The sequence below is a fragment of the Xenopus laevis genome, chromosome 3S, assembly GCF_017654675.1.
Source record: "Xenopus laevis strain J_2021 chromosome 3S, Xenopus_laevis_v10.1, whole genome shotgun sequence".
In the NCBI taxonomy this organism is placed as follows: domain Eukaryota; kingdom Metazoa; phylum Chordata; class Amphibia; order Anura; family Pipidae; genus Xenopus; species Xenopus laevis.
The window spans coordinates 90,274,161-90,346,249 of NC_054376.1; the positions used below are offsets into that span (position 1 = coordinate 90,274,161).

The following is a 72,089-nucleotide window of genomic DNA, read 5'->3' on the forward strand; positions in this document are numbered from 1 at the left end:
TATAAAAAAATCTGTTTGCTCTTTTGAGAAATGGATTTCAGAGCAGAATTCTGCTGGAGCAGCACTATTAACTGATTCATTTTGAAAAAAAAATATTTTCCCATGACAGTATCCCTTTAAGTTCAGTAACCTACTCCAAAAAAAGTAAGTGCACAACACAGCAGTGCAAAGGAAAAATATTTATAACACCTATCCTAAAAAAAAAGAAGTTTGGCGGTATGGACAATCTATGGTGTCAGCAATTTTCATTCTCCAAATGTGCAAGTTATCTGCAGAAGTACATTAGCTTCTGCCCCAGTGGGGCTTACATTCTAATTTCCTTAGCAGGTCTCACAACACACAAATCCCACAAATTAGAGTTAATATTTTAAAGGCACTGTATAAAAGAGCCATTTTTTTTAAAATTCAAAGTGCAGATGTAATTTCAGGCTGCAGATATTTTGTGTGGCACTTGTCTGATAATTTCTTTTTACATTATACTGTTGAACAAATGATGCATTTTAAGGTTTGTGGTATTTGTATTATTTCTGGTGCTATTTAAAATACCCCAAGCCATTCAATCTTACAAGGATTCATGCTGACCAATTGTCCCAGAAGTAGGTTGCAGGAGAGTGGTAGGACTTATTTGTTGCCAGCCTGTCCCCAACCCCAATTGCATATGAGTTGAGGAGCTTACTTACATACTTCTTCTTGCCCCACCCAGCCACCTCCGGTGATGTCAGAGATGGGTGGATTTGGGCACAGGTATATAAATCATTATGGCTGGCCAGGTGTGTCTTAGGTTGGGTTAAGGTTACAGCAGATCAAAAAATACTAGACAAGTGCATCTCTTGTCAGAACCACCCTATATAGATTAATCAAAAAGGAGCTGTAAAAAAAAAAAATTATGAAATGTATATACATATTGCAACAAAGATTTTGTACTACAAAATGCCTTAAAGTTAAAGATCAAGTCAAACTGTATCAAATAAGTATCAAATAAGTATCTAAAGATAACTATTGCATAAATAAACAGATGAGACCAGTATATCAATAGTCACTATGAAAGTCTAAACATGTAAAATAAATAGATGCAAATATAAAAAAAAATATTACACAAGTCATCTTAAAAAATAGAATTTAAACCACCAGGTTTGTCTTGTTTTCAGGAGAAATATACAGAGCACCTCCTGTTTCAACAATATGGTGATAACATCAGTAATGTTCTTTGCAGTTGGTGTTGTTAAGGAAATATACCCATTAGGGTTTTTTCTAGAATAACAGTCTGATGCTCTTGGAGGCCTAATTATTAAAGGTTACATTTTTAGCGGTTTTAGATCTCAAACTGTAATTAAACTCTCTTCCTCTAGAACGATGAATGCCATGGGTCTGATTACAAAAAGTATGAACAGAAAAAAAATGCTGAATGATGCACTAAAAAATATGAATACCTTTTAAAATTTTGAGTTTTTCAGACAATCCTCTAAAAGTCCGAATCGAATGGTTCAAAAGGAGCTGAGCAGCACCCATTAACTTCTATGGGATCTCAACAACTATTACTTTGCAGAGTTTTGTTTTAGATGTATTCATGGTTTTTACATTTGATAAATCTTGTATTTTTAGAATTAAAAGAAATACAGAAAAAAACTACATTTTTTAGACAGTCATGAAAAAAAAAAGAAACAGAAATTCAAATGTTAGTAAATAGACCCCATAAAGTTTTGTTCACAGCACCATGAATAATGTGTACACGGGGCCTCAAGGTAAAATAGGAAAAGATTTTAGCCAGAATGCCACACTGATGCCACTGATGAACAAACAGAAAAACAAGTGGAAAAGGCAAATGTTTTATAAAAAATAAATAAATATGCTTCATAATACCTGCACTAGAATAGGCATGAGCCAATTATTTTTGCCCAATATAGTGTTGCTGGGAAATTTATGGTTTAGCTAGTAGTAAGTCTATGCTAGAATTACACCATGTGATGTTGTGCAGGGAAATAAAATACAGTCTATTTGAGTAAGAAAAAAAGGAAGACTTCATCACTATCTGCCTTTACCTTCCACATTAACCAGTGGGATCAAAGCCCATGCCAGTCATCCCACTGTCTAATGACCTATATCCAGCTGTGGTGTTTGGAGGAAACTAGCAACATGGGAGGTTTATTTTTCCTATGAAAAACAGTTGTGGAAAGTGGAAAGGAGCTTCTCTAAAAGGTCTGCAGTGGTGTAACATTGTGCCCCTTCCCCACAATTAATTTAATATATTTTCTGCCCCTGCAGGTGGCAGATCACCTGCCACAATTGTAAAATTGTGGTCTCCCTGTATAGAGGAAGCAAACCCCAGGGTCACCACAGCTGTGGGATCTGCTTTCTCTACAGTTATGCCACTTAAGATAGAGCAATGTATGTACTATAAACATCTAAACCACTATATTTTCTCATCCCACTGATTAATTACAAAACAAGATGATGGCCTGGCAGTATAAGGGGGTTATTTATTAAGAATTTACTTTTTGCTTATTGCTGTGGTGTGTAGTTCTACTTATTTAAAGGAGAAGGAAAAGGGAGGTTTTGGGTTGGCATGGAGTACCTTTTGAGGTTTTGTTTGTTGTTTTTTTGACAATTTGCAAGTGGCACGATAATTCAGTAATATTACTCACACTACACTGAATGTCAGTCTTGCTTCAAGGCTATAATTTTGAAACTTGGAGTAAAAGGGTGTACTATATATAATACTGAAATAGACACATAAAGAGCGGAATTAACCCACACTTGATCGTTACTATCCATAAAATACTGTTACAGAGAATTATCAGTTCACAACTCTTCCACTGTTCCATCCTATGTGCTTTTAATCTTTTTGTGTTTTATGGACACGGTCCAGCATCACTGTGGTTAATTTTCAGTGATTTTGTGGGTTTGGTTTTTGGTTTTTTGTCAGCGTGGTTTTCTTTTTTAATTTATTCAATAAAGGTTGAGTTTTAATATAATCCTAATAACTTCAGCACCTGAACTAGTTACCTGGAGAATCACATAATGGTTACATAAGTTACTAGGTATCCTTCTCTGTGATTGCTCAATTGCTATACGTTTGATACATTTAAAGATTATTAACTTGCAGGTGCATTGACACACTGTAACATACTTTATTGCTACTCTACAAGTCACTGTTAAAGGAACAGTAACATCAAAAAATGAAAGTGTTTTAAAGTAAAAATGTAATGCAGTGTTGCCCTGCACTGGTAAAACTGTTCTGTTTGCTTTAGAAACACTATTATTGTTTATATAAATAAGCTGCTGTGTAGCAACGGGGGCAGCCATTCAAAGGAGAAAAGGCTCAAGTTACACAGCAGATAAGCTCTGTAGAACATAATGTTATCTGTTATCCATTATTTATCCTGTGCCATATAGCCCTTTATCAATTTTCGCCATTGCTACTCAGCAGCTTGTTTATATTAATAATAGTAGTGTTTCTGAAGCAAGCAGATCAGGGCAGGGCAGGGCAACACTACATGATATTTTCATTATTTTAAAACACTTTAATTTTTTTGGTGTTACTGTTCCTTTAACATATGAGCAGTAAAATACCCAGCTGCTTTAATGCAGGTGACAAAACATCTCGTGTGTCAGTGCCTTTAATGACAAAAAAAAATACTTTTTTTTGTTATTTCTTGAACTAAAATTGAAATTGAAGCTACTCCATGTTTGGTCCTTGCAGAGTAGATAATTAGAATTTATTACTGAACAAAGGACTTTATGTTCCCAGTCTGTTTGCGCCAGAAAAAATAAAAACTAAAAAAAATCTAACGTCTGATTGAAATTTTGATTTTTTTTTTTTAGCTTTGTTGTAGTGCCCTGGCATATTTAAAGGAGATATTTAGTGTAAAAAAAAAAAAATGTAGCAATGCATTATACTCATTTAGATATAGATGAATTGTTCTTAAAAAAGTAGTGTTTCAGGCTGATTTATTGAATATTTCTGCAAAAACTGTAATAATCCCTCCCTTCTCCCTGAATTCCCAGGCTGTGCAGGGGAGCAGGTGGTTCTCAGCTCACTGCACTGTAGGACAGGAACCAATCAGCAGCTTATAATTGCCTACAAAATTAGGGTTTTTTCATTCATCCTATATGTCTCTTTTAACACTAACAGCCCAGTCCGGTTGAATCCTCTGATAAACCCTTTGCAGTTGCATCATAATGAGAGAACTTAACCAACTCGTGTGGTACAATCGCTGGAAAGCTCTGGGGCTGCTCCGCTGCAGTTGTATTGCGAGGGACTCCCCCAGGCTGTCCCTTTCATTTGGAATGGGGCCACTGGGAGCTTTAACTGCACTGGCCACGTGACTTTGTATTAGTGGATTCTCCCAGCGCTGCCGCTGCTCTATTTCTGTCCTATCTGGCGCTTCTCCAGACTCTCGTCGCTGCCTCCTCCTATATTTTTCCCACCCACGGGTAAAGGTGTTTTTATTTACCCTTCCCATTAGAATCCGTGGGCCGGCCTTAAATCCCACGCCCTACTCACACAAACCCTCCCTTACCCCCCAAATTACACACACGTGTGGGCAGCCAGCATTACTTAAATGTGCCGTGACCTCCGCTCACCGCCTGCAGCCCCGTGTAGTTAGGGAAGCCGCGTCTCTGCCGGTACCTCCCGTGCCCTATGACCTTGTTTGCCCTCATCATATCGATCCCCTATCAGTGGTGCAGTTCCCCCTTGTTGCCTGAGCTCCTATTTCCATGATCCCACAGTGAGGCGTTTGAGCAGTTCCTTTTGTGTGAGTCCCGCTGGTCAGATCCCCTCGCTCTCCTGCTCTTTCCCTTCACTCGCTCTGGCGGCAATAGCAGCAGTAGTAGTAGTAGTAGTAGTGGCAGCAGCAGGACGTCCGGTTCGGCGGCTCCTTGTGCGGATCCTATAAGCTGCTACAGATCGCCGGGCTTGTGCTCAAACTCTATCTGGACTCTACCATGAGCTCAAGGGAAGGAGCCCGCCAATCCTCGTCCGTGGAGCAACCTGCATCCCCCTCACAGTCTCCGAAGAGGGGGCGAGGGAGACCCCGGAAACCGCAAAAAGTCAGTACCGCACCCCCCCCTCCATTCTGTGCACTTATCTGTTGCCCACAATTGTGTCGCACACACGCACCGATATATCCATGTGTATGTAGGCGCGCACACTGCCTTGTGCTTGGGCATTTTTTTTTCATTCATAAAATCGCGCACAGAGCTGACTACTAGCCACTTGCACTGGCCCGGAACACAATGATAGGCTGCAGCGTCTACAACCACACGAGCCTTCCTACAGCCCTTCTGTGTCTCTCTGGGGATGGAGGGATTATTGCCGGCTTAATACACAACCTGTGTTTTTTTACTTTTACTACATTATAGAATGGTTCATTCTAACCAACTTTCTTATTGGTCTTCATTATTTATTTTTTGCCTTTTTCTTCTGACTCTTTCCAGCTTTCAAATGGGGGGTCCCTGGCCCCATCTAAAAAAACAACTGCTCTGTGAGGCTGCACACATATTGTTATTGCTACCTTTTTATTACTCCTCTTTTGAACCTGTGTTTTAGTACATTATAGAATGGTTAATTCTAAGCAACTTTCCTATTACTCTTCATTATTTATTTTATTTTTTTATAGTTTTTCAATTATTTGCCTTTTTCTTCTGACTCTTTCCAGCTTTCAAATGGGGGGTCACTTACCCCATCTAAAAAACAACTGCTCCGTGAGGCTGCACACATAGGGCCAGATTTATCAAGGGTCGAAGTGAATTAGAGGGAATTTCGAAGGAAAGAAATTTGAAGTAATTATAGGATACTTCGACCATCGAATAGGATACTACGACTTAAAATTCGAAGTAAAATCGTTCAAATGTTCGACCATTCAATAATCGAAGTACTGTCTCTTTAAAAAAAAAAAAAAACTTCGACTTAAATACTTTGCCAAATTAAACCTTCCGAAGTGGTATGTTAGCCTATAATGACCTTCTAGAGCATTTTTCGGAGTTTTTGGAAGTCAAAGTAAAATCGTTCGGATCGAAGAATTTAATCGTTCGATCGAAGATTTTACTTCGACCGCAGGATACCCAAATTCAATGGGAAAAAAACTTCGACGTCAAAGTATTTCAATTCAGTGGTCGACTTTCGAAGTATTTTTAACTTCGAAATTGGACCCTTGATAAATCTGCCCCATATTGTTATTGCTACTTTTTATTACACCTCTTTTGAACCTGTGTTCACCTTAAGTTAACTTTTAGTACATTCTAGAATGGTTAATTCTAACCAACTTTCCTATTACTCTTCATTATTTTTTTTATATATATCTATATATCTATATAGTTTTTCAATTATTTGCCTTTTTTCTTCTGACTCTTTACAACTTTCAAATGGGGGGTCATTGACCCCATCTAAAAAACAAATGCTCTGTTAGGCTGCAAACATATTATCGCTACATTTTATTACTCCTCTTTCTATTCAGGACCTCTTATTCATATTCCAGTCTCTTATGCATGGTTGCCAAGGTGATTTGGACCCTAGCAACCAGATTACTGAAATTGCAAACTGGAGAGCTGCTGAGTAAAAAGCTAAATAATTCAAAAACCACAAATAATGAAAAATAAATACTAATTGAAAATTGTCTCAGAATACCACTCTCTACATCATACTAAAAGTGGACAACCCCTTTAAGATTAAATGTTTCCCTCATGTCTTTATATTGTACCAAAAACCCTGTATTGTGAAGTGCAGCATCTGCATAACAAATATATATACACACCTGTCCTTTGCACTCCTGGGGGTATATTTATCAAAGAGTGAAGTTAGAGATCACCACAGTCCTCTTGAGTGAAATTCCTCCACTCTCCATTCATTTCTATGGGATTTTTAAAGGCGTATTTATCAATGGGTGAAAGTTCGACCTTTTATTAATACGCCTTTAAAAATGCCATAGAAATTAATGGAGAGTTGCGGGATTTCACTCTAGTGGACTGTGGCGATCTTTAACTTCATATACCCCATGGCTGCTCAGCTGCCTTATGCACAAAAAGCAGAACATTTCACTGAAAAATCTGCACATGTCTTTGTAGCTTTCTTTCTTTTTTTTTTTTTTATTTGCACAGCCTATAAACAGTTGCCTGAGTGTTTATTGTTTGCCCCTGCAAGCCCTTATTTAGGAGGGGTAAAAAAGCTGCCCAAGTTTTAGAAAGAAAAATTTTATCTGCTGTGCGCCTACAGGAACACTCACTTCTTGTTTGTGGTTTTCCTTTAGGCTCTATGGGGGGGGGGGTTGCCATGTGCTAAAAGGGATGTATTGATCTGTCACATTTAAAATACAGAAAGTAACCACTTTCTCAAAGCCCTGGCACCGCTGTTCAACGTTTTTGCAAAACAGCTCTTCCTTTAGGAAGTGATCCATTTGCAGAACAGGGGGAGCAATCTAGTTGGTGAGTCCGTGTTGTATTTATATATTTGATAATCATGTAATGTGCTGCCAAAGGGTAAGAAGAATTTCACTGGCACACAGGAGTTGCAGTAGCAGGGCAAGCCCTTGCAATTTTATTATGCAGTAGTGCAACGTTTCGGGGACACGCCCCTTTATCAAGCATGATAAACGTTGCACTACTGCATAATAAAATTGCAAGGGCTTGCCCTGCTACTGCAACTCCTGTGTGCCAGTAAAATTCTTCTTACCCTTGTTGTGAGGTAGCCGATTCCTCTATCGCTGGGCACCAGGATAAGAACCTTTGGGATTGTGTGGTGTGCGGCTTCTCCAAAGTTTACATGTGCTGCCAAAGGCCCATGCAGTGCAGTTTGTTTTTGTACAATAGCCATTTTTCACAAACAAAACACACTTTTTTTTTTTTAATTTTTATAGTAACCTGGTAGTATCTGCTCATGCTATAAAAGCTTTGGCATTTATTCTGGTAGCTATGGGTCATCTCTCTGAAAGCTCTGCTGATTGCTATAAATGCAAAGTGTGAATTTGTCAGCCATTGTGCCCAACTTTTTATTCAGCACCAGGCTCACAGATGACTTTGCTGTTTAATGGGGACTGCACATAAACCTACCTCTGAACATTGACACCATTGTGTACTTCTATAAAGTCCAGTCTAAATATTTTTACGAAATGCATAAAGCCTTTTATTTTCTCTCTGTGCATTCTCTGTTATATTACTGCTACGTACTCTCTAAGTACAGAACTTAACGTTTTATTACCCATCTCCGTGTGTAAATGTTTTTCTTTCCTGCAAATCCTAGCATTTATACATTGGTTACATATGTTTCAGGGCGAGGTTTTAACTGTACAGTAGATCATGGGAGAGAGGGTTTAGGTTCTGTTGTAGAGTGCAAAATATTTTCCCACATTAAATTCCTTTTACCATATCAAATTTATTTCATTCTTTAGGAGCCAACAGCTGAAGAAACCTCTGTCAAAAGACCTCGGGGTAGACCAAAAGGGAGTAAGAATAAGAGTCCCTCCAAATCGGTACAGAAGGTGAGTTTAGAAGACCATCATCAAACCCTTGCTGATTGTATAGTCAAAGATTAGTTGCTCTGAGAAAGAATGGTTTGTGCCATTTCCAATAAACAATGATCTCTCACAATTGGTGTATGTTTGCTGTTGCCATTTACCTTTGTCCCAGGAAAGTGTTTTTGTGTGGCATGTTTAACCACTTTAAAATCTGTTTAGTGTCCTGAAAAAAAATATTGGTATGTTTATTGTGCTGTATACATTTATTTAAGATGGGTTGAGTTAAAGCAATGTCTAAAGAACAACAAATGTATATAGAGGAGTTGTACATTCTCAATTGGATGATAAACTTTTTATCAGCCAAGTTTGGCCCTTGGAGGAACAGTCTTGAGAAAGATGTTTGTTTCAACATTTTTATGCATTTCCTTTCATTTTGTATTTCACTAAATGTGATGTATGAGTTTATTACTCCTGTAATTAAAAATGTAACACTGAGGCTTAATTGCAAAATTGCGCAGAAGTAATGCATTTTAGCTTAAAATACTAATAAAGTAAAACTTGATTATTTAAATGTATGCTGCAATGAAAATATTTACATTTTATGTCCATTAACCTAAGCATTAGAAGTGAATTGTCAAGCCAGCCATTGAATTCTGACGAAATTACAACAGTTATTGATTGCCCTCTGATTATTTCAAAGGCACGTGGCTGTTGGTATATTTGTTCTGCAAATATTACTAGACATGATAAAAACATGTCTTAATGCATTTGTTAACCTTTAGTCAGGGTTTGGGAAGATCTCTTCTGCTGCTCTGCATACCCTTCCAATGTTTTGAGTTGAGAGAAATTCGATCTGTGTGAAATACCAGTCTTTGAGTCCTAAAATGGGTATTCACGATTTACTATTCAGAGGTTTAGAAAGGGCATCTAAGGTCCTGTATCTTTTACCTAGCATGTTAAAACCTACTCTTCTTTGTACAAGTACAACAAATTGACTTTTTAAAAATGTGATTTGTTAATTAAATAATTATTCCTCCTTTAAATGTTATTGCTTGTTATTGAATGTTACTTGGGCTGGAAAGTCGCACATTTTGGGCAAAAAATACCTCTGGTATATTATATAGTGAATAAAGTACCCCTTCTTGTAAAATATAAGGATATTATAAGTTACCGAGGAGTTTCATGACCATATAAAAGCACGAGGCCGAAGGCTGAGTATTCATAGCTTTTGTATATTAGATAATCTAATTATCTTCAACAAACAGACATGATGAAGGGCAGCATTGCTAGGCATTGTGGGACAGCACGGGAGCTGTTCTGTGCTAGTGATAAGGGAGATTACTGAAACCTTTTTGAGTTTAACAAACATGCACCTTTAGAAGGGCAGACATGAAAAAGGCTCTCACGATTGATTGATTAATCGGGTGTTTTCTTGCAAGCCATTAAAATGACCTGTCAGGAAGATAAAAATACCAAGTCGATGGTATGACATTTTCTCTAGGGGGGCGAATTAAATAACATTATAATGGGAAGGTAACCAGGCAGCAGCAGCTCCCTGGTAGATCTAAGAACATCACTCAATCGTAAAATCCAGGTCCCATTGAGACATATTCAGTTACATTAAATGGGAGAAACAGCCTGCCAGAAAGCACTTTCATAGTGCAGCACTGGCCATTTCGGAAAGCATATGACCAGGCAAAATGACCTGAGATGGCTGCCTACACACCAATACACACCAAAATACACTTGTTTGTTCTGGAATGAAATTTTATATGCTAGAGTGAATTATTTGCAGTGTAATTTAGAAATAAAAAAAAAATCCATTTAAAGAGGAACGTGTTATAATAGTTGATGCATATAGTGCTTATTGCATGGTGTGGAACAACAATGGGTTAAAAAAACAACAATCATATCTTTAATATATCTTTAATAGAGCTTGTGTTCTTAATAAAGCAGTGCTCACAGATGTTTTGTCCAAAAGTTACTTCATAATCCAAGCAAGCATAAATTCTTTGTTGTGGTTTCCTCATTGGACCAACTATTGCTACTTCCACTTGTATTACGAAAGAGAAATATGCCAACAAACAACTATTCCATTGTAGAATAACACGTGCTAGTAGATTTAACTGTCAGAAGTCAAATGCAAACCCTTCTTTTAATCCAGATTGTTTTCGATTTTAAGAGCCTTGAGCACTGGTTTCTCTAAAAGAGGAGATGTTTGAAAGAGTGCTTATATCTTTGAAAGGCAGAAGGAAGTTTAATGTGACATGACTATTAATTGCTTAGATCAGGACATATCTAGTCTGTATTGTACATTGTACCCTAAAGTACCTTTCATAATAGAGTTCATACACCAACAACACTGCTTGTGAACGAAGTGTGAATTTTGACACTTGAAAATTCGAATTAACTGTTTGACCCTGCCTTGATAAAACTGTCCCTAAGTGTTGCACATTTATATACCAGTTGTGAATTCCCAGGACTTGTGGCCATAGGAGGAATCTTCGTGCGCCCCCCCCTAAATTTCCCCTGCCAGGTTTGACAAAGGTTCCAAGAACAATACTCCCAATGCTGCAACCTGCCATTTCCTCCTTGTCGCTGAGATGTGCATGTAGATAGACTGTGTTTAGAATTGTTTTTATTTTCTTGAAATGCTTTATACATGAAAGTGTTCTATATTGCATTTTATTCAATATGTATGGCTGAATTTTGCGAACTCATTTTGTATAGTTAAAACTAGGTGCATGTTTACAGTAGCCAAAAATTGTCTGTGTTGTTATGACCACAACTGAAAATGTTGCAAAATTTCAGGCCACCCTAAGGCCTTCCTCTCTGTTCTTGAGGAAAGGCTCCTGGTGGTCGACTCGAAAGCATTTTGAGGGCCATGGCCTTTTCTTGCAATAAAAGCTTAAGTATTAAATCCATGTCTGAAATATGTAGATGAATGGTTAAAATGCTTAAATTTGGGGGCAGCAACTTCAGATTGCAGTGCTATCAGGCAAACCATGACTATACCAATCCATACCTCTTTCATTTGCAGATAATAATTTAGATGTCCTTCTCTGACACTTCACATATGGACTTGTGAGGCAGATATGTGACACAAGTAATTGGACCGTGGCTTGTATGAGATTTTTCCAGACATGCCACTGCTGAAGAGTGATACATATAATTATCAACAGACTTCACTGCACTGTAATGTTTGTTGCCTGTGTAACGGTAGCCTAAAGATGGCAAGAGTAAGCAAAGCATTTGGCCATTTTGTAAATTTTCAACAGAATTCTTCAACCAAAAGCTCGGCTTGTGGAACTTTTGACATACCTTTTATGAGCAAATGATGTCTGAAGTTTAAGGAAAGTGTTTTTGTAGGTCACTGTACTCCCAGCATCTTTGTGTGTTTATTAAATCTTTTGGCCAGTGAGGTGGTCAATGAGGTGTAAAAAAAAAAAACAAAAAAAACAAACAGATTAACCATGAAGAAGACCCATTGTGGATGTACCCTCTAATTCCTTATTTGCCATGTGTGCAAAAAAACTCGTGTGCAGATTTTATAAAAACTATGTGAATACAGTATTTTGAGGGTTTGTGCACACCATGATTTGTGGTGCGCTGGCCTCAAAATTTGTATAAGCACACTGCTTAGAGGAACCATTGGATAGTACTGATCTGTTTTGTTCATTTTTGCTGCTGTCTATACAAAATACTTGGAATGTTTTTGCCGTGAGCTATTTTATGTTGGTCCCATAATGCTATAGGTTTTCACAATATTTTTACCAAATAAACAGACCTTGTAACATAAGAGTGCTAATAGTGAAATAAAATTTAACTTTCAACCGTGATCAGACATCACTTTGCATTATCTCTGGTACAGGGATTGATGCCTTGATCTCCTTTGCTATATGATTTGGGCACACCGTTTTTATTTTCTCATTTTCTGTCTCCTGGTCACTGCAGACAGCAAGACTTTTCATGCAGGCCATTGCCATTATTGCAATTAAATAACTAAGCACAAAGTTCTGATATTGCTCTTACTGTATGTAAGAATTACAATCACAGAAAATAATTATTTTATCATTTTCATCATCATTTATTTATATAGAGCTGTCAAGATACGCGGTGCTTTAAATGTTTATCACTGTTTTTATGCATTGTAAGCCTTTTGAGGATTGTAATTGCCCCACTTCCAAGTTTATTTATTTTTTCTGAAAAAAAACTTATCCACATCCACATGATAAAATTTAGATTATCCACTTATCATTATCATTTATGGTCAGGAATACAGTGTTGCTGTTTAAACATATTTATTTTACACTGGAAACCACAACTTTCTAGGCAGAGTAGTCTTAAATGGTAATGTGTATCCATTTGTTATCTTGCATAGAATAACACTTGGGAATGATTTTATAAGCCTTTAAAGTTTTACTAAAGAAATAGACTAGAAATGTAGTACATTATGTTTAGAGTTCTTGTACCAGCCAATGGGAACCACAGCCTTTAGCAGTAAAGATCTGTGTCTTCAAAGTTGCCCCAGTAGCTCCCCATCTTCTTTTCTGCTGATTCACTGCACATGTTCTGTGCTACTCTCAGTTACTGAGCTTAGGGACCCACTCAAAATATACAGAGCACATACATACATTACTACATGGCAGCACAGAAACCAGTGCAACTAGCATCATAATTTAATAATCCGCCCTGTAGTATCTGCTTATATTACAGGCTAACCTCATTTTCTGCTTGATAATTTGTGATGACCCCTAAGCTTTAGCTTCTCAACAGCTGCTCAGAGTCCAGAGCATGCGAGTGTCAGACACTTTCCAAGATGGTGACCACCTATGACAAGTTTGAAATCCTGTATCGTTGCTGCTATTGAGAAGCTGAAACTTTAGGCTGGTGCAGCAAGTTCAGTATACTGTATATTACATTTGTAGCCATATTCATTCCTGAGGTTTAGTTCTTCTTTAACATTACCACACGAGGAACATAAACCTGGTGTCTTGAGTTCTCTGCAGGTGTAGGTAACTGTTAAATGTCCCCACTACTAGGCAGATGAACACAAGAATGAAAATAAAGCTGTCAAGCAAACTTTGGTGCAAGAAAAAACACAGAGAATCGGATGCCATGAAATAATCTCATTCTTCTGCATCTTGTGCAGACCTGCCGTTTTTCTTAGCCCCAGAAGTATCATTGTAATGTATTGGTACCTGTATTAAGGTCTGTGTAATGGCCAGAAACCATTACTCTTGAATTAATACTAGACCAGACCCTCTTCTCAAACATTTCAACATTATACACCTTTAAACAAAGGCCAATAAAATGTTTTGAAGAGTGAATTGTAACTTCTGTTTCAAACTCCCAAATAAACATTTTAATGTGGACTACTTAATTATAAAAAAGTTGCTGGTGTAGTGTAAAATGGCAGGAACCACCTTGCTATTTGACTAACCGTCAAGGCAACCCCTGCCATTCAACAAGGCAAACTACTTTATGTAGGCTGTCCTATTAAATCACATGTTTGCTTTCTTCCCTTTTAACAGCTACCAATAGCTCTTTAAATTCCCCTTATATTACTTTACCACTAACTTGTGGTGTTTAACAAGACTCCAATGTTTCTAAGGTTTCCTCTGAGCAGCAGTCTAGTGAGAACATGGTAAAGAAACATTGTTTTATTGTCCTTTTTACATGTGAAACTATAAATACTGGGCAAGACAAACCATGTTTTTCTATAGGGTCAACGTATACTAATTAAATACGTACTTGTTTTATACCCTCTGTAATTCTACTTAGGCAGCGGAGTAAATGTTTGTTAGAAAGATCTACAGACACTGACTCTCAAGTATATATTCATTAATTAAAGGTCTCCCTTTTTATTCATATTAAAATGTAACTTTTTATTTCCTGAAGATCTTAAAATTCTTTTATGAATTGTTGCCAAAAGTTTAGTAAATGTTAATAATCTAGCATTGTTATATATGCAAAATGTGTTTTGCAAAAAATGATTCCATTTTGAAGGGTAGTTAATAACCTTTTAGTCAAGTAAGGTAAAATAAATATATATTGTCTTACTCTACGAAAATAGCAGCAAATAATGCCAAATATGGGAGTATCCTCCCCCCGTTTTATACCGTTACTAAAAAACTCTTTTTTTTTTTTTTTTAATGTGGCAAATTCCTCCTCCCCCATAGACATTTTGATACCTAGATAATTATTTAATTTTACAAGTTCAAAATATAGCATCATTTTGTGATGTGTGTGTGTGTATATGTATATATATTTTTTTTTTTTTTGTCAAAAAAATAATCAAAATTTGAGTCTTGGTATTTTGGCTTCCTCTCTTGTAGTCATGCTCTAGATCAGGGGGTACCCAGACTTTGTTACACTGGGATCTACTCTTGACACCTGGCCCCCATCAGGAGATCTACCTTGAAAACGCGCAGCGGAATTTTTTTGACCACGCCAAATTTTGTGGCCACACCCCCTAATTGAAGCGACAAAGAGTGAAGCAGAGCACACTCCTGGAGATAGAATAACGAGAACTCCTGGTGCTCAGTGCTAGGAGTCCGGCGACCTCCAATATGGCATCAAAATGGTAAACACACTGGCACACAAGGAACTTTATGCAGGGTTACCCCTTGCGTTTATTAGTGCGGACGTGCAACGTTTCGGGGCGAGACCCTTTATCAAGCATACTACAGTGATCATGTGCCGACAATTTAAAGGGTGACGCATTACAATAAATTAGCATATAAAATTAGCATATAAAATTGGAAATCACACCTTCCAGCTTGCGTTAACAAATATATAGTGCTAAAAATATTGAAATTATTAAAAAACATACAAAGTGTATAAATAACATCCATAAGCAAGCTGTAGACACGCTGAGTAAAGTGAATATAATCCATCCAAGTGTTAAGAAACAGTGTATCTAAAAAAGATAAAAAGATTACAATTTTAGGCCTGGGCCTCTTCAATAAAATGTAACAAATCTAAAAAATTCTACTAACCCTAATTGGAAAAGGAAGCTTTACCTGTCCCTGAAGTGTGCAAATAGATTTATCTTATCTGTGGAGACAGGAAAAAATGGAATGATTTGTAACAAGTTTCTTAACCCAATGACCAATGGTTAAATAAAACAAGATAAATTGTAGTCCTCATTGAGACCCTTCGGACTTCTGGTCTGGAGCAACCAGATCCAGTAGCACTCCCGTTGGAGTAACTTGCGTTTTTTATTTTGCCCTTGATTAACAAATACTCTTTCTAAAATCTGCCATTGGAATTGTGCCACACGATGACCCTGTGTGAAAAAATGTTTTGCCAATAATGTTTCCCTTTTTATTTTTGATGTGTCCTTTTCATTCTGTTTGCTACCTAAAGTCAATGGGGGTTGTGGTTTGTAATTGCGTATCGTACATTTATGTTCATTTAACCTAATCTTTATTGGTCTGGCTGTTTGCCCCACATTTTTTTTTTTTCACACCCCCTAATTACCATGTTCATTTTACAAGATTTGGCAGGTTATGAAAGCACTGCCTCCCCCCCCCCCCCGTGCTCTTAAGCTCTCCCACCCATGTCCTTCTCCTCCTTCAGCCCGCCTCCCAAGTCTTTCCTCTCTGCTCAGCCCACCTCCCGTATTCTTCCCCTTTGCTTATCCTTCCCCTCTGCTCAGCCCGCCCCACCTTCAGTGTCTTTCCCCTCTGCTCTCAGCCTCGCTCACTTCCAGGCTCCAGGTCGCAGTCTACCAGGAACATGAGGATGATCTACTGGTAGACCGCAATCGGCGTCCTGGGCACCCCTGCTCTAGATTGTTGTTGTCCAACTGTGGCCTTCCATTGTAGTCTGGTATTTTTAATTGCTTGCCTTTGTTTAAGATTTGAAAGGTATCAGAATGGAGATTATCTGGCCCCAGCATTGTTCACACCTCCGATGTATGTTGTAAAAGCCCTGCATTGTTCACACCTGTAATATCCTGCACTAATCACATATCAGACTTTCAGTTCCACATTGTTCACCTGTTTACAACTCAGACAGACTGTAGGAGCAGCACTGGCATTGTACATAGTACAGTATGTACTGTTCATCCAAGAGTGGTCTTGATAGGTTTCTCTTTGCCTGTTTGTACTCTGCCTATGGGAAATTATTTTTAGATGTCCCCAAGGTGTTTAATCATGTTTTGGAGGTTGCTTCGCTATCCATAGGGGAGGAGGGTTTAAGGGCATGTCTTAATATGACTTGATCTTTTTTCACCTGTGAATAATGGGTACCACCAGTAATGTGGTTATGGTCTTAACATTTTTTTAACATGGGTGTGGTTTAAAAGGGGTAGTGTAATACAATGGCAGCCGTTATTGGCCCACTGCCATGTGTAGGCCAGAAAAATTCCAGCCCTCGGTACCATAGAAGTTGGACAGCACTGCGCTAGATCTTTGGTTTGACATTTGATATCAATATTTGGCCAAGGCTATCCTTTGCTAGTGAGATACATAAAAATAATGTGTTTTATTAGTTACAAATCCAAGAATATCTATAGTCGGCAATGTACACCTAAACCACAGCCTAATTGCTTCAAACAGGGCTTCTAGAACTCTTGGCAAATAGTTTATTTGGGGAAAAAGGCCTAACTGCCCTACTGTCTGGTTCCCTTCCTTCTTCTGGATCATTTCTAGGGGGCTTTCCCCACAGTTTCGGATCTGCTGCTCTAGAGAACTATGCAGTATCAAAAGAACAGTCTTACAACCTTATCCACCAGCAGGTAAGCCCATGTGTGTTTTGATTAGTTGGGCAGACTAAGTGGGATTGCATTTGCAGATAAAATACTAATCTGGTTAGTTAGCCAAAATGTAAACTATAAAGGCTGCAGTGAGCAAATGTTGAACAGAACGTTCTGCTTTTTAGTTCTCTAACCTGAGTTAGGCTGTCTATACACTAGCCGATTTGGTCCTCGATCACAAAGAAAAATCACACTAGGCCACTAGATTAAGCTGATTTTTGGCCAGATTTAGATTGGGGAGGTCTGTCTGAACGCCCCTGTATGGCCATCTTAAGTCAGTGACTTTAAGGGGGGCCACATGGGACAAAACTGTTCAATGAGTTTGTAATTGAACCTCAAGTTTTTATTGTTTTACTGAACAATTCCTTTAAAGGAACAGTAAAAATAAAAACTGGGTAAATAGGGTGTGCAAAATAAAAAAATTTAATCTATAAAGGCTGGACTGAACCAATGTCGAACAGAACACAACTTCCTGCTTTCTAGCTCGCTAACTCAGTTAGTCAGCGACTTTAAGGGGGCCAAATGGGACATGACAGTTCAGCGAACTTGCAATTGATCCTCGGCATGCGGCTCAGATTAAAAACGGAAACCATTATGACCCATAAGGCCCCCCCCCCTTGAATCACTGATTGGTTTCTGTCTGGTAACCAATCATTGGAAACCTAGAGAGTTGCAAAGCAGGAAGTAGTGTTCTGGCTATAATGTTAGACATCCAGTCACTCCAGCCTTTATACATTACATTTTTTGTCTAACTATATTGAAGAAATTTTTTTTTTTTTTTTTTGAACAGCCTATATATTGACATGGTTTTTATTTTTATACTGAACCATCCCTTTAACAAAGAATCTGGGCAGAAATTCTGCATATTATGTTTTGGCATTCTGTACCAGCCTGAGGCAATCACAGCCCTTAAACAGTAAAGATATGTGTTTTCAAAGATGCCCCAGTAGCTCCCCATCTTCTTTTCTGCTGATTCACTGCACATGCTCTGTGCTGCTGTCACTTACCTGAGCTTATGGACAGACCCATAATATACTGTATGTAGAATATAAAATCCACGATAAAAGGTTGATTCATATTCACATTACATGGAGGCGTCCAAACTGGTGCAGTTAGCAACACAATTTGGGCTTTTGTTTGATTTGCAATGACCCCCTAAGCTTTGCTTCTCAACAGCCGATGTGTCACTGACATTCCTGAAAAGATCCAAGATGATCTCCTGTATGAAACTTTGTAGATCTGGATCATTACTGTTATAGAGCTGCTGAACCTTTAGGTTAGTGCAGTAAGTTTAGTATGTAAACTAGGGCAAGTCTACCCATATTCATGTTTAGGGTTTGTCTCTTTTTAAAGGCAATGGCACGCCAAGTGTGTTGAATTTCTACAAAAACTCTAAACATAGGACAGCTGACTGATGCTTACCATTATAGGGGATATAAACTGGGCTGCCATGGAATATGAAAGCAAGCACTAAGTGAGAATGCAGACTTGCATTACTTTATAATGTGCAGTAGGCAGCACAATCTAACGCCCTGTAAAGTGAAACTCATACCATCTGTTAAAGTTTTTTAAGCACACTAGGAGAAATATACCCAACAGATATAAAAATCACTCTAGCATATAAACCCATTGCTGCTAACCAACCGTTGGCTTTTATTAATCAACTGAAACAAGGTCTCTGTATAGTATTTTTCTTATAGAAGATGGTTGCAGCCAAAGCATGTTTTATTGCTCAAAAGGCAATCCTTCATGTTGAGGTAGCATATAAAAGCCCCAAGTTTTGTTGCATATCAGTAGACCATATGCAATCACATGTTTGCTCCAAACCAATAACCATCAATGCTACCTGCTGGTTGGTTACTAGACTGGTACAAACATTGAATCCTATAATATAATGATGAGAGTTTTGTAATTGCTATTTAACAAAGTCTTAAAATGTTACTGATGTTAGTGTCATTGACTAGCATATTTCTCTCCTATAGTAGCAGCTATAAAGTACCTCATGCAACCGTACCATAATATATCCTAATAGTCATGGAAAATTAGCTAAAGCAGGGCTAGAACTGCAAATGCCAGATGTGGGAGAATGTATAAAACAAATCATTTGGGTAATGTATCTACCGGTAAATATTTGGTACATTTTCTAGAAATCATAATAGTGCGTTTTTCATGATAAGTTTGGGTGTTTATTTAATGAATATGTATTCTATGTGACAGGTCTTTGCTAACAATAGTATATTTAGAGAAAATCCTGATTTCTATTTTAATTTTAAAATAATAATATAATATAAAATTTATAGGGATGCACCGAATCCACTATTTTGGATTCGGCCGAACCCCCGAATCCTTCGCGAGAGATTCGTCCGAATCCGAATTTGCATATGCAAATTAGGGGTGGGAAGGGGGAAATCATTTTTTACTTCCTTGTTTTGTGACAAAATATCATGCGATTTCCCTCCAGCCCCTAATTTGCATATGCAAATTAGGATTCAGATTTGGTTCGACGGGCAGAAGGGTTCGGCCGAATCCTGCTGAAAAAGGCTGAATCCCGAACTGAATCCTGGATTCGGTGCATCCCTAAAAATTTAATTCCTGAACCAGCAAGTGTATTTTTTTTATTTTTTTTTTTAATTATAATATTGGTGTGTAAGCAGCTATCTCAGGTCATTTTGCCTGTTCACTTTAGGATGGAACTGCTTTCTGGCATGCTGTTTCTCCTACTCAATGTAACTGAATGTGTCGCAGTGGGACCTGGATTTTCTATTGAGTGCTGTTCTTAGATCTACCAGGCAACTGCTATCTTGTGTTAGGGAGATGCTATCTGGTTACCCTCCCATTGTTATGTTGTTAAGATGCTGGGGGGAGAAGGCAGGGTGGTGACATCACTCCAATTTGCAGTACAGCAGTAAAGAGTGTCTGAAGTTTATCAGAGCACAAGTCACATGACTGGGGGCAGCTGGGAAACTGACAATATGTCTAGCCTCATGTCAGGTTTCAAAATAAAATATAAAAAAATCTGTTTGCTCTTTTGAGAAATGGATTTCTGTGCTTTTTCAGAACTGTCAAAAATAACAAACGGAGCAATTGGGGAAAAAAAGTCTTGTTTCTGTGGTGTACTATCTGATACCAACTGAACTGGAAAAAAAAAGTTTTCGGAAGGTGAACAGCACTTCAGAGCAGATTACCAGATACAAAAATCTCCCTCATTGATGCAACAGTGAATTGCCCATGTGCAAGTTCCCTAACACTATGCCAAGCATGGGGGTTCCATTGAATCAAGCTGGGAGCCCTCGCTGGACTGCACCCATCTTCTTCATAGCTGTGGGGCAATGGGTGTTTAGCCAATGTGTTTTTAACTACGGGAGGCATTGTTTATGTTCCAATGCTGCTAACTATGGAATGATATTCCGTGGCATTCATTGAAATGGCACAAGTAGGTGAAAAAGATTGCTCCAAATACATCATTCTTCTTGGGAGTCTGCAATATTTTGGTACTTTTTGGAATGGATTACCTGAAAAAATCTTCAACTAATCTGAACTAAAAGAGTGTGTCTCTCTCTCTCTTTGTTAAATTTGTCTCTCTGATTACAGATAAACTTTTGTAACCTTTGTTGTTGCCTGTCTTATAGCATGTTTTGTAGAGCCTTGCTAAACATTGGGGTTATGAAATAATGCAATTTTGCTATAGCAAAAAAATTGGCACGTCGAATTTACTGATTATGCTGAAATGTAAAAATCGCATAGTTACAACATAGAGGTAACAAGATGAGCTGTGACCCCCCCCCCTAAGATCATGTTATTCAAATTTTGCCTTCTTTGAGAATGTCACAAGCATTTTGTGCATTACTGATCTACACTGAGCTCTCCTTTTGATGTTTTGACCGAACAGTAAATGGAGGTAAAATGTTAATTACTGACAACTGAATAGAACCAGGCCTGTATGCTAGTATATAGGCAATTAAAGCACCTCGCCATTTACAGACACACATGCTATGTGCAAGCTGCTGCTTTACTTGTTGGACAAATTGGATGCCGGCCTGTCCAAACTTGCTGCCAACCTAGCCTATTGGGTTTATTTAATGTTTAAATTAATTTCTAGTAGACTTAAGGCACGATGACCCAAATTACGGAAAGATCCGTTATCTGGAAAACCCCAGGTTCCGAGCATTCTGGATAACCAGTCCCATACGTGTGTAGGTATGTGTGTGTGGATATAGGTATAGATAGAGAGATATAGATATATTTTGTAATATGGTACTGCTTTCAATATATTCTTTTAACCAATATCTAAAATCTTTTTCAGGAAGAAGAGGCTAGTGGTGAGAAACGTCCAAGAGGGCGTCCAAGGAAATGGGTATGCATTTATAATTTTTATATTTAACTTTGATTCTTTTTCATCATCTGAACATTTTACATGGTATGCATTATTTTATTCAAAAATATTATATTTAATTTTGTAGCACATAGTCATGAATTTTCAGTATATGTTCGATGGCAATTGTCTGAATTGTAGACCCCATTAGGTCAAAATGCAATTCCCCCCCCCCCCCACTATAGATCTTACTAGTTTGTAGATCTGTTGAAGAAAAGTTGCGTCCGCACGAACTGAAATTATTCCCAGCTGAAATCTTGAGAAAAATTGTAATTTGGTGTTTTAGAGAATTAAGATAAATGACTTATTATCATGGTCAAATATCTATTACCCCCTAGGCCAGTCCGTATCTTTGCCCCTTCTGTCCCCTCGAGAATGCTCACACACTTTATCTGCCGGCACTGGGGCTTGGGATATTTAATTTGTTAAAATCTCCCATGCAGTCCTCAGTAGGGAGTAGAGGCAGTTGGGTTGCATGCCACCCCCAAAGTTGTGCTGGCCTGGGCCTTGTTGTTTTGCCACAAATCCAGGCCTGCTTATTGTAGCTTACAACAATTTTATTATGTATTTTTTTTTTATGGCTCATCAGTTGTGCTACAGCCTTAATCTACCTCATGCTGAGGATTTCTGCTATCTTGATGAATTTTGAACAGACTTTGTGTAGTTGGTTGAAAAATACCATCAATATTTACTTAAAGGGCACCTTTTCCCAAAAAATATTATCCCCAGCTAAAAATTAGATAGCCAGCGATAGGCCATCCGCACCGGGAGGGAGCTCCTGGTTCGAATGGCCATGTTTGGGTACACGCATGCATATACTGAGCGAATGCAGCAGTTTGCTCATTATGCGTGTAATGTCAGAAGTGCATTATGCGCATGCGCTCTGACTGACCTGGCCGCTTGCACTGGAAACTCCATCCCAGTGCGAGTATCCTAGCACTGGTGATGTGCAATATTTTTTAAAAACAAAACCTACTTTTACCCCCAACCAGAGTTTGGCAACATGTACAAGTGTACACACTTCAGACATTACTATCATTCCCCCCCCCCCCCCATTAGGTTCCAGTTAAGCAGGCATGCTTCAGAATCCTACTTGCAAAAAACAAAGTACCTCACTGACCTGTAGCATTGTTGAATATGTACCATATTCTTCTAGGCACCAGTTCAAATTCACTTGCCTGCCTATTTATTGCAGAGTGAGAGCTTCTTTCTGTGGAGTTCTACATTGTCTTTGGCCCAGCCAGTAAATGCAAAGGCTACAAGACTCTTGTCTAATTTACACTTTCGCATGGCTCCTTTGGCCATTGACTTCAATGCCTCTGCATAGGGAAGCAGATCCTAGCAAAAGTTTAACAGATGAAAGCATCATATGGCCATCATGTTTGGAGCAATTTTGGGCCCACCACATAGCTGTTAATGTGATTATGTTCTAATTCCTTGTTGCTTCATTACGCAAGAGGGGCACTTGGTGTATTATAGGAAATCAGCAGCATTTTGAAAGCCTTAGAAGGCTTAATTTTACTTTAAAGCACACCTTGATGCAGTTAAAAGCTGGTACAGATGAGCAGCTCGGCAATTTCTGTGACCGCTTGAATGAGTACAGTCCGCATCCAAGAGGAAGAGTTTAGTTTAAAATAACTTACAAGTATATTTGAAGAAGGTGTTGATAACATAGTTACATTGTGTGTGTCTGGGGGGGGGGGAGATCATTATACTGTAGATGTTGCATAAATCATAGGCCCTAGATACCACCTGCTGTGTGATGGTGGGAGTGGCAGCAAAACCAAAGGCCATTATTTCTGGGTTAGGATTTGGTTGCATTCATTGGCAAAGCATATCACTAACATGTTCAGCCATAAATGTAAAGACTGCCCGTTCACTTTCTATATTGCTACACACAAACCACATAAAAACATCTCTTTCTAAGTCTGATGCTCTTTTTTGCCTCTTGTAACTTGTGTGGTGACTTTTTTTTTTTTTTTTTTCTTTTTTACTTTAAAACTATGACCATATGAACAACCTTCTTTGTTTTTGAGGCTTTGATTTTGAGGTAAAAGCATACCAAAATAATAATTTGCTTGTAATGCATGCTAGTTGTCATTCCAAACCTCACCTGGGCTGTAAATCATGATAAAGATGTGATTTGGCTGCATTAAAAGAGAAAATACAACCCGGCAGGAGAGAGACAATCCAAATAACTTTCCTTTGGGGAACAACTTGCAACAAAGAACATGAATTAAACTGGAAGTGAGCACAGCAAATGTTCTAGAGCAGGGTGTAATCTTGGCTGTAAATCCCCTTATATTAAAATCTTATGCTGTTCAACTGCAAACCATTCTGGGTTGGTTAAAGATGATTTTCTAGTTTTCCAAACTATATGGTGATGTATACAACACTTCTATAGCTACTTATTACTGGAAGCCAACGGGGTGGGCTAATTTAATTGCTAACAGTCAACTATAAAGCATTGATTTTTACATACTACTACAATTAAGTCCCCTCTCCAATGCAATTAGAGCTCTCTTCTCTTTACTTGCCTATACTGTATGATGCACAAGAAAACAGCTTTTCATATTTTAAAAATGTTTTAAGCCTGTAATTTGTGCTTCCTCTCTACTAATTTGATGTCTGAGACATAGGTCTTCCATGGTTGCTATAGTTTACAATTTACAATTTGCACATATTCATATTCATTGATGGACATAGGGGTTGTTCACCTTAAATTAATTTTTAGTATGCTGTAGAGTGATATTTTGAGGCAACTTTCAAATGGTCTTCACTTTTTATTTTCTGTTACTTTTGACTTCGTCTTTTTGTTCAGCAACTGGCAAGTTTGGAATTTCAGTAGCTGTGTGGTTGCAGGCAGCAGTTTGAATGAGACTTTGCAATATGAATTGAAGGCCTGCATAGAAAAAAGTTGCAATGTCAATAAAATCGTAGCCTCACAAATAATAGTTTTTTTGGATGCTGGGGTCAGACCTTCACTTGAAAGCTGGAATGAAGGCAAGTCAAAAAATGAAGAAGAAAAAAAGGAAAGTTTAGTGGGCACCAAACGATCATGTATCTAAAGATTTTTCATCCATCAGGCAGGTTAGAAAACTTTCATCGGTCACCGTGAAATGTATCAATCGTCCAATTGTGTGCAGGGCCAAGCAGGCAGCTAAAGGAGAAACCGGCAGCCACTCACAGATCCCACAAATAGGCTTGTAAAAGAACTGAGAACTTTATTTAGCCTTATGCGTTTCTGCCAGTAAACACTTAAAGTGATACTGACACTAAAAAAAATACTTTTTAAAATATTAATGTAGATTAAGTTACCTATAGGTCATGTTGATCGTTTTTTGCAGAGAGGCTTGTTTTTGTAAGTAATTGTTAGTTGAAGTTTTTAAACCTGACTGTTTTGTCAACCTGACTGTCCCATCTCAGCCTCTCAGTTAGAGTTTCTAATGCTAACTGACTCCTGCTGCACAAATATGGCAGCCCCCTCATACAGGAACATGGGGCATCAGACAGGTAATTTAAAAGCATTGTGCAAATAACTTATGTCAAAGTTATAAGTAGCTTTCAAAGGCAATATTATGATAGCTGTAAAAAAGAATTTAATTTCTGGTGTCAGTATCTCTTTAATCATAGGCTGTACAAAAAAAACCCACGGGTATACCAGATATATACCCCAAACCCACCAGGCAGCTACCCACAGTTTTGATAGCTTCAACTAGACTATATCACTTGAAATTATCTTATTTAGTTGATGGACAAATCTTACATGATCGTTTCAAGATAAGCATGGTCTTATGATAACGAAATCTATGGCCACCTTAATAGTTACATGATGACATAAACCTTTAAGGGTTCCCTGGCAGGTTGGAGACCCTTGAGCCCACGGGGGACTGCTAGGATTTCCCCTAGTACCCTCTGGACCAGTTCAATGGTGTGATGCCTCTTCATCAGTCTACAGCAAATTAGAAAATGAAAGCAAAGATGTGATTAATTGCTGTATGTAGCTGCACTGATCCACTGTGTTAGTACATTAGCCACAAGTGTCTCAGCTGGAACTCTTAATTTTATGGACAAATTTATATGCTTTCTTACAAGTCTACACTGCCTAATCATTTATCATTATAAATATTAATATATTATCATGAGTGGTGACATGTTTAGCCACTGTTGACTTTTGATGGGTAAAATCCCTTGTGTACCATAGCCTTGACTAAAACCTCCTAGCACTGCTACTAAAAGTGATTAAAATGCTCATGTGTATTTTCACGTGAGAACTGCTGTGTCTGGCTGTTTCAATTTAGGTCAGTAGGAAGCTATACAGGTGGTTTTAGCTGTTTCCTACCAGGGAAAAATACACTCAATACCACCCTGTATTCCATTTGCTTCAGCTTGTATACTAGCAATACTCTGGTCAGACCCAAACTCCCGAGAGAGAGAGAGAACTGGGAGATAAGAATCGGATAACTGAGGCAGTAGCTGCCTTAAAGAACTTGCATGATGCTGTGCTGGGTTTTACTGAACAGGCTCTAGCATAATGAACAGGATGACTGCCCACATAGCATTATTAAAACCATAAACAAAAGCTATTAGTTTGAAATTAACATTTTACATTTGCAAAGCACGCACTCGGCATAATGCAGTAATAAAAACGACACCATCAAAATCATGACTGTATCTCTAACAGGACTGTTAATTAGCTGGACAGGCAGAATTTGCTTTCAGTAGAAAAATTCGCGAAACGGCGCCTGCGTCTTGTTTTTGACGCTAGCATCTTTTTTTTTTTTAATTTAATTTTCGCTGGCTAATAAATTCGCCGATCACTATTCAGTAGCAATTGCATTTATAGATCACTGTTAAACTATTGGTATAGTCCTTGGGTTTTGCAACAGTGTAGTTTGTTTTATTTTGTTAAATTTCAAAGCATTCCTGTTGCCTGCTTGTGAACCTATATGCAAGGTTGCCTCACATGGAAAGGATTCACAAGGAAATCGAAGTGACACGAGTGCATTGCGCAGGCGATTTTTCATTTTAGCAGGCCGAAGGCAGTACGGGGAGATTGTTGCCCCGAAGAAGAGGCGATTAGTCGCCAGCTGACTAAATCTCCCTGAATCTTCCCGTGTGCTAAAGCCCTTAATCGCTGGATGGATTTTACATGACATGACCTTGCATATAGGTCATGTAAAGATTCAACATCTGACCATTTTCCGTTTTGCAGCAATCTATAGAGGCTCCAGCTATGCAATGTGCGGTATTATTTTTCCCAAATAGTCATTGGCTTATAGCTCTGTTTCCATAATGTCTAAAAAATAGAATGTGTATTAACTAACGTAAGAGTTGGTGCCCAGCTTAAGGCAAAACTATACATACCCATGGTGTATGTCCACTGTATGGTCATCCAACTTGTGTTGTGCTTACAAATCCCAGCATCCTGCCAACTTGCTGCAGGTCAGGATAAAATCAATATTCCCCCCCCCCCCAATTGCTTTTTATATTTTTTTAATGTTACATAGGTCATGGTAGTTTTTGTTAATATGTACTAAATACAATCAATACATTTCATTAAGTGTTTCTAAAATGAAATGCGGAAGGTATATAATTTGTAAGAACTCATTAAAGTGGATCATGATTAAGCAAGCCTGAGCTTCCTGTGAATGAATCATACAAATACCTGTTGTTGGAGTGGCCACTTGCAATAGGCACTGACATGTTGGCAGCATGTGTTTATAATGTCAGGCCTCTGCTGAGGTTATATGATACTGACAAACAAAGTCTTTGAATGCGTATTCATAGTTTTTATGGATGACCATGTCCATCGCAATCAATCCTCTTTCTCTTTGAGTCTTAACAACTTTCCTTCATTTAAGTATTCTAAATGCTCAATCTGAATCTAATTTACTTATAAACTATAGTTTTTGTGGTATGTAAATAGTTAGATTATTTAAAGGAAAACTATACCCCCAAAAATGAATACTTGAGTAACAGTTTATATCAAATTAAGTGGCACATTAAAGAATCTTGCCAAACTGGAATATATAAAATTAAATATTGCCCTTTTACATCTCTTGCCTTGAACCACCATTTTGTGATGGTCTGTGTGCTGCCTCAGAGATCACCTGACAAGAAATACTACAACTCTAACTGTAACAGGAAGAAGTGTGGAAGCAAAAGACAGAACTCTGCCTGTTAAAGTATGGTTTGGTTTGTTTGAATGCACAGTGAATCCTACGATCCCAGGAGGCAGTCCTTATTTTTTAAAATGGCAATTTTCTATTTATGATTACCCAATGGCACATACTACTAAGAAGTTTGTTAGGAAAAAGGTTTATTTACACATACCTCCCAACTGTCCCTTTTTTCGGAGGGACAGTCCCTCTTTTGACAGCTCAACCCGCAGTCCCTCATTTGTACTGGAAAGTCCCTCTTTTTCTATGCACTGAACAGCCAGAAAAAGAAACAAAGTTTCTCACTTAATTGGCTTTTAGCAGAGAGCCCAGAACAGCTAACAGGTGCAAATAAGATACTTTGTAACAATTTTGAGACCCAAAAACACAGTTTAGATAAGGAGAAATATTTTCAAACTATAATAACCTGCCAAATTTTGTAAAACAAACATGGTTATTAGGGGGTGTGGCCACAGAAAGGGGTGTGGTCAAAAAATTGCTGCGCTACGTGCGGGAAAAAATTTGTCTTTTTTTTACTTCCAAAATGTTGGGAGGTATGTTTACATGAAGCAGGGTTTTACATATGAGCTTTTTTATACAATATCTTTTTATAGAGACCTACATTATAGTTTTCCTTTAATAAACAGAATTGTTAGGTCTTGGGCAGGAGAGATTTACTGGTATTCCTGAGCTTTATATGAAATATAAATAGTTTCAGCTTGTATTTTCACTAAAATCACACACACTCCCCACACCTGTGGTGTTTTGGGTTTTTTTTTGTATTTTTTTCTTACTGCCAGGCAGTTTTCATATGCTAAATGCAGGGCTGTGGTGATGGAGTCTTGAGTCGGAAGCAATTTTTAGTTACTGGAGTTAGTCGCCAAAAATATTAAATACAAGCACTGAAAAAATCACATCAGATTTAAGAGCTTCTATGAGGGAGTATATAACAATCCATTCTGTTTTTAAGAACAATACTTTAATTTTGAATTGTATTTAACAGCTATTCTACAGCTACATGCCAGGTTCAATGAATGTATAATTTGTTTAAAGTTTTCAATTATTTTGGGTTTAGTTTAAAGCAGACCTGTGACCTACACATAAGAAGTTGTATAACAAAAGCTGCTTGCAAATTAAACATGGAACCCAAATTATTTTTTTCATTAAAGCATTTATATCTGTTATAAATATTACCTGTTTCGCCTCTATGCCTGAGGCATAGAGGTAGGCCAGTCAATTACTTTCACTTTCCATTCAGCACTTCCTACATGTCACTGCTCAAAGCACATTCCACTCACTCCTAATTTTGTAGGGCACTGTTTATGGACATTAGGTCCCCCATTCTGGTGCATACACAAGATTTTGGGGTGATGGACAACTTGTCCACAAAATGGCTCCAAGATTAAAGGAAACTAAATTTTATTTTGCTCAACTAACATGATGGAAAATAATTTCAAATTATTTCTTAGGGTGACCGGTCCCTTAATATTTTTGAGCTTTGGCAATGATAAAATGCCTTGTATGTTGTGCACTGAACAACTTTTAATCAAGATGGAAAAAACATTAGTATATTAAAGGAACAGTAACACCAAACCAGCTGCCATAAGCCATTCAAGCTAGAGAAAAAGCACAGGTTACATAGCATATAACAGATATACAATGGTGTTTTAACGGTTGTCTTCTGTTTTAACTGTGCCTCTCCTTTTTTCCAGTTTGAATGGCTTATATTTATATAAATTGTAGTAGTCTTTCTGAAGCAAACATATCAGTTTTACCAATGCGGAGCAACAGTACACTATTTTAATTACTTTGATAAACTTTCAGTTTTTGGTGTTACCGTTCCTTTTAAAGGAGCTTTAACATAGGAAATTAAAGTGTATTAAACATTGTTTCCCTGGTACAGTACAACTGGTGTATTTGCTTTATTGACCCTACTATAGATTATAGTATAGTAGCCATGGGGGCAGCTCATTGTGTTGTATTACAGAGCATATCAGTTGTCTGCTCCTCTTTTTAGCTTGAATGGCTACACAATAGCCTATTTACATATACTATTTTCTTGATCAAACAGATAACTATAAATTAACCTGTGTATAACTGTGTAACTACATTAATTGCTGAATCTTATAGGTACAGGTTGGCTGTGGGTTTTCTCTCTGTGCATTTGTCACAAAGCACATTAACCCCCACAGTTCCTTGCCCTGCTGCTCCATTGTATCCCCCACCTATCCATGGCCTCACTCTATTCACTCTCCTCTTTTACCCTTTCCCTTTTTTCATTCTGCTGAGTTACCCCCACACTCACCTCTGTCTGTAAGAACTATCTGCCTCACTCTATATCTGTATATATAAAAATACCTATAATATATATTACACCTTACCCCCCCCCCCGCTCCTGCTCCTGTCCTGTATCCACCTCATTGTTTGTTTTTGGATCACTGTCTTTTAACCCTTCTGCCACTCTGGGAACAAAGAATCTTTCCCCTAGATTGAAATTTAATGTATAAACATAGATTCTGTGCAAGTGACATTTTGTTGTGCACAGACTCTACTTAATGTACAGTAGAAACCCAATTTTACATTTTTCAGGGGATCAGAAAAATGGTGTATAGTCAGGGAAATGTATTGTATTATATATTGGTGGGACCACAAAAACATGGAAAAACCTGAATAGAGGTGCCTGACGCGCGTTACGCTCGCACAGCGAGCTTTGTCAAAGGAAATCTTGCTGTGCGAGCGAAACGCGCGTCAGGCGCCTCTCTTTAATTTTAGCTCAATTAGGCAGGGAGTCCATTTGCTGTAATTTCAGTTACTTGCGCTGTAACATACCTCAACGCAGACCCGACAGTATCACTGGGGGTGCACTAAAAAAGAGGGGGTGGCTTAATGGCACCATAGTGGTTGTATTTTCGCAATGCCGTAACGTAATCTTTTAAGACAGGCTCTTGCACCTCATATTGCCTGTCGCATGAGGGTGTTTTCGGATAATGTTTGGGACTGATAGAAATGATGCCCACAGTTCTTTTCGATCTGATTAATGATCGCATCCTATATTATTTTTGCACTCACCAGTGAACTAACCCTTTGGGGAATTGAGTGCTACCACGGTTGCCATTTGCCACAATTTTTAGAACTTAATGTAGCTTATCCCCATGATGATGCTTTTTACATGATCCTATCAGTTGAAATACGATCAATCTTTAAGCATCTGGGGCAGACTACTGAATCCAGCAAATAATGCGCTCCTCCTTTTTGTAATTTTAATCATTTTTGATTTCTCACCTTTGGTTTATTTTTATACGTACGAATAAAGGTTACGTTTTACCTTCTGTGGTATGGGATTTATGGATTAATAAATGGGGTGGTGCAATGTTTGGGTCATTCTTTTCTTTCCTTTGAACATAGTTGTAAGAGCACACAGAGTAGCATTAGCAACAATTTGTACTGCTGGTGCTGTAAAGCCAGCTGATATTCAAACATTCATATGCCAGACACATTATGAGAGTGCTTGGGAACTGCACTTAACCTTTCTCTCACAATAAACTGGCAGTGTTTCACTGCTCTCTGCTGGACAAATGCAGTGTTAGTCTGGCATATAATGGCTTGCTGGTTGGCTGCCAGAATCACTCCTGTAAACCTTGCATAGCTCCTTCAGGCTGCCTACAAGTGAGATTGCAGTTTTGCAAGATGATCAACATTGTAGTGGCATTATCAAATAAATAAATTGTCAAATGCATTTGATACGTTTTTGTATTTAGATACAAACATTATTAGGTTTAGTGTAGCTTTGCCAGAAAATGGGTATCTGAGTTTAAAATCTATTGCATGGTATATAGCCATATATAATACACACAATAGAATTTGTAGGCGAAGATAATGTTGAAAATGTGTTTGACATCTTGTATATGCCCATTATTTTTGGTCCTCGTTAATGCCTTTCTCAAGGATCCAAATGTGGATGTTTCTTGTAATAAATAATAATACAAGTGTACATTTGTAATCTAAAAACTGTTTTCTTTGTTACGGTTTATTCCAAAAGTTTTTTTTTCTCATTATTTTACAATATAATGTGGGGATATAATTGATTTTTTTTTTTTTTTTTTTTTTTAGCTTAAAATAACTTTTGGGGGGATAATTGTAACTGATTTGCACATTGTTCACAAGAATCATTGGTAGTTTGGCTTCACTTTGTTGCTTGTTTTTAAAAAGGTGCCACTGTGTCTCGGTTGGTCTAATGTCAGGCTTTCACTGGGGCAAACACAATATTCACCTCTTTGTTCCTGTGCCACTCCAGTGTTTCCTTAACCTTGTGCTTGGGATCATTGTTCTGTAAAGGGATGTCACTTAAGTTCATTCAAAGGGGAACCACTTTGAAAGCAATATTTAAGAAAGTTTTTTTAAAACATAATCAATTTAATATATGTACCATTCCTGAAATAAATAATGCTTTGCTTTAGGGTAAGGTCACACTGGGCGTTTCAGGGAGATTTAGTCGCCTGGCGACTAATCGCCTCGTCTTTGCGCCCACCAATCTTCCCGAACGCTTTCCCTCACTCTTGTGCTGGCTAAAATGAAAAATCACCGGCGCTAAGCACAAGCGGCGTTCAATTTCCGAAGAAGCCTCATGAGGAAACTTCGGACCACTTCGGAAAATGAATTGCCGCATGTGCTTAGCGCAGGCGATTTTTCATTTGAGGGAAGGCGTTCAGGCAGATTGGTTGCCGTAAAGAAGAGGTAATTAGTCGCCAGGCGACTAAATCTACCCAAATCACCCACTGTGACCTTACCCTTAAAAGCGAGAATGGATTGTGCAAAATTCAGGGCAATGCCACAAAACTCACATCATGTATGTATGTATGTATGTATATGTGTATATATGTGTATATATGTGTATATATGTGTATATATGTGTATATATGTGTATATATGTGTGTATATGTGTGTATATGTGTGTATATATGTGTATATATGTGTATATATGTACTGTATATGGGAAATCAACTTTCTGTAATTCTGAGCTTTATGGATATCTCCCATAGACTCTTCAATTATATTTTAGTAGACTTAATGCTCGGAGAGCCATATTATGGAAAGACCCCTTATCCAGAAAACCCCAGCTCCCGAGCATTCTGGATAACCAGTCCCATCCCTGTGTATATCATTTTTATTAATCACCAAAAATAAAAACTTACCTGGTGCTTTCCCCTATTTCTTATCAACATACAGCTTACATAGCATCAGATACACCTTTCCCTGCTTTAAAACACACTCCTACTTCAAAAATGGCATCCCTGTTTTCAAACCATGATAAACAGATATATAAAAATTGTACATGCTGTTTGTGAGTATCTAAGGGAAGCAGTTGATCTTTGATTTTTATTTGCATCAATGCAAAGGAAATTTTTTATTTGCAAAATCTGGCAGAGTTGTGTGAACAGTGTCAGGCTGGCCCCCACCAGGATACCAGGAAAACTCCTGGTGGGCCCTTATGCTGCTAAACACTTGGACTATTTCATGGCCATTCCCTATTTCTGTGAGAACAAAGAGGCTAAATAGATGGAATAATAGATTATAGTTATTGTATGAAAAGGAAAGAGACTAGAAGAATAGAGGTTGAGTGAGGAGAGGAAGAATAATAGTACTGAGAGTGGGACCCTGGTGTCCCAGCCTTACACTGTGTATGTATTTGTGTTAGGGGAAACCCATTTTTTTACACTGCCCTATCCATCCGTTAGTTCAGATCGCACTATTGTATTAAAATGTTTAATAACCCTGAAGTACCCTTTGGTGGTATAATTATGGAAATCGCTAGTTTTGATTAAAAGCAGCATGTGGTATGCAGTTTTGCAGCCCTTTCATGGTAATTTCCGTACTAATTCCTCAAATTCTAAATGCCTTTGTTGCAATATAAAACATAGAATTGAGCTGTACATATGTTTTCCTTTGTGCTGTCTGCCATGTGTTGTTAATGTGGGTTTGAACATAAACCAAAACAAGAGCAGCAATGTCTTGGTGGAATTTAGCCAAGGTACATTTACATTCAGACTTCGTTAAGCATTCTTGTCCTCAGTGAATTTCTGTGTTTCAGTCTGCTAATTTGTATTGTTGTCCGTTTGCCTCACTTAACCCCTGCAATATTATAGGCTGCTATTTTGTTATTAAGAGTTAAAATTGTGTCTAATCTCTTAAAAACATGCAGGATTAATCTCAAAGTAGTGCCCTTCTTTAAGATAAAATGTAAAGGTTTTTTTTTTAACTGCCTCCGTTATATTTGCCCTTATTATATATAAATACTTGTATGGGGGTTAGTCTGGAGATATATAATGTTACATTGGGTTGAAAAAAGACAAAGTCCATCAAGTTTAACCCCTCCAAATGAAAACCCAGCATCCATACACACACCCCTCCCTACTTTCACATAAATTATATATACCCATATCTATACTAATGATAGTTTAGTATCACAATAGCCTTTGATATTGTCTGTCCAAGAAATCATCCAAGCCATTTTTAAAGGCAATAACAGAATCAGCCGTCACAACATCACCCGGCAGTGCATTCCACAACCTCACTGTCCTGACTGTGAAGAACCACTTACGTTGCTTCAAATGAAATTTCTTCTAGTCTAAAGGAGTAGCCTCTGGTATAGTGATCCACTTTATGGGTAAAAAGGTCCCCTACTATTTGTCTATAATATCCTCTAATATACTTGTAAAGTGTAAATGTCCCCTCGCAAGCGCCTTTTTTCCAGAGAAAACAACCCCAACCTTGACGGTCTACCCTCATAATTGAAGTCTTCCATCCCTCTAACCAGTTTAGTTGCACGTCTCTGCACTCTCTCCAGCTCCTTTATATCCCTCTTAAGGATTGGAGTCCAAAACTGCACTGCCTACTCCAGATGAGGCCTCACAGGGACCTATAAAGAGGCATAATTATGTTTTCATCCCTTGAGTTAATGCCCTTTTTTATGCAAAACAGAACTTTATTTGCCTTAGTAGCCACAGAATGACACTGCCCAGAATTAGACAACTTGTTGTCTACAAAACCCCTAGATCCTTCTCATTTAAGGAAACTCCCAACACACTGCCATTTAGTGTATAACTTGCATTAATATTTTTGCCAGTGCATAAGCTTGCATTTATCAACATTGAACCTCATTTTCCAGTTTCCCAACTTAGACAAATCACTCTGCAAAGTGGCAGCATCCTGCATGGAACCTATAGTTCTGCACAATTTAGTATCAACTGCAAAAATAGAAACCGTACTTTCAATGCCCAAATCCAGGTTTATTAATAAGTTGAAAATCAAGGGACATAGTACAGAGCCCTGTGGTACTCCACTAACAACACTGGTCCAAAAAAAAATTCCATTTTGAAGTTATGAAGTTCTTATCCTTTAATAACCCTTTGAAAAGCCCTCCTACCACTGACGTCAGACTAACTGGCCTATAGTTTTGAGGCTGAGAACGGGATCCCTTTTTGAATAGCGGCACCACATTAGCAATTCGCCAGTCTCTCGGCACTATGCCAGACCTCCAAGAATCCTGAAAAATTAAGTAAAGAGGTTTGGCAATCACAGAGCTAAGCTCACCGAGTACCCTGGGATGAATACCATCTGGCCCGGACCTTTGTTTATCTTAACATGTTCCAGTCTCTTTTGAATTTCCTCATGTGTGAACCATGCATCATTAGTTGTATTACTAGAATTGGGACTATCAAGAAGGAAACCTTCATAAACCGATTTCTTATTTGTGTAGACAGACGAAAAATGTGTTCAGAATCTACGCTTTTTGTTTTCATCAGCTGACCCCCCTCTGATATTAAAGGTCCCACCCTTCCTGCTTCATTTTTTTACTATTAACATATTTAAGACATAATTAAATTAAAGCAATCTCAAAGGAGACCATGTTATGATCACTATTCCCTAAATGCTCACCCACACAAATGCTAGAGAGGAGTTCAGTATTAGTTATTACAAGGTCCAAAAGGGAATTATTCCTATTAGGTTCTTGAACGAGCTGGAATAAAAAGTTGTCATTCATCATATTTACAAACCTACTAGCTTTTTCTGTCTTGGCAACCCCATTACCCCAGCCAATGTCTGGATAATTGAAGTCACCCATAACAACAACTTAAGCTAGTTGTGAAGCCGCTTATATCTGCAAGAATAGCTGGGCTTCATACTCATCACTTATACGAGGTGAATTTATAGAATACACCGATGATATTTCTCATTGTAACCTTTTTCCCCAGTCAAAATCTCTACCCAGAGGGATTCCACTCCCTCACCAGTGCCAGCTATGGTTATTTCTTTAGTGCATGGCTTTAATTCAGGCTTTACATACAAACACACTCCTCCCCCCTTTTTAATTCCTCTGTCCCTCCTAAAAAGGGTGCAACCATTTAAATTCACAGTCCAGTCACATGTTTCATCCCACCAGGTCTCTAATTTTTAGAGCATGCATTTAATTATAGGTCTCCCATTTTACCTGACAAACTCCATCCATACAGCGGAGGTTACTACCTTTACTTTTGAAATTTGCATTACTTAGTGGATAATTATATGTTAAGTTAGTATAAGCCTGTTTTCCTTGTAACAGAGGTACCTCCTTAGCTGGTAAACTGTATGACCCCTCACTCCTCCCCCATGACCCCTTACTAATCCCACTGCCCCATCTACCCTAGCTTCCCCATAATTCTTCATGCCTAGTTTAAACAATCATCCAACCCAGCCATTCTTTCCCCTAGCACGGTGGACCTTCTTCCATTGAGGTGCAAATCGTCATGACTGTATAGGTTGTACCCCAAGGAAAAATCAGCCCAGTGATTTTCCTTCCTACACCAAAACTTGAACCATGCATTTAGCTCCCACTGTCTTCCTAAACTTGCATGTGGCACGGACAAAATTTCAGAAAAAATTACATTGGAAGATCATCCCTTGATCTTAGAGCCTAGATCCATGAAATCATGATTTATTTTGTCATTGGTACCTATATGCACCAAGACAGTTGGGTCATGCCCAGCCCCACCCAATAATTTGTCTACCCGATCAACCACATGCCGAACCCTGGCACAAGGTAGACTGCAAACTGTGTAGCGATCCGGACGACTGATTACCCTATCTACTTTCCTAATAGTTGAATCCCCTACAACCACAATCTGTTTAGGCCTGACTCTGCTCTCCTCTCCACCACTACTAGAGAAGCTGTTCTCCCGGCTGTTGGAGAGATCAACCCCATCTAGAATTGCCAATCCAGAGTTCACACTCCCATCTTCACACAATCTGGCAAATTTGATGAGCTGTGTAAACTCCAGATCAGCCTCCATTTTCCTTAAATATTAACGTTCACGCAGCTAGCTGCTTCAACATCCTGCTGCTGTTCTGTTCCCCCCCAAGCTATGTGACCCTACTAGGTCCTGCTCAGTGAGCAAGAGACTCCTTTCAAGATTGTCCATCAACCGCAGTGTTGCAATTTGTTGCTCTAGTGCTCTAACTCAAGCCTCCAAAGTGGCAATTTGCTCACAACCACGACAGAGGTAAGCATTTTGGATCTCTTGTTCGAAATATGCATACATATGACAGACTGTGAACTGGGTCATACCTTCAATCTTGGTAGCACTCATTAACCAGTTACAGATTAAAACAGGAATAAAAAATAGTGTTTAGAACAAACTTGACCTAGTTTGAATCTCCTTTGTAACTCCAATCACAGAATCCCCACTTACACAGAATCCCCACTTACACAGAATCCCCACTTACACAGAATCCCCACTTACACAGAATCCCCACTTAAGAGCAGCTAAACACTGGAGTCCCAGGGGTTCTATTTATACGGTCTGTTCAAGTGCAACTAATCAAACACCACCCCCTCAAACTGAGGGAAAACCAACTGCAAAGTAAATCAGGTTGTGACAAAGTTGCTGTTCGCACACCAAACTTTGCTATTTAGCACCCAAGACTGAAAAAAAACTGTAAAAATGAAACCACAGTATTTAAATATAAAACGTTACTATAAAATAGCAGTTAATAACAAATATTTATCCTTTTCAGTTGATTTGTTTGCTTTTGGTTGCTTTTTCAGTAGCCTGTTTGAAGCACAATGTAATTTTAAAAAGTATACAAAAATCACTTTATACCAATTGTGCTTTTATTTTTTTTATCTACTTTTGTCTAACATGCAAAACTTTTTAAAAATGCTCCTTATGAACTCTTAGAACTTATGTCCCAAAAATATACATAGCAAGTTAAATGTATGGGGGAACTGGATTTGGAGAACTGGCATCCTATTGGGCATAGCCATACCTAGACTGACTGCTTGTTGTAATCTAGTTGGTCTATGATGCCAGTGTTTAAGATGGAAGAAATCACCGGCACAACAGGTTATTTCCAGCAGGGAAACCCTTGCTCGTTTATTTTGCGGATGCAACGTTTCGGGGCGTAACCCCTTTGTCAAGCATAAAAACATATATGCTTGACAAAGGGGTTACGCCCTGAAACGTTGCATCCGCAAAATAAACGAGCAAGGGTTTCCCTGCTGGAAATAACCTGTTGTGCCGGTGATTTCTTCCTTCTCGATTGCTGTGGAGGTTGCCAACACCTCCTTCATCGAGCACCAGGTGTCACGGAACTTGGACGGCCAGGGTGTGCGAGGTGACTCCCCTCTTCTGCCAGTGTTTAAGATGCCATTAACTGTATATTAAAGTGACCTAAAGTAACTGGATTGAAAATGTATTTGTACACAAACTTGCCGCTCTACTCATTACCCCCTTTGTCCCCTTGAATTGGAAGTAGTGGTATGAAATGAATATTGGAAAATGTTGAGTCAGCACTATGATAATCTTACTTGAAATGGCAGGCTACATGGACAGCTGTGGCCAAACAGCACCACGGAGAGCTACATCGCTTGCACAGCCCTGGGGAATAACTCCCCTCTACTGCACAGTGGCACAATGGTACAATGGTTAATGCTGCTGCTCTAGAGCACTGGGATCCTAAATTTTATCCCTTCAAGGAGATGCTTTTGGGTTTTTTTTAGGTTCTTTGGTTTCCCCCCTACCCAATTATCTCTGTAAAGTGTATGTTGAGATCCCATTTTAACTTTCTTTACTGAAAAAGCAACCTATCTCCACTTCACTTAAAAAATGTCTACTGTTTTTATAAGAAACCTGACTGTATGCAGTTAAATTCTCCCTTCATTTACTTTGCTGACTGCTGTGTATAGGAAAATTCAGATGGTCCCTAACTGCTCTGCAGGGAAACTATCCCCCACCTTAAACAAAGCTGCTTGAGTTTTGCATGGCTTGGGCATGTTTTCCTCTAGAGCAGTCGGCAACTGTATAGAGATTTGTATTGGATTTTATTTTTGCCTTTAAATCCCCTTTAAGGTTTCCAACTCCACAGCTTCAGGGACAAAGATCATGGAGCCAGATTTAAACAGATAAACTGGGATTCTATTTGGAGGATTATTTTGCTGCAGCCACTGGTTCTGCAGAGTTGGAGAAAGTATGTATTAAACAAAACAAAAATGATAAAATCCACATTAGAGCATAGGCAGCAGAAGATGGTTTTGGCAGGGGGGGCCCAAGACGAAGGACACACGCAGCAGTCTGCATATTCTGATTGTCAAATCAGTCTTGCCGTATCAGCTTCTATGGCAGATATTATTTGACTTGTGCTGTTTTGATGATTTATGATGATTCCTAAGCTGGTGACCCCCTGTGGCCAACTTTGAAAGCATATTAGGTTTGTGGTGCAGTAAGTTTGTTTAGTATACAAAATACAGCATTATTCTATTTTAGACTTCCTTTAAGTCTATTTAACACGCTGCCTTGCTTTCTTCCTTTCTGCCAACAGTGAGGGGGGGGGGGGAACTACTCTAGCCTCCCACTTTGGTTGATGGTCTTGGCTAGATGACAACTACTGCTGGCAGAGATCAGAGGCACTAATAGTGGTAGCAGCAAGGAAGAATTTGGCAGTGTTCTGACCTGCAGGATTGTGATTCACATTGTGCTCTGAGAGCTTGGAAAGGCTTTGTGGCCAGATTACTGTTGCTCTTAAACAGTACATTCTTTTTATAGTACCAGCATGCCTTCTGTAAATTTAAAAAATGTAACTTTCTACAGTGTAGCCCTCTTCTGGTCTTGGCTTGAGTGAGTCACCTGATTAATCAGTAACCAGTTACTTGTAGGAAACATTTGATTAAATGTTCTGGGACAGTTTGCTTTCTAACAACCTTATTTTTAGTTGTTTATTTAAAGGATAGGTGAATGTTTTTCTCTCTCCCACCTCTCAGAGGAATCTCTGTATAATATTGGTTTGTTTCATCACTTCATAGTAAAGCAGTTCCCACCTTAAGGCCAGTGGTTGACCTAGGGGGTCATGGGCCATAGGATATCAAAAAAAAAAAATGTAGGCTAGCAAAGCTTATGTAAAAGTCACTGATGCTAAACTAAACACACCACAAGTTTATTTTTTTTTCTGTCCCTAGCACATTCACATGCAATGGGTTATTTTCATTTACAGCCAGTTAACTGTCCTTATTTTTTTTTTAAAGTGTTGGGAAACCAGAGGAGATCGAGGAAATGAACATGGAAAGAGCAAAGCGCTTGCAGATGGCACCCTGGTCAGAATGAAATTCAGTGCTGCAACTCATGATTAGGCCTGAACTGGCAGTATGGTAGCTTATGGCAAATGGCAGAGGGGCTGCTGTAGAATTATATAGTGAGTCACTTTATTGGGCTGGTACAGTGTCGGACTGGGCCGACGAGGCACTGGGAAAAACCCGGTGGGCCCGGGCTGGCCCCCTAAAGAAATAAACCTGAGCGATGTGACCACTCATATGCATGCATTGCACCATGACCTGCTCCCCCAGCTGGCACATAAAGAAAAAACCGGCATGACATGTCTGCATATGCACGCGCACTGCATCCATGTCCGTGCATGTGTCGCCTCATCAGTGCATACAATCTGAGTGCCACGGAATTGGAGGTTGGAAGGGGCCCGGGGACTGCCAGGAGGGCACTTAGTTTGCAGCCCCGGTCTGTCCCCAAGACTCCAGTCCAACCCTGGGCTGGTGGGGGACTTTCTGTGTACTTGCAATGCCACTGAACCAAAGTGTTGCTGCCATTAAAAAATCTGCAGGCACATGCAGCATACTAATGCAATTTTATATGGAAATATCTATTCCTATATTAGATACTGTGCTACAATGTGACAGAACAGCTCTTAAATATTAACCTCTAATTGCATTGATGGCAATATAGCCTTAAAGTCAAGAGATAGGGAGGGCCCAAGAGGAGTTGTGCAGGGTCAACACAGTGGCATTTCAGGGGCTGCTGCCTCCGAAGGGTGCCGCATTGCTAGGACAGTGAGTGCTATTGTGCTTGCTGCCCTAGCAGAGCCGAACTTCTATCTTAAAAAAACGGAATTCGGCTCTTAGTTACCTGCTGGTAACTGGCCGATCCATACCGCCTGAGGCTTCATGGCAGGAATGGCCCTGGGCCAACATGCATTTCAATTGAAATTCTTTGGAGCCTCCAGGATCTGGATTCAACTTTAGATACAATACATTAGTGCACAAATAGTGCTACACAGCTCTATACAGTAGTATTGTTTGCCGTTCTAACATCGATTAGCTTGTGATGGTAGTGGCACCTTGGTTTAGAAATCCCAGTTTGATCCAGCCACTAATCTGCAAACAATTGGTCATCAACTTTGACCAAAACGCAGACAATTAGAATTAAAGTGGCCATACATGGGTAGATTAAAGCTGCCGATGTCGGTCCTTTAGACCAATTCGGCAGTTTATCTGCCCATGTGTGGGGGCTCCCGACGGGTCCTCCCGATCGATATCAGGTCACAAATCGGCCAGATATTGATCTGTTAAGTTTGATTATTTTTTTTGTAAGATCCAGGACCGCATCGGCTAGTTGATGCAGTCCTGCGACTCGTCGGATGCCCATTCGTAGTATCGTAATCCGATCGTTCTGCCCCAGGCAGGGCATATCGGGTTAAGATCCGCTTGTTTGTCGACCTTGCCAAACGAATGTTCAGTTCAGAAATGGGAGTTTGGGAGCTTAAGGGTTGGGGCACACAGGCAGATTTGGGGATATTTAGTCACCAGGCGACTAATCGCCCCTTCTGCGTGGCAACAATGCCTCCCGAACTGCCTTCCAACCTGCCTTCCGTCTGCCTGAATGAAGAATCGACTGCGCTAATGCACTTGCAGCGTTTAGATTTTCAAGGTCGCCCGAAGTTTTCTCGTGAGGCAACTTCGGGCGACGTCGGAAATCGAAGTGCCACGAGTGCATTAGTGCGCGTGATTCTTCATTCAAGCAGGCGGAAGGCAGTTTGGGGAGATTGTAGCCACGCAGAAGAGGCGATTAGTCGCCAGGCGACTAAATCTCCCCAAATTATATTTTTTTTATTCAGGCCCTTTCCTATTTATATTTCAGTCCACTGCTTGGTTTTTTAAATTAAAAAAAAAGACCAATTTCAAATTGTCTCAGAATATCCCTGTCTGAATTAGAAGTTATTTTATAGTGAACTGCCCCTTTAAGCATGCTACCCGGCTACATTTGGTAGGTCAGTTTTGAATGACTGACAATTGGTCTGTCAAACTGAATCTGGTAGTGCGCAATGTCATCTGGTGCAAAATTATCAAGAGATGAAGTGAAGAGCCTCAAACCTGCAATTTGTAGTGTCTTTAGTATCCATGGGCAGATGATCATGCATGGCCATCTTAATTTAAGCTTGGTTTGCTATTTGTCTGCTGTTTTCTCTTGTGAGCAATAGTGATAATGAAATATATAATCTGTGTTGTATTGTACTGCATTTAAAACTGATGTGATTTATTGAACACAATAGTGCTGGATAGCTGAACAAACTTCTTAGTTGTCCTATGGGCAGGGTCTGATGAAAATTGAAACAGCAGAGGTAGATATCTTGAAAATGTTTAAAAATCCGGGTTAATTAGAGAAAAAAATTTATTGGCACAGGCAGTTCACTTTCGGACATTTTGTCCAAAGTTGAACATCCCCTTAAATAGTTTTGGTTGGAGATCGAGGCAGGAAAAAAGGCAAATATTCACTGGACCCTCATCATCTAAAAAATTTGAGGCCAACTGCAAAATTTTTACAATATTTTATACATCATAGTAAAAGTTTAATTGGATAAGATGACTAGTTCAGCATATGCACATTAAATAGTACTTGATCAAACTGCACACTAGATAAGATGGCACAAAAAGGATGAGAGGTTTTATACAGAAAATTACCTTTTTGCTTCAGAAAGGGGGGCTGGGGAGAGTAACAGAACACAATTTCAGCACTCAGGCATAAAAACAGTATTGGAATTTCCTGTTAAAGCTTTAGTATTATTGATTTGTTTAATCAAATATAGTATACAGGGTATCTTAACATATTTTGCACCAAAGTTAATTTTAAGCAATTTTCCAAAATGTAAATTTCTTTAGTAGATGCATCTCTCGCTATATTCTGCACTGTTGGTCATGACTGCTTATCATGTTAAAACAATTTAGCAGTAGTCCACTCCCTTTTAGCAAAGATTCCAATTTCCACATGGTCTGTGATAAGACCTGAAAAGGTGAATTGAACTGAAGTATGCCTTAGTTGGAGGAGAATTGGCTTATTCTACATTTTTCAGTAGTTAGAATCAGCATAAAGGTAAAAACAAATACTGCTTCCAATTGCAAATACACTTGCAAATTGCTATAAAAACACATACTTTTTTTATTGGAATGTTGAATGTAGAATTATGGTTTCATTTATTAAAAAAAAAAAATACTATGGCTTTTACCAACCCATCCGGTAAAAATGATGACCATACGTGGAATAGCAGTCACTTTATCATTCTGGGTTTAGGCATTTGGAGCAGTAGGAAGTAAATGGGAACTGCGGCAGATATTGTATCTAAAGGCCCCCATACACAAGCCGATAAAAGCTGCTGACGGGCTGAGTCAGCCCGTGTGTAGGGCCCTCCCTACAGGTCCCGCAATTCAACCACCCGTATAGCCTCCATTCTGATCCGTTCGTTGGACCCTAAAGCCCACGATCCGATCAGCCCGATATAGCCCACCTCAATGTGTGCATATCGGGGATATCGCCAAATGAGCGGATCTCCCCGTGTATGGCCACCTTAAGAGTGATGTCTTTATATCTGAGTTCCCATGGCCAAAAAATCTTAGGGGTTCTCTGTAAATTTTTGATTAATAAAATTGTCATTGTGGCGAGACTTGCTGGGATAAAAATATATTTATGGAATTAAAAAGGACTCCCATCTATAATGATTGAAAAACACAATAAATCGGCTGCTTGTTGTTCAGGCGCAACATATTTTTTTGATCTGTTCGGTTAGCTGATATCTTTTTAGAAGATAACATTAGGATTAAACAACTGATGAATATTTAGAGCTGCACAGATGTACACTATGGAAAAGGCTTAAGACTTTTATTCTATTTAGAGCTGCTGTAGTCTTCAAGAAAGAACTATGAATGGAATTACACTTTGGGTGCATTAAGATTTCCCGACCAGAAACCGAATTGGGCAGAAAATAACTTTAAAGCATGCTTGGCTTTGTCACCTTTAGTTTGTGTACTTCAAATTTTCTTTTATTAGCTTACATTCATGCATGCATCCAAGCAGATATTTTCTATACTGTATAGATACTTAAAACTTTATTGTTTTTCTGTTTACAAGGGTTCGTAATAACCAAGCACATAGCTAAAAAGGTGCATGACCTACTATACTACAAATACTATACTACAAAAAAAATCTTAAACATAAAGCCAAGAGGGTATATTTATCATTAAGTGATTGCCCACAAAATAGCTGGAACATAAATTAATACAAGTTTTTTTTTAGGGTTGTTTTTTTTTCTAAATTGTTTGTTTAATCACTTATAAATATCCCCATGCACTATAAGTAGCTTTGCAAATGTATCATACTTAGCTGCACAGCAAAGACATTTGGCTCTAGCTCCTGACAGTTAGCATTTAGTAATGACTAAATAGCATATGGGGAATAAAACTATATTTGCAGCACTGACCCTGTATATAGTGATATTCCTAAAAAGAGAGAACTACATAAGCCATAATTGTACAGTGGGCAAGGGCACACCCATATTTCCTAACATTTGAAAAATGGAAAAAGGGACAAAAATAATCTGGCACCTGTAACGCAGCAAAACTTATTAACTTTTACCATGCCTATTTTATGACCACACCCCCTAATTACCATATCCATTTTACAAAACTTGGCAGGTTATGAAACTTTGAACATATTTTTGGGAGTTTTATGGTCATGTTTTATGTGAGTTATAACAGTTTTGCTAATGAAGGTGAAATTGCCCTTTAAAGGAGAACTAAAGTTTAAAGTGATACCAACACAACAACTTTTCAAAATATTAATGTACACAAAAAATTACCTATGGGTCATGTTGACCGTTGTTCACTAATATGTCTGCTTTTGTAAGTATTTGTTATTTGAAGTTCCTAAACCTGACTGTCCCTTCTCAACTTGTCAGTTAGAGCTTCTAATGCTAACAGACTACTGCTGCACAAATATGGCAGCCCCCTCATAGAGAAACATGGGAGATCAGATAGGTTACATAAAATTATCCGTAAATACTTTTTATGGCAAAATTATAAATAGCATGCAAAGACAATGTTATGATGGATGTAAAAAAAGGTTTCATTTCAGGTGTCACTAGAAATGTTGTACATTGTGTTTTGGGCTTCTTTACCAGTCCAAGGCAACCACATCTCTTTAGCAGTAAAGATCTGTGTCTCCAAAGATGCCCCAGTAGCTCCCCATCTTCTTTTCTGCTGATTCACTGCACATGCTCTGTGCTGCTGTCACTTACTGAGCTTAGGGATCCACTCATAATATACAGTACACATAGAATAGAAATGTCACAATATAAGGCTGATTAGTAATTAATACAGATAATTACTACATGGCAGCACAGAAACCAGTGCAACTAGCATCAGAATTTAATAATCAGCCCTGTAGCATCAGCTTATTTTACAGGCCAACTTCATTTTCTGCTTGATAATTAGTGACAACCCCTAAAATTAGCTTTTCAACAGCTGCTCAGAGGCCACTGAGCATGTGAGTGTCACAGACACTTTCCAAGATGGTGACCCCCTGTGACAAGTTTGAAGTCCTGGATCATTGCCGCTATTGAGAAGCTGAAACTTTAGGCTGGTGCAATAAGGTAATTGTATAAAATATGGCATTTTTAGCCTCATTCATTTTTAAGGTTTAGTTTTCTTTTAAGCTGTGAGCCACAGTTCTCACTAGAGACCTGCTTATTACAATTGTATCTTTGATTATCTTAAATTGTTACAAATATATTGAAGTACAGGCACTGAATGTTCTTGGCTCTTTGCCAAAAAGCCTTGTATTTAAAGGGATTGTTCACCTTCGAACTTCTTTTTATTAATATTGAAGTGTACCCTCTAAAGGAGATCTGGGAAGTGGGGGTCGCTGACTCTTTATCTGTTCTATATTGATACATTTATCTATGGCCCTGATGAGCATAATCGCTTAGTTTCATTAAATGCTGGTTTTTCATGCTTACTAGACTTTCCCTGTCTTCCTGTAAACTTCAATGGGCTTGGTCAATTTAACTAACGTGTAATTTTAGAGTGTTACTCTTGCATATCAAGTAGTCCATTTACCATAAAACACTTGAAGTTCAATGTTCATGTGCCGGAGAGATGCAAAGAGTCTTGTACACAAAGCACATTCTTCTTGCTCTGGCACAGATCTCCAGAAGCATGGCCGATGCCTAGGTGCCAACTCACCCAGCCTTGATACAGAGAGGTACAACTTTGGGATTGACTTTGAAGTCCATTTATTTTGTTTTAAATACCACTTATTTGAGTTAATTCATCCACTTATTTGCGTAAATTCATGTAATTATTTGAGTAAAAAATCTTTATAAAATGCCAAGATTTTCTACAGTGCTTTATAAGAGTCTGCCAGCTTAAAGAATGGTATCCAATCTAGGGTTGCCATCTGCCCAGTTTTGACCCGGTCAGCCCGTTTTTTTGAAGGACTGCCTAGGTCAAAACTGCCTTCCTGGTTTTCCGAATTAGAAAAAACAGGCAGGATTTCCTTTAATTGATGCAGCGACCGGCCTTTCCCCCATCGAATCACTGTTCCGCCTCCTGCTGGATTCCACGTGGGGCAAAAAGGTGGCAGCCCTAATCCAAGCTTTCTTGTGTCTTAAGTATACAAATGTTGCTAAAGCTTGCCACCCCTTTCTGTTCAATAGAAGAGATTTTGCTTTCATGACTAGACAAGGAGAGAAAATGTTTGTGTTTATATGTCTTTTGTGTATAATATATTTGTGTATGTAAATGTTTTTGTTTTTCTTTAGAAAAATAAGTTTGACAAAGCATCTTATCCAAATATGTAGCTTTATTTATAGCTGGTGCATATACACTTCTACATACCTCCCAACTGTTCTGTTTTGAGCGGGACAGTTCTGCTTTTGACAGTTCAACCTGCATTTGTACTGAAATGTCCCGACTTTCCATTTGATCTCTTGCACTGAACAGCCAGAAAAAGATACAAATGTGTTCAAACTTTCATAACCTGGCAAATTTTGTAAAATGGACATGGGAATTAGGAGGTGTGAAGAAAAGGGGGGTCACCTCGCACACCCTGGCCGTCCGAATCTCGTGACACCTGGTCGTCGATGGAGGTATTGGCACCCTCCACAACAGACGGAGAAGTGAAAAATCACTGGCACAACATGATATTTCTAGCAGAGAAACCCTTGCTCGTTTATTTGCGGATGCAAGCAATTAGGAGGTGTGGCCACAAAAATGGGCGGAATCAATTCTTTTTGTACCTCTTTCTGTTTGACATGTTGGGAGGTATGCTTTTAGTCCAAGAGTGCAACATTCATAAATATCACCACAGTGGAAAAAATATTTTGCAGGTAATGTCTGGAGCAATTGGTCGGCACTAGCTGAAAAACCATGCATGCAGCACTAGGCTTTTTTTAAAGTGTCTGGTGGTCTGTAATATATGGAGCTCGTGTAGAAGGGCAGCTTGCACAGTTACTGTGACACATACTAGGCTGGAAGCCAGAGCTGGCCTGCTTTCAGACATTGTCTTTCTCTTCATTGAAGTGTCAGAATGTAATTCATGGAAATGTTGGTTGAGCTGGCAGGTCTTTCATTGAGTTTGTGTACTGGAGTCACATGAGTTCAAGACTTACAGCCAGCGATAAATGGGGATTTCTTAGCAGCAGGAATCAAGTCAGGCTGAAAAAAATGTCTGTGTTTGATGTGGTTTGTTGTGGTTTGTATCAGTTTAGGAGTGATTCACATTGCAAAAATGTGGTGAGAAAAAATTAATTTGACATCTAGAGAATTTAAAAGGAATTACAACTTTAAAAATGAAAGTTGGGTGAAGTTGAAAACAATAGTTTTATTTGTGTTTTGCAAGCCTGTATATTTTGCATTTGAGAACAGATTTCTAGCCCGCTGGTCAAAACAAACTTGTCCGTCTGTGGCAAAGCATACAGCCAGGCTTCTCTAGAATTTTACAGATAAAAAAATAATTAGGCAGGTACTTTAAAAATATAATAGTTATACAGGAACATGATCCACAAGGATTTACTGATGCTGTGAGACTTCTTTTTAATAATTCTTAAAGGGAAAAAACATTTTTTTCAAAATGTATCAGTTAATAGTGCTGCTCCAGCAGAATTCTGCACTGAAATCCATTTTTCAAAAGAGCAAAAATGTCTAGCCCCATGTCAGATTTCAAAATTGAATATAAAAAAAAACTATTTTTCTGCTGCCCCAAGTCATGTGACTTGTGCTCTGATAAACTTCAATCACTCTTTACTGCTGTACTGCAAGTTGGAGTGATATCACCTCCCTCCCTTCCCCCCCCAGCAGCCAAACAAAAGAACAATGGAAGGTAACCAGATAACTGTTCCCTAACACAAGATAACAGCTGCCTGGTAGATCTAAGAACAACACTCAATAGTAAAAACCCATGTCCCACTGAGACACATTCAGTTACATTGAGAAGGAAAAACAGTAGCCTGCCAGAAAGCATTTCTCTCCTAAAGTGCAGGCACAAGTCACATGACCAGGGGCAGCTGGAAAATTGACAAAATGTCTAGCCCCATGTCAGATTTCAAAATTGAATATAAAAACATCTGTTTGCTCTTTAGAGAAATGGATTTCAGTGCAGAATTCTGCTGGAGCAGCGCTATCAACAGATTAATTTTGGAAAAAAAAATTTTTTCCCATGACAGTATCCCTTTAAGAGCAAAATATATCATTTTAAAAGTCAGATTTTCCTTTCAAAATTAATCTTGTTTTTTTATTTTCTTTTTTTTTTTAGCCACAGCAAGAGAAAAAGTCTGGTCAGGTAAGCATCCTCTTCATATTATTAAATTACTGCTTTTTATGATGTTTTTATTCATGCTTCTTGCACATTTATTTTCCTTTAAAGGGGACCAGTCACCCCAAAAAAAATCATAATCCTATTATCACATTAATCAAGCAAAATTAACTTTAATTACACAATATTAATTATTTGAATCTTGTTTCCTTCAGTCTGGGAAATCATAATTATAGCAAGCAGGCAGCAGCCATTTTGTGGACACTGTTATTAAGACAAGCCTTCCATCATCTCAGAATCTTGTTTGTGCACCAGAATGTGGGACCAGATGTCCATCCACATGCCCTGGCTACACAATTAAATGGTTAAGAGAATGGGCGGATGTGGGGAGAGCAGTGACATCTAGAAAGTGCTGAATGTAAGCCTAAGGCATAGAGGAGGAGCAGACATTATCAGCTAAGATTTTTAAATGAGCTTAGAACAGCTATGAATGCTTTAATAAAAAAAAAAGCAATTGGATTTCATGTTTAATTTGAAAGGGACCTTTATTATACAGATTTTTGTGTCTGGGTGACAGGTCCACTTTAAATTTTCTTTTACTATAATATAAATTGTTTAAAGCTTTCAAAGTCCAGTTCCTAAAACTGTAAAAAATGTTAAAGTTCTAGAATGCAGCATATCGTTTTACCTTTTGCAACATCATTGATGTATCTGGACACACAAGTAGTGCAGCAAGGTTACCGACCATCATGTCTGGCCACGTCATATCCATTGCAGAGGCTACCTGGCTGTAGCTCACCAGGAGCAAATGCATTAGAAGCCAGCACCCTATCGGCTTCCCATCTTGCTTGTTGGAAACATCGGCAGACTGCAGCACTGAATGTGATGTGGCCAGACATGGGCTTCCTTGGCCTTCATGTTAATTTGGAAAACGACAAGGAGGATAAGAGGAGAAAGGAGTGGATGCATAGATACTGTAAGGGGGTCTCGAAAAGTGCTCCAGGACAGAATTTCTTAAGTCTTTTATTTTATTTTTTTCCCCCAGTAGGCTCGAATTATGTAATTTTTGTATGGTAGAGACAGGGGCCTTGGGGGGGGGGGGGGTTAAGAGTTAGACTGGTAAGAACTGTAAATGTTGTTTACTTTTCTGTGCTGAAAAACAGACTAAAATCTCTACTTGTAATATAGGTTTACATTTTTTAACAAAATGCTAGGATTACTGATGGGCTGTAAATGTTGTTTTAGCTACAAGAGCTGGAATGATTAAAGGGTCTCTGCTCAGGCCACTGCTTAGACTGAAAAGGAAGTTGAGATGAGGATAGTATGAGGAGACAAAAGCTAAATATAGATTTTCTGGCTGTATGCCAGTTAGGAGTCCTGTTTTTTCTGGATTATTTATATGAAGTTTAAGGAAAAACACCTCACACCTCTGCAAACCAGCATCCAGAAAGTGAGGTCAGGAGGTAGTCTTTGGGCTACACTCCCAATTTGCAGTATGAAATGATCATTGTTAGATATGTAGGCAATATTTATACTGTATAACGTATATTACAAACCTCCCAACATTTTGGAAATAAAAAGAGGGACAAAAGTTTTTTGAACATGCCCATTTTTGTGGCCACACCCCCTAATTACCATGTTCATTTTACAAAATTTGGCAGGTTATGAAAGTTTGAACATTTGTGTTTTTTTTCAGTTATTACAGTTTTGCTAATGAAGGTGAATTGCCCTTTAAGCTGTGAGTCTAACTTATCCCAAGGGACCTGTTATCTTATATTGTTACAATTAGTTATTTCCTTATCTTGAAATTGTTATAAGATACTTATCTTAAGATACTTATCTTATCTGCTGCTCTGGCTGTTCTGGGCTCTCTGCCAAAAGCCAATTAAGTTAGATTTTTTTTATTTTTCTGGCTGTTCGGTGCAGAGAAAAATGTGACTTTCCAGTACAAACGAGGGACTGTCCCTCTAAAAACGGGACAGTTCCGTGTGGAGCTAGCCTTAGATTTTGTCTGTGTGATTGATGTAATCAGGCCCTCTCCTGCCACAAGGCAAGGTTTTCACCTGGCCTCAGGCAGTAGGTAGTGGCCAATAACCAGGGGCAGCAAAAAGGGAAATGGGGTGGGGGGGGGGGGGTTAAAAAAAAAAAAGAGATAAATTGTATGTAAAAGCTTGGTTCATTTTGTAGATTTCAAGAAATACAATTTTTAATTACCGGTAGGTCACTATTTAATTCAGTTAAGAAAATACAATTTGTGCAAGTTTTGTGTTTTTATTGAGACCACAAATGTGCTGACTGATACACAAGGCGAATGGTGGAAAGGGATACTGTTGTTGTAATTTTTTTTTTTTTTTTTTTTTAAAGGCATCACTTAATAGTGATCCATCAGACTTCTGTACTGAAATCCATTTTCAAAAGAGCAAACAGATTTTGATATCATTCAGTGGTAAAAATCCATGTCCCACTGAGACTCCTTCAGTTACAGGAGAAACAGCCAGTCAAAACAATTGTGTAGAGCAGCGCAGGCTCTTTCTGAAAGCACATGATGGCTGCCTTCACACCAATATTACAACTAAAAAAAAATACACTTGTTGGGTAAGGAATGACATTTTAGATGGTAGAGTGAATTATTTGCAGTGTAAACCGTGTCATTTAGAAATAAATCTACACAATAAAAATGTCAGAATCCCTTTAAGTTCCTCCAACAGTTGCAAAGTTTTCTTTGTTTTCATTTGGGCCCAGCTAAAAATGGAAAACAAGGACATGAGCTCATGTTGGTTTTCTGATCTTAACTATCAAAGCAAATAGTGATAAATTATATAAACATAAGGACTGCATGGAAGTTCATGGAGGATAATGTAAATCTTCAGCTAGATTCACAAGAATCTCTTCCTTTTGCATCAGTTTCCTTATATCCTCATTGCTAGATTTTCCATGTGGCTTTCAGAGTTAGTTTCAAACATATCCGTTCTCCCACAACAGAGCGTTCACATACACAATCTGTTTGTTGAAAGTAGACTGGGAATTATTGTTTCAGTTTATGATACCTGCTGTTGTGCCATTTAGGGGCAGCAAACTTGCCTGCAGGAGTACTTTTTGTCAAAGGTCTTTTTTAAAATTAGCTGATCAAAACTAAAAGTTTACCATACAAGAGTAAGTTCTTCTTGACCTTGCCATTTATTATGATGTAGAGAATGGTATTGTAAAACAGTTTGCAGCTCATTTATTTTTTTTGTATTGGTTATTAAAATTTTTGTTTTGCATCACTCAAGTTTAAAAAACCATTATCTGGTAGATTTGGTCACACTTTACCTTACAACCAGACTGTGGTTTGAATGGCAGAAAGATTAATATGGGACTGCCTGAACATTTAGAAATAATTTATAGCAGCAAAAAATCGAATCTCCGGATTCGGTTGTTCTTTTTTTTTTTTTTTTTTTTTTTTTTTTTTTTAAATTTTGAAATGATATTGGGGAAAGGCAAATGCAGAACTGTCAACAGTAATCATGTCCTGTGGAGTCCCCTCTCTGCCATGGGGTCAGTGGCATAACTACTGGGGATGCGATCAAACCAGGGCCCGCATCCCAAATACCTCCCAACTGTCCTGTTTTCGCGGGACAGTCCCGATTTTGACAGCTCAACCTGCAGTCCTGTGTTTTTCTAAAATGTCCCCACTTTCTCTTTGATCTCCTGCACTGAACAGCCAGAAAAAGATACTAAGTTTCTAACTTACTTGGATTTTGGCAGAGAGCCCAGAATATGTGGCAGGTGCACTTATAGATAAATTTGTAACAATTTAAGATAAGAAAAGAAGCAATTGTAACCATATAAATTAAGCAGGTCTCTTGGGGAAACTGTGACTTGCAGCTTAAAGGGCAATTCACCTTCATTAGCAAAACTGTTGTAACGCATAAAAAACACAGAAATGTGTTCAAACGTTAATAACTTGACAGATTTTGTAAAATAAACATTGTAATTAAGGGGTGTGGCCACAAAAATGGTCATGGTCTGTTCACTGTGGTCAGCACGGCAAATCTTTTTGTCCCTCTTTCTGTTTCCAAAATGTTAAGTATGCATCCCCCTGGGGCCTGGCAGAGCCACAATAAGGCATATAGTGGGCAGCAGGACAGGGGGAATTTTCAGTGTGTACAAAGAGGGCAGTGGTGCGTGATTGGGGGGGTGCATTCACATCCTGCACCCGGGCCTGGCAGTTGCGCTACTGCATGAGCCCCTGACTATTGGATTCTACTGTCTAAAAAACATTCTTAAGAATGGCTTGGATGATTTTTTGGACAGACATAATATCAAAGGCTATTCTGATACTAAGCTCTATAGTTAGTATAGGTATGGGTATATAGAATTTAATTAAAAGTATGGATGGGTGTATGTATGGATGCTGGGTTTTCATTTGGAGGGGTTGAACTTGATGGACTTTGTCTTTTTTCAACCCAATTTAACTATGTAACTAACTATGTAACTATGTCTGCATTAAATATAAATTATCTGTATGTTTTAGCCTACTGTAAATTTGTTTGCATTTGTAACAAACTTTAGATAGCCCCTACCTCCCCATTGATTGTCAGAGCTAATCTCTGCTATGTAAATCAGTGTTGACCATTGTGTGGGCTCCATCAAAAGCATAAGATGTGTCTGGAGGGAGATGCAAAATAAGATCTTGAGAGTTGACATGCCTACTATATACAGAGTGAATTTTAAAACTGTATCCTGAGCATCGGCAAATATTATTATTTGGGATTTGATGGTAAGATATTGTAGGTCACTTAGTTTACAGAGCCCAACTTACTTCAGCTTGGCACTGTATGTCTGAAATAACTGCTTGGGCAGGCATTTGGAAGAATTGGCTAAAAACTAGGTGCCTGCATTCCTTTTATGTGTTCTGCAAATGGTGTGTACATTTAATACAGTCTAATGCTACTTCAGGGGTTTGTGTGAAGCAGACAAGACAATGCTTTGAAGCCTCAGAGGCGATTTATGAGACAGCTTGTGATCACTCATGATTTTTCCCTCAAATAAAGGTAACACAGGCATTACCTCCAACAAGCTCAGCAGAGTTCCATAACCAGCTATTTCAGCTAACCTAAATGCTGAATGGGGTGTTCACTTACAATTCAATTTCAAAAAGGATTCCGTTCTCAGCCTCAAAACTATAGGCCAGTTTGTCTGATGTCAGTGGTAGGAAAGCTTTTCGAAGGGTTAATAAAGCATAAGATACTGGACTTTATACCAAATCCTAATGCTATGAGTGTGTGCCAGCATGGTTGTATGCATAATAGATCTTGCCAGACTAACTTAATTTCTTTTTATGAGAAGGTAAGTAGAGACCTCGATTCTGGGATGGCAGTGGATGTGATTTACTTAGACTTTGCTAAAGCATTTGATACAGTGCCACACAAAAGGTTACTGGTTAAATTAAGGAATGTTGGCCTGGAACATAGTATTTGTACCTGGATAGAGAACTGGCTAAAAGATAGACTACAAAGAGTGGTGGTAAATGGAACATTTTCTAATTGGACCAGTGTTGTTAGTGGAGTACCGCAGGGCTCTGTACTAGGTCCCTTGCTTTTCAACTTGTTTATTAATGACCTGGAGGTGGGCATTGAAAGTACTGTTTCTATTTTTTTGGATGATACTAAATTGTGCAGAACTATAGGTTCCATGCAGGATGTTGATAAATGCAAGGCTATGCACTTTGGCAAAAATAATATAAATGCAAGTTATACACTAAATGGCAGTGTGTTGGGAGTTTCCTTAAATGAGAAGGATCCACAGTTTTTTATAGATAACAAGTTGTCTAATTCTGGGCAGTGTCATTCTGTGGCTACTTAAGCAAATAGTTCTGTCTTGTATAAAAAAGGGCATTAACTCAAGGGATGAAAACATAATTATGCCTCTTTATAGGTCCCTGGTGAGGCCTCATCTGGAGTGCAGTTTTGGACTTCAGTCCTTAAGAGGGATATAAATGAGCTGGAGAGAGTGCAGAGATGTGCAACTAAATTGGTTAGAGGGACGGAAGACTTAAATTATGAGGGTAGACTGTCAAGGTTGGGGTTGTTTTCTCTGGAAAAAAGGCACTTGCGAGGGGACATGATTACACTTTACAAGTACATTAGAGGACATTATAGACAAATAGCAGGGGACCTTTTTACCCATAAAGAGGATCACCATACCAGAGGCCACCCATTTAGACTAGAAGAAAAGAACTTTCATTTGAAGCAACGTAGGTGGTTCTTCACAGTCAGGACAGTGAGGTTGTGGAATGCACTGCCAGGTGATGTTGTGATGGCTGATTCAGTTAATGCCTTTAAGAATGGCTTGGATGATTTCTTGGACAGACAATATCAACGGCTATTGTGACACTAAATTCTATAGCTATTATAGATATGGGTTTATATAATTTATGTGAAAGTAGGGAGGGGTGTGTGTATGGATGCTGGATTTTCATTTGGAGGGGTTGAACTTAATGGACTTTGTTTTTTTTCAAGCCAATACAATTTATGTAACTATGTAAATGACAACAAAGAAAATATCAACCCTCTGGAGAATGTTACTTTGCCATTCCCTTGTATTTCTGCATGTGTTTTTTGGTGAAGTGCTAACTGAATTGACTGTAAGCTGTTGAGTATTCAGATGTACTCATGCCTGCAAGTCCTAAACATGTCATTGTGCACTTCTACTTAAAGAGGGCCTTTTATCATATCTTGCTGAAGCCCATTTCCATTGACTAACTGGCTCGACCTAGAAGCTACAACCTGGCCTTCCCATGTAGCTAGGCCTTAATGAGGTGTGCATGTCTCATGTCTAATCATTTGCACCCTCCAATTTTTCAGATTAAATTATGAATAACTTGGCAAAAAGGTTAGGGTATTAAAGTAATGAGGGAATGTCATCCTTATTCTTTATCAGAATAGAAAGGCATATATGTAATTAATAACATATTCTAAGTAGCACATTTTTTTAACAAGGGGAACAACATTACACATTCCTGATGGGGATTTGTTTCAATATCTTTAAGTGTATTTGAAAATAGCTGCACATGTGATCACCTATAGATATATAGATAGATAGATAGAGAGATATAGAGAGATAGAGAGAGAGAGAGAGAGAGAGATATATTCTACCTGTAGAGGTAATCTATAATTGACTAAATCCTTAATATAGCTTTATATTTTTATTCTCCTCAGACAGATACCATCATCATCCTCATTATTATGAATATTACTGTTGCCTTTATGGAAACATTTCAGCAGAAGAAGTTTAATCTATTAGTCAACTTGTAATATTGTAGAAAATCCTGTTCTTAGAAACCTTTCAGTTGCCCATCATGTTTTTAATAATGTATTATTTGCTTAATTCTTCTGCCCTCAACCTCCATAAACATAACCTTTTGAGGCTACAATTCTATTGTTACTTTAATACTTATCTATCCATTCAGATTCTTTACTATTCATCTTCTACTCTTATTCTACAGCCTGGTTGCTAGAATATTCTGGACCCTAGTAACCAGATAGCTGCTAATGTTTTTTCCCCCTTAACCATGGTGCTCTTGTGGAGTTATGTCACACATGGTAGCATTTAGGCTGAAGTGTTTCAGACACTCAGACCTCATGTAATGCAGGCAAACTCTAAAGCATGCTTCCCTCAATGATATACTGAATAGTGGCCTGGGAAAGGAAGAGGGTTATAAATTCTGTCAGTTGGATTCCCAGACAAAATAAAGCCATGTGGAAAATGAAATATATTTAAATTATGATGACTATAATAAGATGGTTTAATGTATCATTTTTCTACTGACCTACACTACAGTTGTATGAGTTGAACAAAACGGTGGGTAAATGTATAACTATATTCTTTTCAGAACTGCATGTTTATCAGACTTCAGCCTAATACTGTAGCCCTGTGAGGTATTTCACATAACTGTACCTAACTACACAGACTCTAAAGAATTGTCAGAAGAATGGAGTGTTGATTCTTTCCAGAAAAAAATACAATATTGTTAAATAGTGCTTTTTTTTTTTTTTTGTTTGTTTGTTTTTTTGTTTTTTTTTGCTTACAGTATTTATGTTGCATAAAAAAGGTTGACATAGTAATCAAGTTCTGCCTGGCATCATGGTAGGGGTTCTTGACTGAGTCTCTACCAAAACCAGTCCAGTCCCACAAGACAAAGCAGGGTTATTTTCTCTATCTAAAAAACTACTCTATGCTTATTACACTATTTGAGATCCTTGTTGCTGATTTATCAGTGAACAAGAGATGAATAATAAAGCTGAGCAGAGGCGGTGTAAACTGAAGCATTATATGTGTATTCATTTTAAGTTAATGCTCACTGAAAGGAAACACATCTTCCATAGTCACATTTAGAGTGAACATTTTCAGATGAACTAGCTAAGTGCCTGCCATTGGAATGATAAATGCCTGAAAGCACCAGTACTGGCACTTTTCAGCATGAAAAATACATGAGTATCAGCTCTAGAAGCTCTCTGTTTGTTTATGATAGCAGCTGCCATATTAGCTTGTTGTGGCATCGCTTCCTTCCTAAGTCTCTCCCTGCTCTGGGCTCTGATTACAGCAGGGAGAGGAGGAGGTAGGGGGAGAGGAGCAAACTGAGCATGCTCAAGCCGAGCCCTGGAGGTTAAAGCTGAAGGCAGGAAGTCTGATACAGAAGCCCATGTGTACTCAATAGAAGGAAATAAATGCAGTGTTTGTTTTGACAGAGCAGCATTACTTTGAGGGTTTACTGGTGTGTTTATATAGACCTTTCTGATAAAGCTTACTTAATTTTAGCCTTTCCTTCTCCTTTAACTAGGATTTTTTTATCTACTTTTAGAATGTGTTTGAAAATGTTTTAAGTCACATTCATATAAAAATATAGAAAATTTTAATGGGTTCACAAACGCTCAAGCACCACTGTATCATTGTTATGTAAGTACCGCATACTGACCTTCCAAGATTGAAGTAGGTTTCCCAATAACCATTGTCCTGTATGGCTGCACATGCCAACATGTTGATTCAAAGAATCAATTTTCCATTTTCCAAATCGACACATTGGCAAGTAAAGGTACAGGCCTAGGGATGGTTCTTCCTTTGCCTTTAGATAAGCTTAACTTTGAGAACTGTTATGAATGTTGTAAACTTTTTTGAGAAATGATCGAAGAGGTGATTAAAAAAAAAAAGATAAAGTGTATGTTTGGGTCTAGACATCTATAGTAGCCAATCAGCAGATAGCATTTGTTGGTTACCTGCAGACATCTTTATAGATTGCTATGGGTTACTGTGGTTTGCAATATTTAAATTATAGCCATAATTATTTAATTAAATGAAAGCCATAGGGTCTTGATTATCTTTGCCCCACCAGTAGTGCTACAGTACTAAGCAAAATAATTGACAGTTAAGGACCATGTACAGAAGATTTGAGCTAGGGCAGGCCTGTGCAGACTGCACTCTACTTCCTAATCCAACACAAGGTGCATCGTGCTGCACTGTCGGGCAAAAGGGTGGCTTTAGCCTTGTTGCTGTTATTGTTACTGTTGAAGAATTATGGTGAAATGTGGAGTTTTGCTGCAGATTCAGAACAATGTCTAATTTTGTTTTCTGTAGGAACAAACTGCGGAGAAATCCCCTCAAGAATCTGAAGAAGACTAGACAACCACCAAACTGAATTTCTACCTCAGCCAGCAGTTGGGTTTCTTTGGTCCATATTCAGAATTTTCAGTGAATCTGGGTCTTAGGAATGAAAAGATACTGCCTTGACCACTTAATTTTCTACTACCACAGTCTTTCCTCTTTTGCCTTGGGGACCAGAAGGAAAAAAAATCACACAATTTTTCCAAGGACTTATTGATCGCTTTCTTTATCTCTTTTCTGTCCCAGATCTAGTGAAAGAAAAAACTGCTGTAAGACAGGGGATTTGGATTAATGATGGCTTTATAAATAATGTTGTTTTTCCTTAACCTACTAATAGTTGATGCTGTTAGGAAAGGGTATGTGGGTTAAAGAAATTGGAGTAATTTTTGGTCCCTTCCTGCACTGTATACAGACAAGAAAACCTGCATTAAATGGGCATTGAACTGGGAAAGGCTTGGTGTGCCACACTGTTTAAACCTTACATCAAACCACACACACCAACAATACACACAAGGGAATATCATCATAATCTCCGCTACATATTAGTGGAAATAAAAAAAGTGGCCACACATAATTAGCTTTCAACAAAACTATCATACCACAAATACTTTTATATAGCCCAAAACAAAATATTGATTATACCGAACAAGCAATTTGCACGTGTTCTTAAGTGACAATATATCAAGGAAGCTAGCTTTTAGTTAACTAAACATCTATTTCATTCAAACTGGTAAAAACAGAGGTCCATACACTTTGGAACCTGAAATTTCTTTCTTTCTGCAATATTTTTACTGCCCATTTCATTCTAATAGTTTTTATGTTCATCACGATGGCAATAGTTTTTGCGCATAGGCATTTTTTGCTGAAACTTGAAGGGAAAGTGTGCTCAGTTGATAAGTAGGTTTCATCATCCATTTATTTTCTCTTAAACATGTAAAATATGAGGTCATTAACTTAAATTCGCTGCAACTATTCCGCTGACCTGAACTATGGTCATGCATTAAATATAGATGCTGCTCTGTTACAGACTGCCTCAGCCAAGGCAGAGAATGAATGCTCTGTGTGGGTCATGAACAGTGTCCTCAGTACTTCAACGATTATTTAAGGATAGATAAATGGAAGATAAACATAAGTTATTGATAGTTTTCCTTTTTCAAAGGTCAGTTAATGTAAGATGTAGTTGGGTACAGAGTTGCACCTAAATGGCATATCCAAAAATAATAACCAGTTCTGAAAAGCATGTTTTTTTACGTTTATTTTCAGTTTGTAGGTTGTTTGGAATCAAGTCTCTTCCCTACATTTAGATTGCGGGAGCAGCCCTCTTGGGCAACCCGCATGTTCTGCATACTTGATATAAGAGACAGGAGCAGCTGAAATGATCCCACTTGCTGCAGAGAAACAGTACATTTAATGATACATACTTGATGATGTTCTACATTTATAGTGTTGCATAAAAACATCCACTTCTAGCTTAGTTCCATTTCTATCCACACAGACACCAAAGGCAGTTACTACATTTTTAAATGTCTCTGCCCATAAATATTTGAGTGCTTAGTGTGAACATGTACATTTTCTTAGCTTGCATATGAAAAGAATTGTGTTATAGTTTATTGCCAAAAGTATTCCAACACGTGCCTGTCTTAACGTCTCATTCCAAAACAAAGGGTATTAAGTTGGTGCTCCCTTTGCTGCTATTACAGATTTGACACTTCTGGGAAGTCTTTCCAATAGATGTTGCAACATTTTTGCTGACTTTTGCTTCCATTTAGTCAAAAAGCATTAAAGGAACCGTAACACCAAAACTGAGAAACTTAAATGTGAGTTCAATCCTTAACTAAAAATAACCTTGCCCTATGTGGACCCCCCAACCTAGCTGCTAACCTGGGGAAATGCCCCTAACTTTTTATTTACCCCTCAGTGCAGATGCAGGGATCGCAGTTCACGGCAGCCATCATCTGGGTCTTGCAGTTGGCGCAATTTCCCGGCTCGCAACAACTGCGCAAGCGACGAAATAGACTGGAATTGCCAAATCGCCAGAAGACACGAAGACCCAGAAGATGGCTGCCGTGAATTGCAATCCCTGAATCTGCACCGAGGGGTAAGTAAAAAGTTAGGGGCATTTCCTCGGGGTAGCAGCTAGGCTGGGGGGGAGGAGGGAGGGAGTCTACGTAGGGTAGGGTTTTTTTTAGTTAAGGGTTGAATTCTGCTTTAAAGGAATGACAATATAGTGTACTGTTGCCCTGCAGTGGTAAAGCTGGTGTGTTTGCTTCTATGTAGCCATGGGGGCAGCCATTCAAGCACAGACTACTCAATGCATAACAGATAAGTTCTGAAGACTCCCATTGTATACTACAGAACTTATCTGTTATCTGCTGTGTATCCTTTTCTCCTTTTTCAGCTTTGAACGGCTGCCCTAAACTGTTGTAGCGTTTCTGAAGCAAGCACGTGGGTTTTAATTTACTGTTCCTTTAAGGAGAGTGGGCACTGATGTTGGGACTTGAGCCTATAATTGGTTGGCTTTCTAGGCTATCCCACAAGGTTTCAGGTTGAAGTCAGGTCTCTGTGCAGAGCAGTCACATTTCAGCATGACAATGCTGGTTTGCTGTGATGTAATGGTCCTTCCCAAAAATGTTGCAACAAAACAGGAAGCCTGGAATCACATGACTGTGTTTTTTAGTGTACATTTTTGTCAGCTATAGGTGTGGTTAAAATTGCAAATTTCACTAATGAAGGTTTGTCTGGATACACTCGGTCATATAATGTAGAATGGCTACAAGCAGTGCTGTCCAACTCCTACTCTATAATGGAACATATATCCAGTTTAATTTACAGTATATTCAATGACCATATTATGTTGCAGTTTTGTCAATTAAAGAAGTTTATATAGCCTTTGGGCAATCTCAAGGTCATTTAAATTTCTTGGAGTGGTTCTTCAAGTCCAGTGCCCTCCAGTTGGACAGCCCTAACTGCAAGTGTCCAAAGAGGTCATTGGGAAGTAATAATAACTTATCTTTTTATTATGTGTAATAGCTCTGAAATGCTGTATATATGCTCTACAATTTAACATTTACAAATGTGCCCTCAATTAGGGCCTGTAGCTCTTAACCAGTGTTTAGTTTAAAAAGCAGATGCAGCTACCTGGCACATATAATTGGTGTGGCTGCAGGTGGAATATGCTTGAAAAATAAGGGACACGTTTCAGTCTGCTGCCATCATGTAAATCATTTCAGTGTACCTCAACAATAAGAACTTGAAATTTGCCTTGGTGTAATTTTAGCAGTTAAACAAGCTTAAATGCCTTGTGTTAGTGACCACACTTGTGCCCATTTATTTTTTTAAGCCAAAAAACAATTCTTTATATAGAAATTATACTTGGATTTACAAGAATTACTGGAAAGAAAATGATTTAGGGATTTAGAAGTATAGTATGATTTTTTTCATACAAGTATACTCAATTGATGAATATAATCTGCCTGAAATAATTTTCCCCAAATTTTTGGCTTATGGGAGGTTGGCCAGGTCTGATTTTAATATAGCGACAGGTTTTTAAGTTATTTAGCTTTCCTTCAGAAGCTCTCCAGTTTGCAGTTTCAGCAATCTGGTTTCTAGGGCTCAAAATACCCTAGCGACCATGTATGGATTAAATAAGAGACTGGAAAATGTGTGGGGTCTGAAGTAGTAATAATGTTCATGGGTGTCCACAGAACAGGGCAAGAGGGGGCAGTTGACTTCTCCAACTAGTTCCAAGAAATTGTCTGTAAATTTAATTCCCAGCAACACAAGACATTTTTTATGCTTCCCACCCAAGGGAAGTCCTAATTAGGTTATCTTCTGCATTGTCATGAATAGGTTCATTTTCAGTGTGATGCTACCCTATGTGAGATAAGCTTACTTGCCCCCCCCCCCCCCGGAAAATTTCCTGCGGACACCCATGGTAATGTTGTATATAGCCTTACAGACCATTTGCTTTTTAGATGGGGTGAGTGACCCCCAACTCAAAGTTGGAATGAGTCAGAGAAAGAAGGCAAATAATTAGAAACCTAAAGACCAATTGAAAAGCTGCTTAGAATTGGCCATTTTGGAACATACTAAAATTTTACTTAAAAGTGAACGACCCATTTAAGTAAATTAATTCCCTCCTTTTTAGCACAGAAATAACGTTTATTCAATTGAAGGCTAGTGGTGAAGTTGAAATCAGAATACTGTATTTCATTGATAACGCTGCTTGTTAGTATATCATTTTATTTTTGTAGTTTGAATGATTGCTTCGTAATTTACAGTAAAATTCTGTTTGCTAAAATGAATGAGGGACTCCTTGGTTGTATACCATCTTCTGGAATGTCCGTGAGATGTCCATATCTGCACAAAGCAATACAAGGGCTGCTACATTTTTCATGGTATACAGACAAAATTGTCTGCTAAACCTCTCATACAGCAAAGTGGTTCCCATAATATGTTGCTATTTGCAATGCCACAAATAGCAAAGCAGATCTGGAGTCTCTAAAATCAGGGCATCAACCAACCACCTTCTAGCCTACGTGATGTTTAGCAGTTAAAGGGCGTCAATTGAGTTTTCTTGTATTAGGCAAAACATTTTTTTTTTTCTAGTTGGCATGTCCTTTAATGACTCCTTGTTTGAAAAGTCTGCTGGTTTCACTTTTCTCATTACATTTCTTGATAGGAAATGTTCTGATAAAAATAATTTAGCAAACTTGAGTTTAAGGGTAAGGGCACACTGGCGGATTCGGGGAGATTAGTCGTCCCCAGAAATAAATCTCTTCTTCGGGGTGACAATCTCCCCGAACTGCCTTCCCCTACCTTCCTGCCATCTAGAATGAAAAATCGCCAGCGGGATGGCATTTGTGGCACTTTGTTTACCAAAGTCATCCAAAGTCTTCGTGGGGTAACTTCGGAAAACCAAGTGCCATCCCGTTGGCGATTTTTCATTCTAGTCGGCGGGAATTTAGGGGAAGGCAGTTCGGGGAGATTGTCGCCCCGAAGAAGAGATTTGTCGCCGGGGCGACTAATCTCCCCGAATCTGCCTGTGTGCCCTTACCCTTAAACAGGCTTGTTATCAAATGCTGCTATATTAATTACATTGCAGAAAATTACTTTAGGACAGAAAAATATTCCTACTTGCAGCCATATTGAGTGCAAATAGGGGTATAAATGAGTAGCAAATTGGAGCACTTATGTAACAAGTTTCCGAGATTGCTGTGTTTACTTCCAATCCCTCGCATATCTCCAATATACTTGTGTGGTCTTGTATTCTGTGCCTGTATTATAAACTGTTAACTTCATTATATATATATATTTTTGTATGGATTCCTCTAGGTTTTTACAAATAACCCTTGTATAGTCATTAAACGTGTATCGTTTTAGCTCCAACAACTCATATACACAAAATGGAATGGATGTCCATAGTCGTACCTCAGCTTGTTAATCATGGACTATTACCTGAACAAAAACTGCAATACCTCTCAACTTCAACTTCAAATGCAATGACAAATACCATTAAGGATAGTATGTAGTATGTTTAAAAGTATTTAGGACTGCAATTTACTTAGAATCCAAGGATAAGCAGCCTTTAGCACTCAACTGCAATGGAGATACCACTTAACATGGCGCTCCGCAATATCAGATGTGTCAGATTACATGTCCCAGCCTTAATTAAAATATTTGGTGGGAATTCTATGAAAATGCTAAATTGTCCCATGCTGGAGTAGTGTTGTTTGAGAATAGTCCTATCCATTCATAGAGCATTGCACAGCACATCACTTAAACATGGGTCACAATAAAGAACCACCAGGAAAACTTGAAAATGCAATCGTAACGAGGCATGTAATGTAGAAGACTGAAGTGCTATTTTCATGTATTTTTCATAAATGTTTTTTTTTTTTTCAAAATTTATTTTACATTGTCAATTTTTTTTAATTTTTTTTTCTCTCTATATGTATTAATAACTGGGCCTGTAGTAGCCCCCAGGAGTTCTTATGTCTGTGCAGTTGATGCCATGATGCAAATGGAAGTATGGCTTCAAAATACAATAGTGAAAACATTAAAAACCTTTATGGATATCCAAAGCAGAGTGTTCTGGTGTTATCAAACAGCACTTTGACTTGTTTTCTTAGAATCCAGGGTAGACTGGATCCAGATCAGAAGGGATGGGCAACCTACAGCCATCTGCAGGGCCTCAAGTCTCCCAACCCCGCACTGACTCTACAAAATCTATACTTCTTATTGACTGGCCAGCTCTCTAGATTGAACTATTCCAGCTGTGTAGTGTATGCTGGAGGGAAATGCAGTACTATGTACAGACACAAAGCCCTGGGGTGCCAGCAGCTCTGATAAGCGTAATCATGTTTATTTTCTCTATGTTTTAGTACAATCAGACATTACTACCTCTTAGGGCTTACTATACCTCAATATTTCAGACTTAACAAAAGCAGCTGGTGGCCACATAGTCAGAGAGAACATTATAAATTTGTATGCATATAGTTTATTTTTGTGGGAGATAAATTTTATAAAACTGTTCTTTGCTGTTATTGGGCCCCCGGCTGAACCTGACTGGACATTTAACTTTTCTGTTCCTTTGCAACAGGATTCCGATTGTGAGACAAAGTATCAAAATGCTTTATATGCTTTAAAAGGAAATCCTTTTTTCTTTTGAGTGTTGCCTTTGCGTTGCTCCTTCTCCTAGACTTCATGTCTGTGATTGTACTTTGAATTGCCTGCTTGTTGAACATATTTTGAAATGGAATATCAGTCTGTTTAGCACAATAAACAAAAAAAACCTTGTTATTCCCATGTTGTCTTCATCTGTCAACAAAAATTCTGACCTGTGTATGCGTCTAATTATTACATTAACCTCTTTTGTTTTCCCACAAACTTTACTTTTATGACAAAGCTTCCTATACCCTAGACCCCTGCTCCTGAGGAGACCCAGGGCAGGCAGGGTGATCTATGCTGTCAATGCTGCTGTCTCCGGTATTCCAATCACAGCCACAAAGAGGCCATTAATGTCTAAATGTATTATCTAAACTAATTAGTGAAGGGCCCTGATCGTATCGACCCGACAGATGTGGGGGGGGGGGGCTTGAACCACAAAAATCTATAAGGTGATATGCCATTCACATGTTGGTGTTTTATCTAAATCCCTATGAATTTGCTTTTGCAAGAATGGTTGACCACTACGCCATGCAGTTCTCGTTTTGAGCATTGATAACTTGAGCCAATTTTTAACATTTACTATTGCTAAATATTTAAGGGGGTTATTTATCAAAATCCCGATTTTTAATTTCAAAAAGTCCGACCAAACTAGAATTCACAATTTGACCTTTTTTATGATTAAAAAAAGCTCAATTCAATCGGGTCGGGGAAAAAATTGATAAAATCATGTAAAAACCCAAACCGTACTTTTTTTAAGGATTTTTTCCCCCCAAATCGCTCTATTTTTCTGGTACCCGAAAAGCCCAGAAATAGTCGGATTTTCGGGCTAATTCCTGCACAGACCACAGAAACTTCCGAATAGGATAGGGACCTCTCCCATTGACCTATATACAACCTCGGTAGGTCTGAGATTTTCATATTCAGCCTCGGCGTAATATAAATCTTAAAAAGTCAGGGTTTTTTTTCCACTAAAAATTAACATTTTATAGTATTAAAAAAAAAAAAAAAAAGTGAATATTTTCAAGTTTTTAGCATTTGGACTTTAACCCCCTAACTGTATTTACTAAGATTCAAATTACAAATATTACTATTTGTGCTGGTTTCACGTACCCATTTTAAATATTAAATTAAAAATTAACAGAGCCATACCTTTTATTTGAACAGTAAAAAGGTTGCCAAAGCCAAATATTCAATAAACCATGTATTGAAATTTATCTGGGCAACATGTCAAGCAACATTTCAGTATCTCCTTTAAACTTGATCGATGCCTACTCGACCTGTGGGTGCCAATATATGTCCTAGAAGGCAGAGATGACAAAACTAGTTGCCATAGGAAAGGAATACAACACATACACTGCGGTACAGAATCTCTAATGTAATAGTGGGTCCCTGTTTTCCAGGACAAAGATCAACACATACTCTAATACATTCTGTAATTCCAATCTTATACAAATAGATGTAGATCAAAGCCCTGGTTCAAACCTTTGAGACTGAATGTGTGCCTATACATCCATTAAGCCTAAGGTTTTAAGTTAAATTTCCTCAACTCTTGGGCAAATCTTTGGATTCAAATGTTGTATAACCTAATCACTAGGTGTATGTTAAATTGAAATACAATGTCTAAAAAAAAAAAGAGAGTTTACAATTACACACATAAATAGTTGGTTGATGCTGGGACAACGGATGCATACTTTTTGGGGTGGTTTCCCCCAAATGGACAGAGTAACATGGGTTAGACGGCAAAACTAGTATCTTAGGAAGTGTACCCTAGTATCTTAACTTCTCTCCAATTCTGAATTGTTCAAATATGATCCTGTTGGCACAAAACATTGTGTGCCTCATTGACTGCAATACAGCAATTGTCTTTAGTTGGGCCCAGCTGAAGTCAGAAGAAGTGGCTTTCACATGAACCCATCTGTTGTCCACAGTCTTGTCTCCAACAAAATTGTTCCTGAAAAGCAGACACTGCAGGATAAGCATCCTCCAGTAAATCTTAGTCATATATATCAAATTTAGATTTTGTGTAGTTTAAGGGGGGTTTAAAACTTGCATTTTAAAAGAGACAAATGTCTGGGGGGTTTTTTATTAAATAACGGAACAAATTAAAAGAAAATCCTAATTTTTTTGTAAGAATTTTCATGCAGTAGAAAGGTAGCTTGATAATTGACTGGTAGTGATGGGCGAATATATTCGGCAGGCACAAATTCGAGCCGAATTTGCCCATTTCACCGCAGGCGAATAAATTTGAAAATTTGCCGCGAAAAATCACTGCCGAAAAAAAAATGTTCAGACAGCGCCCATTTGGACGCCAGCAAATTGATGCAAGCTTCTGAATTGCCATTTCGCAAATTTTTTGCCAGTTTTGAGAATTTTGCAGGAAATTCACAAAATTCATGGCAAAGCAAAACGAGACAAATTCGCCCATCACTATTGACTGGTGTTGGTGTGAAACGCTACTGGTGCCCAGGTCAAAACCCTTCACTAAATAAAGGCTTTTGAGAAGATTTCTTTTGGCAGTGCAGTCTAACAGTTTGTTGGATACTCAGATGGACATGGCCATAGTGTGACCTGCACCCATTATTCAGCGTATTATATAAATAGATGCTGACAAGATTGCTGTGTGAACAGCCCTTTATCTATTTACATATAGAATATAAATGTCACAATATAAGGCTGATTAGTAATTAAAACAGATAATTACTACATGGCAGCACATAAACCAGTGCAATTAGCATCAGAATTTAATAATCAGCCCTGTAGCATCAGCTTATATTACAGACAAACTCATTCATACCTCCCAACTGTCCTTCGTTTGTACTTCATATTTTCCTATTTTCTCTGCATTGAACAGGCAGAAAAAGAAACAATGTTTCTGGTTTGAAATATTTTATTTGGTTTTCACAATAAACCATAAAAATCAATATGATAACAAATAGTATGCAGAATAAGAAGATTAATACAATGACATATTAAACAGAATGTATAATTTACAATGAAGTAATATGTAAAATAAAATAGAAACTAACAAGAACTATCGCTAACTAAGCCAGTGGACGCATAGACAGAAACAATGTTTCTAACTTAAGTGACTTTTGGCAGAGAGCCCAGAACAGCCACAGCTGCAGATACAATACTTTTGTAACAATTTTGAGATAAGCAAATAAGTAATTGTAACGATATAAGATTCTCTTGGGAGAAGTTAGACTCACAGCTTAAAGGGCAATTCACCTTCATTAGCAAAAATTTAATAACTGAAAAAAACCACAGAAATATGTTCAAACTTTCATAACCTGCCAAATTTTGTAAAATGAACATGGTAATTAGGGGGTGTTGCCACAAAAATGGGTGTGGTCAAAAAAATTGCCGCACTGCACACTGTTCGGAGGTATGCTCATTTTCTGCTTTATAATTTGCGACAACCCCCTAAGCTTAGCTTCTCAACAGCTGCTCAGAGGCCACTGAGCATGTGAGTGTCAGACACTTTCCAAGATGGTGACCCCCTGTGACAAGTTTGAAGTCCTGGATCATTGCTGCTATTGACAAGCTGAAACTTTGACTGATGCCAAAAGTTCAGGATATAAAACAACATTTTTAGGGTTCATGGTTTTTACATTTCACATATAACATTTGTCATGGTTTAGAGTAATTTCTATATGGGATCCATTATCCGGAAACCTGTTATCCAGAAAGTTTTGAATTATGGAAAGGCATAGACTCCAGTACCTTGTACTTGACTAGATATAAAATTAATTTTTTCTAGTATTTTTCTAGTAGACAAGGTATGAGGATCCAAATTATGGAAAGATCCATTATCCATAATACCCCAAGTCCCAAGCATTCTGGATAATAGGTCCCATACCTGTACATGATTTTTAGCGCTAATTCAAGGAAACAAAAAAAAAAATGAACGTTCATAAATCGGCCTGTATGTGTTCTACAAAATTGCCTGTGCTTAAACCTGACCTAAAGATGCAATATGTTCCAAATTTGCTTTAGAGTACCTGTGCACCTTATCTCTCCTTTTCACCTCTTGTAGATCGGTTGTGTTTGTGGTTGTTACATCAGACCTGTATTCTTGTATTTAATGGCACCCACAGAGAGCAGCTTTGTCTTAAATAGGAGACTGGCCGACAAAATGTAAAGAAGATACTTGAATCTTTATTACAGATGTTGTTCTCACCCTTCAACTTTTTTTTTTTTTTTTTTTTATTACTGCCAATTTTTGGATCAGTAAATTTAAACTGTCTTGTCTAAAAAGACATAGCTACAACTTAAAAATGAATCTATATTTTTAATCCCTCTATCTTGTCTAAGCACTATCTGATTTCCCTTTTATGCAAAGTTCAATGGTTATGGTGCTGTAATAAAACCACTAGTGAAGTGATCTATCTATGCTTGGGGTTAACTTCACTTGTGAAATCTTTTGTTTTCACTTCAATGTAAGAAGATGGGAATTTTGTTTGAGGTTTCATAGAGCTCATTGGTCATTGTACAGCATCTGTTGCAGTTAAAAAATAAGTATACTAATTAATAATAAGTATACTACCTGTAGAATTCGTCTGAAGGGCAATTCTTTAGAATGGAAAGTCTGCCCAGAAATGTTTCACTTTGGAACGAGTTAGACAGGATTTTCCTAGCTCATTGTCCAGCTACCCTCCAAGTCTTGAAGGCTAGTTAATGCCATCTGCAAATTAAGGGGTAGGAGATCTACAAATTTTGCTTTTATTAGTTTATTACCGGTAACCCATTATAAATACTCTAGGACTCTAAGTGGAAGTCCTCAATGTGTTTCAAAACAGGAGGGAAGGCTTACAAACAGTATAAGTCGAAGGGTATCCAGTATGAGATCTAGTGCATCTTCTGATACAGAATCCCCAAGGGCTCTGTAGACCTTATAATAAGCTCACCAAACTAAATGGTCTACTTATCCTACATATGGGCAGCTTTAGTTACAATTGGAATTGCAATAGCTGTTTACAAAAAGAATTGGGCCAAAATAGTTAACTTGCATGTGATGTTTCTTCCATATAAACCAGACCATCTGTTGTGATCACCTTTCACTAGAGTTTAACAACATGAGGTCCAACAGCATTCACTACAATTTCATTTTAAAAAGCCTTTATTTTTACCAAAACTAAGTTCTGCTGCTGTCAGGGCTTTAGGCAGTTGTAAAGGAAATAAAAGCAATTTAAATAAATTGACGTATCATTAAGATATCCCATCACTGAAATGAAAGCATAGACCAAATAATAAAAAAAAAAAACAGTTATAGGCCATTTATTCTTTCACCATTATTAAACTTTACAGTTGACATTATGCCATTAGCCAGGCAGGGTTATCTTGGCATCCACCAGAACTATATTTGACCAACAGAGTTGCAGAGGTGAAGCAAGATTTATTACTCCAGTGATTGTTTTTCCAATGCTCCATAGTCTAATGGAGACATGATTTGCTCCACCTCAGCTAATGCAAATGGTGATTTTAATTGTGCAGCTGCTCAGCCACAGAAACTCTCTTCATGAAGCTCAAAGCAAATCATTCTTGTACGGACATTAATTCCAGTGGCAGTTTGGAACTTGGTAGTGAGACAAGAACATATGATTTTTACACACAACGCGTCCATCGCAATGCAGTCCCATTCTGCAAGTTGGAGAGGTTTACTGCTTGGTAGTTGCTTCTAGACATTTCCACTTCACAATAACAGAACTAACAGTTGACTAGGGCAGAAACAACAGAGATAAATTGATTGAGGGGATCTCCCTTGAAGCTCTTATACCATTTGATCCAATCACATTATGCTTCATACTACAATCAGTGCAGCTCCATTGAGCAGTGATACCACTAGAATCCCCTCTAGGCTGTCAAAATCGTTTATAAGGATGTTTAAAGTGTACAAGGAAAATATCTGACAAAACCATTTCTATGATGCCGATAAATGGTTTGTAAAAATAATAGTAACAACAGTTCTTTTCTGAACATAAATACTTATTTAGAGTTCAAAAAAAGCTGACATCTCCATAGAGTACAAAAAAATGTAATGCATCAGAGCAATATCTGGTTTCCTCCCCGATAAATGAAGTAGTGGAAGATTTGGATTCTCCCCATTCCAATATGGTTTTTCTTAGGCTGTGATGAACCTGAGGACAGTAATTGCATGCTTCAAGAACATCTTTAGATTTTTGGCCAAATATTATGTCTTGAAAAGTATTCTATTCTGTAGCAAATTGTCTAGTGTCATTCTCACATAATTATTTATACATTTTTAGACATTAAACAAGGGAAACGTGATTTCTTTTCTGAAGTTTGCCTCCAGTTTATGAAAACCCATAATCCCACATATAAAATCCAGAGTCATTGTTCATGGTAATATCCTGTGTCATTTTTTCCAGTATTCTTTTGCCATTAAACATGTGAAACAAATGTTATATCCTATAAAACAAGCAAACATATAAATACATTTATTTTTTTTAAGTAAATACATCCAACAATCCCATATACTTAATATCAGGATTGTAAATTCCCTAAAATGAATAACTTTATTCACTGTAGACAAACATAGGTCCCATAGGAAATTAAATTCTAAATCTCTGTTCCACCATCTCTTCTTCATAAGGCATTGGAGCTAACCTTCTGAAG

At 38.2% G+C, this 72,089-nt stretch overlaps 1 protein-coding gene across 3 annotated transcripts; it reads left to right on the forward strand.

Moving 5' to 3' along the window:
- Positions 1-4,265: 4,265 nt before the first annotated feature.
- Positions 4,266-60,398, forward strand: hmga2.S (high mobility group AT-hook 2 S homeolog). Of its 3 annotated transcripts, XM_018253981.2 has the most exons (6): positions 4,266-5,052; positions 8,385-8,474; positions 21,518-21,568; positions 40,301-40,369; positions 49,143-49,169; positions 58,758-60,398. In XM_018253981.2, the coding sequence occupies exons 1-6, from the start codon at positions 4,948-4,950 to the stop codon at positions 58,800-58,802; spliced, it is 387 nt and encodes a 128-aa protein (XP_018109470.1). In that variant the 5' UTR covers positions 4,266-4,947; the 3' UTR covers positions 58,803-60,398. The 3 variants fall into 3 exon arrangements, with proteins under 3 accessions (XP_018109470.1, XP_018109473.1, XP_018109472.1); XM_018253983.2 differs by lacking the exon at positions 40,301-40,369 and having other exon boundaries at positions 4,322-5,052; XM_018253984.2 differs by lacking the exons at positions 21,518-21,568; positions 40,301-40,369 and having other exon boundaries at positions 4,279-5,052.
- The last annotated feature ends 11,691 nt before the right edge of the window (positions 60,399-72,089 follow it).

Bases quoted from the DNA above. Each gene is read 5' to 3' on its own strand.
- hmga2.S (XM_018253981.2), top strand. From the start codon at position 4,948: ATGAGCTCAAGGGAAGGAGCCCGCCAATCCTCGTCCGTGGAGCAACCT. The intron at 21,569-40,300 runs GTATGCATTTAT...TTTTTTTTAAAG, and splicing joins GAGGGCGTCCAAGGAAATGG to TGTTGGGAAACCAGAGGAGA. The intron at 49,170-58,757 runs GTAAGCATCCTC...TGTTTTCTGTAG, and splicing joins AAGAGAAAAAGTCTGGTCAG to GAACAAACTGCGGAGAAATC.